The sequence below is a fragment of the Ailuropoda melanoleuca genome, chromosome 8 (genome assembly GCF_002007445.2).
Source record: "Ailuropoda melanoleuca isolate Jingjing chromosome 8, ASM200744v2, whole genome shotgun sequence".
Lineage (NCBI taxonomy): Eukaryota > Metazoa > Chordata > Mammalia > Carnivora > Ursidae > Ailuropoda > Ailuropoda melanoleuca.
In genome coordinates this window covers 7,843,274-7,914,073 of record NC_048225.1, presented here as the reverse complement: position 1 = coordinate 7,914,073, position 70,800 = coordinate 7,843,274, and the positions used below count along the sequence as shown (strand labels likewise).

The following is a 70,800-nucleotide window of genomic DNA, read 5'->3' as shown; positions in this document are numbered from 1 at the left end:
TTGGCTTTCAAGTTGGAGCACATGAATTTCTGAATTTCAAAGCCCTCTGGCCAATATGCAAATGGTTTTAATTTGAGGTGTAACAGACAGGAGGAATTGACACTCCAAAGCCAGCACTTCCTTGGTAGTTCCTGCCATAAGACTGATCACTAAAAAGCAAGACTATTTTTTCCCGTATTGGCTCTCTTCCATCCTGTGGTCCTTTTAGGCTGTTAGGTCTTTTCAGGTGTTAAAGAGGAAAACAAAGAAAATTCTAAGAAGAAGGAATTTTTCCCCCCTGCTTTTGGATATGACACATTGTTTTCTGTGGGTGGGTTTAACACAAGCGGGTTGGGGGCTGTTGTTTGGATGACAGTTGGGTCAATCTTGGATCAGAGCAGAAAATGCCTGGCAACTCTGGGGCTCCCCCCAGAACTCATTTTGCTTCTTCCTTTGGTCTCTTTTTCCTTTAATTCCTTGTGGGCTTTTTTGTGGGACACTCTGGTCCAACAGAAGCGACCCGAAGTAATTTTAATTAAGATAAGAGTTGAGGGCATGAGCTTTAGAGTCGGACAGATGTGGATTCCCATCCTGATTCTTCCCTCTTCCTGTCCTTGGGACTCTGGGCACTTCCTTTAATCCTCCCTAGCCTACAGATAACTTGGTTACCTGTACAATAGAAATATGAAGAGCACCTGTTTCATTTTGCCAGGATGAAATTCCCAGCTCACAATATAGCACGCCATACTTACAGACTCCCTCAAAGAGTGTTTAATCCTGTGCTCGATGGGTCACAGTGTGGGTGCACACATAAGAGAAGGGTTGATCTTGTTTTTTTTGGCCCTAAGGCGATCTGGGAGAAACAAGACAGCCGTGACCAGAGAAAGATGACAGATCCCAGCCAGTGTGTCCAGAATGGTAAGGTGAATGCGGCAGGTGATGAGAGGAATGGAAACGCAGGGAAGAATGGCCCCCGGGAGGCGTGAGGAAATGCCTATCGTTTACTGAGCACTTACTATGGGCCAGGCTCCACAGGACTGGACCCTTTCATCCTTACCAGTGCCCTGGAGGTGAGCACCTTTACTCCTGCATTATTCACAAAAGGGCACCGAGGCTCAGAGGTTTGAAATGACCTGTCCAAGGGCATACGGCCAGAAGTGGCTGGTTGGCGCTGGAGTCTGTACCATGGAGGCCGGGCTTACATTGATCTCAAAGGAGGGGTAGGGCTCGCAGAGGCACAGGCTTGGCTTGCTGCCTCGGGGGCTGTGGAACTGTGCCTCGCTAGGAAGCCATTAGGAGTGCTGCCTAGGGTAGGAGGAGGCCCCCTTGGGACCCACTGCGGGGGTTGTCATGCCTGGAGGGCTGCGGGCAGCAGTGCCGACCAGTCCGGGCAGCTGGAGACCACAGATGACTTTTGCCTTGCCACAGCCCAGCGGTGAAACCTGACACACACCCTGGGCACACAAGGTGCCAGGCATTTGCCTTCTTATCAGGCTGGGCACATTCCACGGCCAAGTGGCCACCTGGGTCGCCTCTGTCAGGATAGATCCACTTGGAACTGCGTACACATTTGCATGGCTGCCAATCCTTCAAGTTTTGCATTTTTGAGAATTTGGCCTGGCTGCAGGGGGTGGGGAGCGGTGTGCTCGGGGTGATGCCCTGGCGGCTGCTTGCTCTTTCGCACCGACCAGGTTGGGGCATCCTGGGACAAGTCTGGTCCTGGTGTAAGAGGACCTGGATTTGAATCCTGCCCATCTTTCTTGGCTGTATGCCTTTGGGCAGGTCACCTCAACTCTCTAGGCCTCCTCTTCCTCACCATAAAATGGGAATGATAGAAGTTATTAACCTTTAGTTTCATTTTCAGTATCAAATATTACAGAGCCTGACCTGCTTGCCAGCTGCTCCATAAAACTAATAATCACCATTTTCAATGGTATCAGCTGCTTCTGGAATAGTGAGAGTTCTGAGCTCTAGAATAGTGTTCAGAGAGGAGTGCACAGGGATGAGTGCAAGAGTGTGCTGGGGGGCTTGATGCTTCCTGTCTTGTTCGCACTTGGAGGAACCTGAGCTTCAAACCCAGAGCAGGCCGAGGGGAGGTGGGCCGAGTTTGAACAGGTGCAAGTCCTGTGCTCCAGATTGCTCAGATAAGCTGTGGGCTTGTGACGCATCTTTGCCCCGGAGAGGTCACCGCTGGGCTGACATGGGGCTGAGGGGGGTTTAGCTCACACACAGGACCAAGTTGGGAACTGTAGCAACCATCAGGTGCAGGTGCCGGTGGGGGATTCTCGCCGTCGTATCCAGGGCTTACTGGAGAGAGAGCACAGTGTGTGTCCGACAGCCTGGATTTAACTGCAGCTTGCCAGCGTGTGATCTTGGGCAAGTTCCTGCCCCCCTCTGTGACCCTTTCTCACACTACGAGGCCTGCGTCCTTTGACCCCTCCCTCCCCCTTGGCATTTACAAGAGCCCTGTTAGGTTGGCATTATTACAATTATTACTGTGGCAAGCAAACCAGCTCAGACCGCTTAAGGGACTTGCCCGAGATCACTTCTAAGAAACCCAGAGTGAGAACGACGTGTCACGTTGACATCAAGCCTCCTGTGTTGCAAACCTCAGCCAGGGGAGCCCCAGGGACTCTTGTGAAGACATTCTGGGCCAGTGGAGACCCTGAGCCCCTTCTTTGGCTTCCTAATTACTGTGTTTTTCCAAACTAAATTCCTGCTCTCTGGTGATACCAGCTGGATATTTGCATAGTATATCTCCGAGAACAATCTCAGGCCAAAACTCTGACATTTTATGAGAAGTTGACTAATTATGTGAGGCACCACTGGCCTGCTGCCATGGAGCAGATAGGGTAGGTTGACTATTTCAGAGGGTTGTAAAAATTCTCTGGACAGTTATTGCCAAAAAAGCTCTCAATGGACTGCACGGTGTTTTTATGGAGACATTTTTTGGGAGGGTAGGTCTGGCTTTAGGGAGAGTCTCTAAAGAATAATCTTCATTGGCCTGGAGTTTTGATTAGTTCAGCCTGAAATCGACTTTATTCTCAAACCCCCGGCTGACCAGCCCGCAGTTCCAAAGTCCTAGGTGCACATAACGCAGGGTTGGTGGAAAGGGGAGGGTAGTTCTGCATTCACGGTTCTCCTCCGAGTTTCAGAAAGTGGACCGACCCCTTCAACGTGGTGGTCCAGTGGATCAAACAAGAATTTTATTTTTCTCCAGCAAATGTAGGAAAAATCAGTGTGTCTGGAGAAGGTGTGGCTTCCGCAGATGCAACCTTGGCCTTGCGCTTGTCTGCAGAAGCACGTGGAAGCTGATGCCGTGAGTACTAGAGAGCAAGAAGGGCTGCCTAGTGGACAGCACTGGGCCAGGAGGGGCAGATTTCTGCAATCAGGCCTCATGGAGGTCTGAGACCTCGGCTTAATCTTACCTCGCCCAGCTGCCAGCCTGGAGAGCCACGTGCAATCCCTGCACCCCTCTGCGAGAAGAGGTTGGAGACAGAGAGGCAGGAGATGGTGACATGAGTCAGGTCCAGAGCTGGAGACACAGTGGTTTGAGTGGCCATTTTGGAGACATCCAACTGGGGCTTGGGAGCTGGCTGACTTCTTTCCAACCCTCCACCCCCAACAGGGGCTGCCATCCCCCTGAACTTCACAGGCTGAAGGAGAAGGAATAGAGGATAAAAAGAATTTCTCAAAGCCTTCCTTTAAGGAAAGGTAGCCAGCCCATCAGAAGGTACGAAGTTCCAGTTAGAAAAGAAGTAAGTCCTGGGGACACAATGCACAGCATGATGACTCTGGTTAACAACACTCCAGTGCATATTTGAAAGTTGCTGAGAGAGTAGATCTTAGAAGTTCTCACCCCAAGAAAAAATTTTTTTGTAGTAACTCTGTGTGCTGTGGATATTAACTAGACTTATTGTGGTGATCGTTTTGCAATGTATACAAATATTGAATCATTGCCTTGTACACCTGAAACGAATATGCTATACATCAGTTATACCTCAATAAAAAAAGAAATGCAGCAGCTCAGTCCCCACCCCAAACCTATTTAATCAACAATCATTTTTAACAAGATTCTCCCTCAGGTGATTCATATGCTCATTAAAATTTAAGGGGGGAAAAAAAAGAAGCCAAAGCTGCCAAAATGCATCAAATCCCTTTGAGTGCACCGCAGTCCCCCCATCTGCGGTGTCGGGGTCCCCTGTGGAGAAGGAGGGCTACTGCGTGGCCCCTCTTCCTTGCTCACGCGGGGGCAAGTGGGCTTCTTTCCCACAAGCAGTCAGGGTGCACCCCGCAGCGGGCGCTCCAACATCCTCACGTCCATCCGTTCTGTTCCATCAGTATTTGGGACCCGCTCCTGGAATATAGTCCGTCCTTCTTTTCTTCTTTCCCTCCCTTCCCTCATCCTCTTTTTCTTTCTCTCCCCTCCTTCCTTCATCTTCCTCTGCCTCCCTGATTTTCCTTTTTTTCTAGCCTCTTTGTCTCCAACTCTCCCCTTTCTAGACATTGATATTGGTCCCTACCCCTGACAGTCTTGCCTCCTTAACAAAACTGTGGGCTCCCCGAGACGAGGGACCATGTCCCAAACTTGCACCCCTCCTGGCAAATGCAGAGACTTTCTAGAAGTACGTGTCAGCCTCGTTCTCAGGGAGGCCGTGTCCTCTCTGGCCTGCGCCCCTGCTGCAGAGACTAAGGCAGGGGCGCCCTTTCTCCGCATGCCTTCCTGGCCGCCTTCTTTGGCTGTGGCTCTAGCTGCTGCTGGGGCAGTTTTGGGAGCTGCTGGCTGCTCGTCTCTGGCCCCAGATGGCTTGTCCTGTCTTCTACAGCCCGGGGCTCTAGCCGCAGCTGCTTGTCTCCACTCTTTTCCAGAAGCAAAGGAGCACGTATAGAGCTCCCCTTTGCTGCATTTCTTTATGCTCTGGATGGCAGCAAGAATTCTTAGTAGCTGCTGGAAAAACTATACAAGTCAGAGCCTTAAGTTTCTGACTCAGCCTGTCTGAAAAAATAACACAAATAAAAGACAAAATCAATTTGCTGAACTCTATCCACGGGATGTTATTGCACAGAAAAATCTATCATTACCCACATATTAAGGGCGAAATCTTGGCTTTTCGTCAGTATGGACTGTGACCACAAAGCAAGAGATGCATGAGGGCAAGGGCTCAAGGAGTCTTCACAGAAGAGCTTCGTTGAAAGCTCAAGGTTAAAGAGCTCATGCCAATGGCACCCTTGGCATGAACCAGGCACCTGGCTGTTTCATGCACATCCTCACTGAGTCCTCAAACTACTGTAGGAGGCAGGCAAGTATTATTGTTATGCCCACTTTACGCAGGAGAAGACTGAGGCTTAAGAAAGGGTAAGTCCTTTGGTGAAGCTTACGTGCCTTGGGATTCAAGCCTGAGAGGACTCTGGTGGGTCCCCGTGCCCTTAGCTCCTCTATTATTCTACCTCTGAAAGGAAAACCATAGTGTCAAAGTTTAGAAAGTTTTCTGGAAATCGGGCCCTGCAGTGAGACAATCCAGCTTAGACTGACACGTAAATCATCGCAAGACCGCCTCTCTGCCTGTGCACTTCCTGGGGCAGCGTTGTCTACACAGGAACTGCACAATAAACGCTTTGGAATATGGAACGGCAAATCCTGGCTCTTCCCAAGAATGCTTCCTAAAGGGGCCTCCTGACTTTCTTTAGGACATTTAAAGTAACAGCTCCGTGGAAACAGCTCCACGGAGTCATACCGGAGCAGCTTCCTCGTAGAGGCCACGATAATCTGATCAAAGTCTCCCAGTTACTCTTCCATTCTGCACATTTCCCATTCATCATTTTGTTTTCAGAATCAGTAATGTCCTCATTCTGCTGATAGGCAACGCCAAACGTGGATGGAGAGGGAGTCAGTAGGGTGCACTCCCCACTCAGAAGAATTCTGCTCTGGAAGCATCTAGGACTTTCCCTAAGAGGATGAGGACATAAACTATGGGATTAGACAGATGATGTTTGAATTATGGTATTCTCATTACTGACTTGGGCATTTGACTCAAACTCTAGATTTCAATTTTCTTGTCCATAAAATGAGATAACAATACCCAGCCTGTTGATTGATGATGGGGGCCAAATGAAATAGTGGCATGTAGGTGGTCTGGCAGACACAAAGTGACTGGGGAGCTCCATCTGTAGTGGTGACCCACTGAAGTCAGCAGAAACATGATTTTCTCCTAAAGTGCAGAGAAAACATAAAAACCAGATAGGCATGGAGATCTTTTCCAAAGGCTTGAATATTATGCATCTTAGACAACTGTACCCTTGATGATGCTCGCAGAATCCCCATTCCCTCCAAGACAGGATGGCCCTTGTGTCAGCGTCTTGGAGGATTTGGAAAGGTCTTGGAGGGTCTAGCCATGTCATGTCAATGGACTTCCTGGGATGCTGCCTGGTGTGACCTCCTTGTGATCAAGGAAAATAGCATTCCACCAGTTTTCCCCAGGACAAAAACCAATTTTGAAGAGGTTTTCTGAATGAGTAGGTTTTACTCCAATGATTTGTGTGTTTTGGTCACTAAATTGTAGCCAAGAGAGGTTAAGGTCCTTGTCCAACATTACAGAGCAAGTAAGTGGTGGTACCAGGAATCAAACCCAGGACTGCCTGGCTCGAGGGCGCTGAAGTCTGGGCTGCATGCTTTGTGTGGAGACGATGGGGTCAATGTCTGGGTCTCCCCGCCTTTGGGCTGCAGGAAGGGGTTGCACTCCCCCCACCGCGGGGTAGACTGGGAGGGAAGACCGAGGCTCAGGCTGCGGGCTGACCAGATGGGAAGGCTCAGTTACATCCTCCGCAGATGGCCTCCCCCAGTTCCGCACGGAGCGCTCACTTCTCCAGTCACTCTCACAGGACAGAAGACAAGCCTCTGAAAAGCGCAGCCGAGCCCGTTGTAGCTTGGCTCCTTCCTTTGGCCCCTGAGAAATGTTGGGGGGCAGACCTCATCCTCTTCATCTTATTCACAAAGCGTGGCTGGAGTGAGCACAGAGCCCTCGGCAGAGAGACCCTCCAGCACGCACGTCTGCTTCTGCTCACAGAGACCGTGGCCCAGAGACAAGCTACTCACGGAGAGTCCGGCTCCTCAAACCCGGCTCAGAGTGGCTGCTGCGGGGACCGAGAAGCAGTCCCCGGGGGCGCTCAGGGGAGGAGNGCCGGTGGGGGGCAACAGCATCCTCAAGACATCTCAGAATCATGTGCATCATGGAACATGCAGAAGCCCCCCCCCCCCCCCGCCCCCCGACCCCGGGGGCTTCCCTGGGCCTGGACTCTAGTTCAGTGTGGATGGAGGCCTGGCTGTGTTTGTCTGTCTCAGGGAAAGGGTGGTGTGCAGAAAGATTGACTGAGACGAGAAGGTGCTCAGACTGAGGAGGGCTGGCGCCGGGGCCGTCTGCCCCCACAGGGGCACGGGGGCTGTCTTCCATGCCCCCTGCTGAATGCGTGCGCTGGACACCGAGAGCAGTTTGAGGCTCACCGCGTGGGAGCAGGCTGCTGGAGAAGGAAGCAACATCTCTGTGCCTTACTCAGGCCAAAAAACATTTAAAATGAAGACACCAAGCCCCGCAGAAAGTGAGCGAGCTCTCCCACCTGCCCGGCTCAGCACCTCAAGTGGAGGTGAGAAGAGAGGGGGAATACATGGCAGGAGGTGAGTTTAAGTCTGGCCATGTGTTCCCAAGCATGCAAAGTCCCTTCGCAGCACAAAGAAAGCAGAAGGAGACACACAGAGTAAGTCAAAGAATTTCCACGTGATGTCACTCCGGTGATCCCTCCAGGTCAGAATCCGCTAATAATAATAATGAACATGAGGGGATGTTTACTATGGTCCAAGACTCATGCTTTTGATGAACTTTAAAACAACTGTCTTTCAATAACCTGATGAGGTTGGAAGAGACACCGAAGGTTGTATGCTGTGTTTGTCCCTTAAAGCGACCTCGAAAATGAGCTCATGCCCCTTCATCTGTTGCTCCAGCCCTCAATCCGCTGTTTGTCAGTAGCACATTGTTGACTCATAACAAGCGTATGTACAGTAAAGATCTTTGGACTGAGAAAGTTCACGGCCTTCCCTGCTGAAAGATGGCGTTGTCCTTGGACAAGTCACTTAGCTACTCTGGACTCAATTTCCTCACCTGTGGAACGCGGGTTGATAGGACAAAACCACAGGGTCTCGACCCTGGCTGTGCGTTGGGATCTTCTGGGGGTGTTTACAAAATACTAATGCTTATTCACAGAAACCTCCACACACCTACAACACAAAAATGCATGCCTGTAGAAAAACGAGGCCCATCGTCTAGTTGGCACTGTACTAATGCACCTTCCTGGGTTTGACATTATACGATACTTATTCGAGATGTCAGTCACCACTGAGGGGAGCTGGATAAAGGGTATGCATTATTTTTATAATTTCCCGTAATTTCAAAATAAAGAGTTAAAAAAATCCTAATGCCCAGAGCACCCCAGAGGTTGTGATTCATTGGTGTGGGGTTTGGACGTCAGCATCTTTACAATGTCCTCAGGTGTCTGTACATGTGGCCAGGGTTGAGAACGATGGAACCAGGTGATCTCTGGATCCCCTTCCAGCCCTAAAATATTATCAGCCAAGTTAATCTCAACCCCTATTGAAACTATTTAAATGTTCAACTTGTAGGGGTAATTTTTTTTTAGTGTATTACTTGCTATGTAAAAAGTTTCTTTAATCTGTCCTAAACTTACCTCTTACTTGAGGGACCAGAGCTCTTGCCTGTTGACTTTCAAGAATTGCTACCATCTGGCTGTGTCTTGGAGCGGCTGTTTCTCAACTGATGCCCTTCCTGGGATTCCTGCTGCTGGCGGGGCCTCCGTCACTGGCTGGAGACCACTTTCGGTTTGCCCTGGACCATAAGGTGCCACCAGCACTGCTCAGATCTTGGCAGAGAAGGGCAAATGCCTCCCTCTAAAGAGGCTTCACTTTATTCTCTGTACTTCCACCCAAAGCTCTACGGGGAACCAGATGCTGCTGAACAGCTGGGGTTACCCATAGCATTATAATGTGGCGGGGGCGTATTCAAACAACACTGAATGGGACTGTGCTCTCACGGTCTGAAAGAAAAGCACCCCAAAACTGGACCTCTCACAGGGAGCCCGCCTGAGTGTGCTCCCCAATTCTCAGTCCTCTGATGGGCCCTCCTTTCAGAGAATGCCTCCTTCTTTGTACAACCACGATGAAATTCTAGTTCCCCTTAGGGTGACCGTCACCTTCCCACAAACTGATCTCTCCCTTGGATTCATCGCCCCCCTCATCAGGGCAATCTGAGGACGAGAGTAACCACAGCAGTGCTCTTCTTGAAGTCTGGCTTACTCCACCAAGAATTGCACAGTAGGGGAGGGGAGTGGTGGCTTGGAGCTGGGGCAGCTCCAGGTCCAGTCCTAACAGGTTGAGGGCAGATGTCTCCTCTTTCCTCCCCATTATCCAGATGACAACGAATGGTGCTTTCCCTCTTTCTCTGTCTCTGTCTCTCTCTCACACACAGACACACACAATTTCTACATTTCCCAAGAACCAACAGCATGTTCTCTATCCATATTAAGCAAGAAAAACTATTTTCTGAGTGGATGCCAATTCCTGCCCTCAATGCGTCTGATGCTTTATTGTGTGCAGAGCCGTGCCCTCAGATTTTTTCATCCTCCAGCCCCTACATCTTGCCCAGAGGCCTATGGGAACATAAGAAATGGGGCTACTTACCCTACCTTTCACAGCATAAATTCGCCTGGCTCTGAACGGCCCACTTTCTGGCCACACTACAATCCAGCTCCCAGGACCTAGAGACACCACGCAGACCAATCTCGTGTGGGTCATCTCCACACCTTCGTCTGTAAAAAGCAGGGAGGCAGTGTAAGAGTTAATAACTTTTCTGAGAAGCTCTGCCAGGGGTTGTGCTGCGGGTTACTTAGGGTTTGAGGATTTGGAAATGATGGTTAGTCCACATTTATTTTAATCTATATTATTCACAATTTTCATTGGCCTTGATTCTAGACTGAATAATGATTTCTTTAAAGATTTTATTTATTTATTTGAGAGAGAGAGAGAGAGAGAGTGCACAAGCCAGGGGAGAGGCAGAGGGAGAAGCAGACTCCTTGCTGAGCGGGGAGCCCGACTTGGGACTCGATCCCAGGACCCTGGGATCATGACCCGAGCCGAAGGAAGATGCTTAACTGACTAAGCCACCCAGGTGCCCCTGAATAATGATTTTTAAAAATGTTTTCTATCAAAAGATAGCACCCCCTTCCCTCCCTCCTCACCCCTCTCCCCCAGGTCCATCGCAGGTAACCTTATCTGTGCTTTACTCCCTGATGTCTGCTTGTGGCTCAGGCCCCAGCCAGGACGACACTATTCTGGGCCATTGCTTGAGGTGGTCATTTCCAAGTGTTTACTACCTCCAACTTTGTCTCATCTTCTCTCTCAGGCTCCAAGAGCTGACCTCTAATTTAAATTTCCCAAGAATTTGAAAATTAGTCTATGTCCTTGTAACTGAACTTCTCCCAGTTTTAAATTTCTGAAATCACATCTCCTTTTACCCTTTGACTGCATTTTGAAGGTACAGAATCAGTCGTGCACATAATAAGTGCTTAATTAATATTTTGTTTTATTAACCCAGTGCTTCTGAATAACAAAATTATTCACTCATTGACACTCCCATTTATAATCTTATTAAATGCCTCTGTGGTATGAGGACATGGCTACAGATGTGCTTGGAAAAGATCCAATTCCAAATAGATAATTCCTCCAGGTATAATGCCTGGAAAGTCTACTAACGCCATGGGACATTGGGGCCGCCTGAGCTGGAGATCTCAGTCTGGTTACAGGTTGTGCGACATTGGGCAGCTTATTCTAGCTCTCCAAGCTACACTTTCATTGTTGATTAAAAAAGCAAGAACAGTAATAGTATCTATTTTGGGTTGTTGTTTGAGAATGAAATGAGATAAAGGCCGGTAGCCCTGGGCCATAGGAAGAGCTTAGTCCCTATTGCGCTGCTAGGTCCTAGAGTGGGACGATTCAGACGCTGAGCACGTGAGGGACCATCTCTGTCAGAATCAGCTTAGGCCCATTTAAAAAATGCAGATACCTGACTCCTACTGCAGACTTACTGAATCATGCTTTCGGACACGGAGGCAGAGACATCTGGATCTTCCGCAGCTTCCCGGGTATATGCTGACAAGAGGCCCTCCGGCTTGTCCCAGTGCAGCGGGCAGATGTTCTCTCTGCTGCCGGGCAGATGTTCTCTCTGCTGCCGTAGGGCCCCCGAGCTGCTCTGTGTGAGCTCTAGCGCTTGAGAGACCGGGTGGGCAGTGTCCATTCACTTCTTCGTGTGCCGGGCGACCTGTTGGCCAAATACCGGGCAAGATCTTAAAAGACCAATTTAAGGTGGGGCTATCCATCGTGAGGTGCATCGTAAGCTCTGTTAGCCCATGTTCCACGTCCTTTTCTGACTCTTTTTCCAAACTAGATTTAGGCAAACACTAAGGGACATACGAAGAAAGAATGAGAAGCAAGGAGCAAATGCTATTAGATCTGCAAGATATTGACTCAGAAGGCAGAGGATAGAAGCAGAGAATGAAAAAAAAAAAAAAGAATGGCAACAGGAAAAGGATATTTTTGTGTCAACCCCTGGTCATCTTTGGGTTCTCTGCTCTTTGTCCCTCGGGGCCAGCCGGGGGCAGGGTGCGGGGCGGATGGCGTGCAGGGGCTTCCGTCTGTCCGAACAGATGTTTATTGACGACAGGCCAGTTTCAATTTAGTTGGAAACTATTAAAAATTAAGCTTTATTGGCATCTCCGAAAGGCAGTGATTGTTCTGTTTCCCTGCTGGCACAGCTATCCCGTGTGGCAGGCTGCAACTCGTTCTGTTTGCCCAAGCCTTCGCGGAGTCCGCAGGGAGGTGACATGAGGCCTATCTGCTTCCTGATAGAACAAGGCCCTCTGAGGCGGTGCTTTGTCAGCTTCTCACCCTTGGTCCCCAGAGTGGGGGCCTCAGCTCTGTGCTTGGCACTTTCTTGTCTGTGGACTGTCGGGCCTTCTGGAGAGCTCTGACTAGCTGTGTGGGGGACACACCCGTGTTTGTATGAGGAAGCCGGAGTTTAATGGGATGATTTCAGAGGTTCAGAGCAGTCTTCCACAGACGACGGCTCAAACCTTTCCCCACCAGAGAGTGAGTACAAAGCACAGCTCTGGTGTTCTTCAGACCCAAGCCCGGGTACTTACTGCCTGGGTAACAGTGGGCGGGTGACTTGACTTCTCTGAGTCTCAGACTCCTGATTTTGCCATCAATGCTGCTGTGGAGATTGCATGAGAGGAGAGAGGAGTGAGAAAACGAAGGCAACTCTGGCACATGGGGAGGGCTCCGAAAATGGTAGCTGAGGCCAGGACCAATGGTACCAATATTGCCGCCATTGTGCAGAAACTTGGGACATGGAAAACGCCCCCCGGGCTGCAGGGATTCACTGCAGGGATTCGGTCCTGTGTTTTAAGGCCCTCAGCAAACAGGATTGAACAGTAGAGTCTGGCATAGGTGGCTTAAGTAGCTCCTCTTCGCCCTGAACGACAATTGGGCTTGTTCAAATAGATTAATCAGAGGCGGTAAACTCTGAAATTCAGTCGTAAACAACGTGGTCAATCATCTCAACCAATCTGCAAAAAACGAGTGATGCAATGCACGTTTGACTTACTGCAGAAATTCGGAAATCTAAGGTAACAATGAATTCCAAACTTTGTGGTCCATCAACAGTATGGAGGCTTTCAAGAGAAAAAAAAGAGCACGTATTTGCCCAGAAAGTTTTCAAAACAACACCTTGGACATGAAAAAGAATGATCTATGGGTTAATATTGCTGTAGGCAAGATGTGCCATTTGGTCATATTAATATTTCATTGACTAATGTTAGATATGAGAAGCTAATGATTCATAAATGTCTTTCTCTGATGTGGCTCCAAGATCTACACCCTCATTTGGAGGTGAGGCTGCCTCTCCTTTTCAGCCATCACAGCTATGTCCACCCTCCATCTTTACGGGAGCCGAGGCATCTCGCCAAATTTAGATAATTTAAAATTCAAGAATAAGTGAGATTAAACTACTGAAAAGCAATTGGTGATTTCCAGAATTAGTTGTTATTACTCAAACCAATTGGAAACTATCAGAAAATTAAAAAAATAAGCCAATGTTTAATAATACAAAATTTATTAGCTAAAAAAATTAGAATTTGTTCGTTACATAGAAAAGTAAAACAACTGACCATTCCCTACAAAAATTTTGACTGTAAGCGTACAAAGTAGGAGTGGCACAGTGACCAGGTCTGAGGACTTGATAATAATGCCTAAGTGAGTATCAGAACATTGCAAATGTGACATGGGAACCGGGCTTGTGGTATTTTGTTAACAGGTTGCATACTTCCAGTTGTCATTTGGTGTGGCCGAAAGATAGAGATATTCACGCCATGTTCCAATAACGTAACTGCTATTAACTATAGCAGATGTCCCAGTTTGTTCCCCTCTTATAGAACTCGCTGGCAGTGGCTGCTGAGGGGGCAAAGTTCACATAGTCCGCGCTGGGGTAGGAGACGTACTCTGCGGCTCGGAGGGTGTCCAAGTGCTCGGCCTCGCAGGACGCGCAGTAGCAGACGGAGCTGCTGGCTGAGGAGAAGCAGTCGTACTGTGTGTATGAGGGCAAGGGCGAGGAGGCGTAGTCTTCCGGGGGAAAGCCACAGTTTCTGGTGTCCGGAGAAGGGGGAGAAGTGTAATTCTCCGGCACACACGCAGGTGCCTGCGCCAGCGAGTAACTGTAGTCTAAGGAACCAGACAGAGTGGAGGAATCCGAAGGCGATCCTGGGGTCTGGAGAAAGCCAAGGAACAAAGAGCTTGATCATTCAGACAGGATTTAAAAAGCTGAATAGAGAAGATTTATTAACTCAGAGAAAAAACATGAGGGGGGAAAACACAACACAACACCCAGCCCAACCCAGGGCTGCAGAAGTAATTTTATTTGCTGACTGCATGATTTCAGGACACCTTACTCTGTATTTGCCTTTTTTCTTCCCCAACAATACATCGCCTTGCTTCACTGGCTTCCTTTGTTATAACCAGGCTTTAGAGGGTGCTTTGTTCTTAAGCCACAAAATCCCATTGTGCTCTAAGTCACCTGCACGTCCAATCTTGCTGTGGGCCACAATATAAGCGGCAGGTGGCCCCCTGGACGCTCCTCCACACCCTTGACCGTGGAGAACAACGTGAGCGCACACAGGTGCTACTGGGGTCTTCAGGGAGCCAGTGTCTGGGAGACTCCAAGACGCGCATCTACTCTTTCAGTCACGGAAGTCTTGTCCCCAGAGGAGAAAGGTACCTTCTGCTTTCTCTTAAGCAGGCCTACAGTTATTACTGAGAAAGCCTTCTTTGGAAGCCAGAAGGGAACTCGATGACTGGGGTCCTGTGTACATATCCTGTGGAGTTAATTTCTTATACCCTGAAAATTTAGTCTGATACCTACACGGACTTTTGACAAAGCAAAAGAAAAAAGTATGTATGTTAAAAAAAAAGTTTAAAAAAACTACACGAGTATCTAAAAGACACCAATAGACTGTGTCTACCAGTGGAAATCCTACTCCATTTTAAATACCGTATTTTCAAACACATGAGGTTCATCAAGGATAGAGAATCCAAATTCTTTGAAGTATGAGGGCTCCTTTTTTACTATCTGTCTCACACCCAAATGAGTTCTTGTGTCTACACCAGACCCAAACCACCAGTTAGTGGAGCCAGTTCAGTGCCAGAAGGAAACAAAAGCCCCTTATCGGAATGACAGTTTGGTACTGTGTAGACGCAGCCTTAATGCCATTTTCCAGAAAATCAAAGGGCCACTGTTAAAATCAATGATTTCCAATTCACAGATGTCTTAACTAGAGTTTAAAAACATTAAGTGAATATTGCCAGGAAACCTCTTTTTATTGCCACACACCACTTGACTTGGGCGTAGCCGCCTTGGGAAATCATAATCACTCATGTATCCAGAGGTTTGCCCCCTGCAATGTGTGGTTACCCCGATCCCCACTGAGTTTTCAATGGCTCTCTGCTCATTTCCTGGATGACTTCCTGGTTGATAGTGTTCCTGTGATTTCTCACGAGATGATGCAAACCCTCTTACAAAGCATTACTACCCCAGAGTAGGCAACAATCAGGTTTTATAAAGAACCGAGATAAATTACCAGGCTCTGGTTAAAGCAGAAAGGGGCAGCTTGGAAGCTGTCAGGGAAATAGTGTGGAGTACTCTGCATGGAATTGAGCGAATGGTCCAGGTGTGTCTCTGTCTGAAGGTAGGAATCAAAGATCTGGTCGAGGCAGCTTGTATTTTCTTCACAAGAAACACAACTGGAAAATTCTCGGGGTTGAAAATAATTGGGCATAGAAGAAACTGGTTCAGTCTCAAAATACATCCCTAGAAGAGAAAGGGAAAAAGAGATTTTTGTGGTTGTTATTGTTGTTTAAAAATTATACTTACGACTTTGAATAAAATTCTATATTCTGAATATTTACCATGTCTAGGGGAGAAGGGGGTCTTACGAAGTTCTAGAAAAGTTAACAGGCAGGCAATTTGTATTTTTTCATTGCCCTAGTGAATTCGAGTCCCAGTGGATCAAATCTGGTTAATAATGTGGAAAGTGGCTGTAAATGTGGCCAGGGCAAAAATTAAAGAATGATAATCCAACCTGTGTCCAACTGTCACAGTCAAATAATGGCTCAAGGCTCTATTTTCTTGGACTATAAGGCATCAACATCCCATCTGCGGTTCAAGTAAACCTGGCCTCTCAGAAGTAACATACCACACTGTGCGAGGCTTTAGGAAAGCTTCTGAGGTCATGGGAATCAATTCTCTTGATTTAGGCTTATTGCTTTCCTAAACTTTTCATGCTTACTCGGTAACTTAAATTTTGAGGAGTGATACAATGGCAATGCAAATGGTAAAAACAGAAACCAAGAATGTGAAGTGAATCAGTAGTACTTGCTACAAATTACAAAAAGCAAAAATGTTTCCTTAGGAAACATGCTCACATGCTAACAAAATTAAAATAAGTTGTTAGCTACCAAACAAACCTATTCTGAAAACACGACTCCTCTGCCTTTTTATTATTAATAGGTTTGATTTCTGATTGCTGGCCTTAAATGATCAAAGAAGGCAGGCTTAGAGTGTATCCATCAGAGGACAATAGAACACTGCATTTTTTGAAGCCTTAAGGTTCCTTCAGGTTAAAAGAAAGTGGCACGGTCGGTGGCGAGCTACCATAAGCACAGATTTCCTTGTACACGAAGCACCGAGCTGCTGGCTGGCACAGGTAACACAATTATTCGAATTGGGCTGAGAACACTCGTAGTTGTTTGAGCTGCTCCCCGGCGAGAGAGAGAAGAAGGGGAAGGAAGCCCTGTTGGTGGCTGGCTAGACACTAAATCAACAGGAGCAAAGGCAGTATTCTAGAACCTGAGGGTGTCCTGTATACCACCTAACAGTGCATTAAAAAGGATAACAAGTTTCTGGAAACAATTCTGATCTGTAAGTCAAGTTTAGTGACTCGGCGATGAGGGACTGCAGTACATGCAAAGAGCCAGCTCTCAGGACAGGAAGCAGCAAACAGATGTTGCAGAAACGAGGACAAAAATGTGCCCTTGCTGGGCTTGTATCTGGAGTCCCTATGCCTCGTTCACCTTCTGATTGGTTGGATTCCAATTAAATAGTGGTGTCTATCTTAACCCCTGAATCAAGCACTGAGAGACTTAGAGATGGACTTCTGAAAGAGGTTTGGGGGGAACGGTGACACTGGTTGTACTGACCTGCAGGAGATGGTGGGACTGGGTCTGGAAGGCGGACGCCGTTGCCTCCGGGCAGCTGCAAAAGCAAGAACAGGACCACAGAGCTCATGAACTCAAAGTGCTCTCAGGGGAAAGCGAAGACATTCTCTCACGAACTTTGTTGCCTTCTGTTCTAAGGTAAGCCAGATTCTTTCTTCCAAAAAAAAAAAAAAGGTGGCTATCATGACATACAACCAATGTTCTGTTTTTTTTAGATTCACCTTTTATGTTGGCTTGGGGTTCCCCCCCCAATATCAAATTTTCCCACTTAAATTTTAAATTTAAATTTAGATAAAAATGAATGCAAATGATCTGTATATTACAGAGAAATGGAATAGTTCGAGAATACCCAGTAAACAGCCTTTCTATTAAACGATTTAATTTAAAATTAATAAGAGCTAACTTATTTAATCCCAACCATTTGTGACTTAGTCCATCATTTTCTTCAAAATTTTCATATACTCTCTGGCTGTTTAGCGTTAGGAATTTGTTCTCCCAAAAGGACACAATTTCTAACTTTGCTAATCCTGAATAGCTAAACTATGCACATGTGTTTACTAGCTATGAAATATTACAATAGAAAATACTTTCTTTAAACTGTAGTCAGTGAGCTGAAGCCTATCTACATTCTAGGTAATGCTTGGGAAGTATTTCAACTCTTTATATGAGTTGCTTTTTTCACTACTCTATCTGAATACCTGAGATTTAGTGACATTTATGAGATTAACCCTCTTAACTATTTAAAATAAAGCAGCCTGTCTCTTCCCATTGAACTGATAATTGTACTAATTCAGGATTATTATTTTTTTTTTTTTAGGGTTTCAGATGGTGCCTTTAAAGTTTAAAGGGACCAGCATTGCTCTGTGGTCTGTGCTGGGAAGCCAAGCTCACCCCACCTCTCTCTGGGATCCCCAGCTATACTCACTCCCACGGCGCTCCGCCGGGACACCCCTGCCCGCCGTTGCTGAAACAGGAGGTGGTGTTAATTTTGAAAATGATCCATGCCATAATGTCATGAACCAGGAAGCTGGAATCCTTCATCAGCTCTTCATGCAAATATTTGGCTGCAGCTTGAGCTGAAGGACTTGGAAGGAGTGGGTTTTTAAAAAATCTGCTTCATGGCAGAGCTCGCATTAACCCCATTCCTCCCCGGAACGGTCTGTTTGTCTGCCTACCCACATTATCTCCCTCAGGTATGTTTACAGTCTCCTGCTAGATATTATCTTTCTAGTCATGGGTTCACTTCCTACTTCGCTCCAAGAATACAAAGAAAGGCACCTTTCTCTTAGGTTTCAAAACGGCACAAAAATCCACACTCTACAATTTATAAAAACACATCAAGGCTGTTTCAAAAAAAAATGGTTATAAAAGGGTAAAGAGTATCTTTTCAGAAATACTAACTCAAGTTTCCCTTTCTCCTAAAGGTAAAAGAAGTGTGTGTGTGTGTGTGTGTGTGTGTGTGTGTGTGTGTGTAGGGTTGTTTGTAAACTGATCTGGCCAAAATAAGGTTTTTTTAAATCAAATTTAAAAATCTGGCATGCACACATTTCTCCCGGCATGCACACATTTCTCCCGGCACTATTTTTGTCACCTGGCATTTGCCTCAATCTATAACTTCCATTCATGATTGCCTTCTTAAAATTTCAAATGGTGGATACTATTCTGACTGTATAACAAATTAAGATAAATACCTTCCTGCTTTGTATATTTGATAGAATTAACTCTCTCCTTGTCTTGAAGCTTCCCAGAGGCATCCTTTGACCACTGAACAAATTGGAGATCATCTCGGGAAACCAAAAGGTCCATACCAAGATGCAGGCATACGATTTCCCCTGACAGCTGGCCTCCTTGCTGCTGAGTGTACCCTCACCGCTTTCCTAGAATCCCAGATCCTTCTGAGGGTTCCGAGTGAGGGGTTTTACATCTGGCTCTCCTGATTAAATCATCTGTGCGTTACTTCTCTGTGGCTGTGAGGGCACGGGCCGATATAATCTTCCAGGAAGCCAAGAACAGGCTTTCTGTGCATGTCCCTGCAAGGCATTGGTTCAAAAGTACTGCTTTATTATTTCTTGGGTGTGGGGGTGATGGGGGGGTGGAATTCAGAAAAACTTAGATAAATCACAGAGCTCCAGGAAACGGATACTGGTCAGACACACAAGTGAAATGTTTTACCCTTTGCTTTCATTCCCGCAGTTAGCTAACAAGGGGAACAGTGGCCAAACCAACCTGTAAGAGGCCAACAGCAATAAAATCACCATGCCCACGTGGGACTTCTCCAGGTGCATCGAAGCAGAATTCTACCGCATACTAAACTCCTTAATGAAGGAGTTACTTTGTTGTGAACATCCTGATGATTTTTTTTTTTTTGCATCAGAGGAATTTCCCAGTTCCCTTGTTCCTGGATTTATTAATTTTATAACCATCTCTGTTACTGAAGGAAATGATGGTTGTGACTACCAGACTTCTGCTCAGCATAGCTGGATTTGCAGAAGGATGAATTTAGGGAGCCAATAGGTGGAAATGGTTTTTGTTTTTGTTTTGTTTTGTATTTTTTACATTAAGAGTAAGACGACCTTGGCCCTATTTTTAGCTCTGCCTTTAGTAACTGTAAGACTTTGAACTTCAGCTGTATAGAAGCATGCAGATCCCTATCTATCTACCTCACTTGGTTGTTATAAGAACTAAATGAAATAATGAGTGTGTAAGAGTGCTTTCTCTTAACCACTGTAAAAACCCTCTGCAAATGGGAGGAAGCTTTATGGTGTTGGCTAGAATTCTGTACATGGAGGTACTAACTTCTCCAATGAATGTAAAAAAAAAAAAAATTGTGCTTTACAGGCTGAATCACATCAAGCTTACACCTGAGCTTGAAACTCTGAGCAAAGGGAGCGAAGGGCCATTCCTGGATAGCTGGCTTTTAATTCTTGGTTGTAATTTTATTTCAGTTGCTTTTCACAAGTAATAATAATGACAGCTAAGATTTATTGAGCACTTGCTAAATGGAAAGCACTCTCCTAAGTGCTTAATATGCAATAACTCATTTAACCCTCATAAAATCCCATTGTCTCCAGCTTAAAGATGTGGACACAGGTGATGAGCCTGAGGAATTGCTCCAGGACACGCACGTACCATGGAGAAGCTGAGATCTGAACCCAGTCCACTGGTTCTAGAACCTGTGCTCATCACTCCTGTGTCATTTGCCTCTTCCCACAAAGGCCCATTTCAGGAAGTTGTGCATTGCATACAAACAGCACCAGGCTCAAAAACCATTGTGGGGAGAATGCCAATAAGCTGGAGACAGGACCAATCCTAACACTGGCGATGTGGGCTCATCTGTCATGTCCCACATCCATACAAGCAACCTACAAGCAACTGTACGATCAAGGGCTTTCAGCAATGAATTACCCTCTGTTGGAGGAGAACCCCACCTAGTTTTAGTTTTATTGCTGCCGTGAGCACTCTTGGCAGTACTGTCTGCTTTAGAAAGTATATGAAGTGGCAGGGTACCCTTATGCCTGCCCATATCACCTCGTGATAACCTGGAACTGCTTAAGGCTTCATATGAAGCAGGTGGTTCTATACCCCGACTTGTCTCTTCTGCAGATGCATGGCCCATTTCTGCTGGGAACTTCCTATGCCTGGTGATTTACGGATAAATGTCCTCAGAGGCTGGGTTTCATAAGAATGAGAAGCAGGGGGGCATTTCCACAGAGCTTCTCTCCTTGAAGGGTGCGCTAAAATGAAATGAGTTTCTGGGAGAGAGTTTCTTTGCACGCGTGAGGGCACACGCACGGTCTTCCCACCAGAATAACACCCTGCTGACCTGCTGGCTGCTGCTCTCCCTGCACCTGCCGACAAGCCCTTTACATTCAACTATGATCAGTGAGGGAGGAGCTCCCCCCAGATCCTGAGCCTCACAACACGCTCTAGCTGTTCTTCGTGGCTTCCTGTGCTGAACTGGGAAGACATGCAGCACAAAAGTTATAAGGACAGCCGAGGAAGGCCAGGTCTGGGGATGGTGACTGAGCTTACTGTGACCTCCTACACCTTTCCAGACACAGGGTTAGATGAGGCCGAAGGCAAGGCGGGGAGCAAGGGAAGGGCTTATGCTTACGGTTCCCCCTGAGGCGGCCTGGTGGGCCCTTCTCTGCTGCAGCAGCTCCTTCACGGTTATCTTCACCCGGACACCTTGATACACCTTCGGTTTTTCTGGGGAAAGGCAACTGAGTCAGTGGTCAAATGGGAGGTTTGGATGTCAAACTGGGATGTGGGGGGTCCTCGTTATAGGCTATGAGGCCAGGTTTCTAAGTTTGGAGAACGCTAAAATACAGGTGGGAAGGAACCCCAAATTTCTCCAACTTTAAAGGGTGAGGAGAAGCTGGGCAGGTTTCAGGGCCCTAGTGGGAACAGAACCTGTGAAGATCTGTGGGGCCACCCACCCCCGGCTAGGCCCTATCCCTAGACCAATAGCACACAGGTTTTTCTGCTCAGGAATGTGGAGAGCAGCCTAGGAAAGCTCACCACCTTGGCTAAATTAGGGGAACCGCGGGCTCTGGGCCCAGCCTGCCGCCTGGGAGAGGGTATTATGGGCCTGGGAGGGGCCCACGGCCAAAGCAGGGGCGCCTTCTCTGATCTGGAGCGGGTGACGCAGCCCACGCCACCGTGATGCTCCCACCCGTGTGGAAGATCTGAGTCCTTATCTTCCCCACCAGGCCAAGCGCGGCTTCTGGGGAGGCTCTAACCTCTGCATGCCCTTGGTCTGGAAGCCAGCCCCGGGACAAGCGGCGGGCGGGGGTGGGGGGCTGGTTGGAGAGCCCTGTCCTCGGGCAGCTGAGGGACTTGCTAGACGGACCACAGGAAAGGGACCAAGCCCGGGGCACTCCCTCCCCCCCTCCCGAATTTGTCTTCGGCCCTGTCTCCCTCGCCCCCTTTCTCCGCCTTTCCCGCTCTCCATCTTTTCCTCCTCCCTCCTTGGGCCCCCGCTCCAGCTCTCCCTTCTTCCCGTCGCTCCCCACGCCCTCCCCTTCTGGAGCAGGCGTCTCTCCGCGGCGCACCGCCTCCGGCCACGCCGAGCGGGGCTCTCGGGACGGCGCAGCCCGCGGGGAGGCCGCCCTCGGGGCCAGCGGGGCCCGGCCCGCCGGGAGGCCGAGCGGCGCCAGAGGGTTGGCGGGGAGGGAGTCCGGGCGCGCCAGGAGCGGGGCAGCCGCGGCCCCGGGTCGGCCCGGCGGAGCCGCAGTGAGTAGGTGAGACTCGGCGGGCTGCTGGGCCACGCGGGGCCGGGCCGGCGAGGTTTCGCGATCGGGGGTGGCCGCGGGAGCGCCGGCGACTCCGGCACTGACCTCGACCCTGGAGTGAGCGCCGGGGCAATTGCGCGGGGAGGGGCGGGCAGTCCGGGCGCCGGGCCACAGCGCAGGGCCGCCAGCGCCGCGCCTGGTCACTGCCGAGACCGCAGCCGGACAGCAGGGAGCCCCCGCGCCGGTCCGGGGAGGTAGGGGGTCTCCCCCGGAAAGGAGGCCGCGCTGTTCGCCGCCCAGACCCAAGGAACCCCGCGCCTGGCCCGCAAGGCCTGGGCTCCGCGCCTTCGCGGCGGTCCAGTCTCGCCCAGCCGCCCTCCACGAGCGGCTCGTGGCTCCGGTGGGCAACGGGTGCAGCCTCGGGGCCGCAGAGGGGCTGCCACCGCCCACACCTGTGCGGCGGGCGGCGCGCGCGGCTCGCGTCCCGGGCTCACCGTGAGCCTCTAGCTCCGCCCGCCGCCGCTTCTGGGCACGCAGAGTCCGCTCCGCGAAGTGCTAGGGTCACAGCCATGGCGAAGTGGAAGGGCGGGTGGGGGATCGGGGTACGCGGACGTCCACGGTGGCCCAGCGGGCCTCTGGGCCTCTGGCCTGGGGAGCAAGCGCCGAGTGGGAGCGGCCAGAGGTGGCCCGTGCTCCCTCGGGATCCCGGCTCATACTCGCATGCCCTGACTTTGTGCCTCTCTGTTCTGTGCAGGAAAAGCTGTGGAAATACACCCGGATCGCAAGGCCCCTGGCTCGCGTGAGCCTACCCCAGGAGAAGCAGCCCAGTTACCCGACATGGTGGTCAGCAGACGCTGGGGCGCTGGCTGGATGCTGAAGCGGCAGGGACTCGGCGCCTCCCAGGGCTCCTGTGCAGGGAGAGAAGCAGAGATGCAGCATTTTTAAAGTTTCACAAAGCATCCAGCTGCACCCAGGTTCCTGGAGCAGGAGACAAACAGAATTAATGTTTTATACCTTCGGGTATAGGTTTGAGTTTTTTCCCCCTCATGCCAAGTATTTAAAACCTCTAGAAACCCATGATTTGACAATCAATGATTGCGCGATACTTTCAATTTGAATATTCAAAGGCTTCACAAAATGGACTATCTTCTGCAGAAATCCTGCACACAGCCACCCCACAGACAGTCCAAAGAAACAGGGAGTGAGACCCCTTTGGGTCCTGGGCCTTGCTGTTAGTGTATTTTAAACATTTTGCCCACCTTTCCACAGACAGAGCAGGAGTCCTCAAAGATGCTCTGTATTTCTCCCTCAAAGGCAGCTCCGGGAGCCCCGAGTGACTTAGGGGGCCCTTCATGACCGCCCGAGCCAGGCTGGCCCATCAGACTGATTCCTGTATCCCTAGTCTCCGTTTTAAGGGAAAATCTCGACTTTTGGGGAGTGAACATGGCAGCCAGCAGGTTCGGCATAGGAGGGAGTCACCCTGGCTCCAGGTTACAGGCCTCAGGCCTGGCAGAGGCCTCAGCTCTGTGCCTCATCTCCTTCCGGCCCCACCTGGCCACCCGCGGCTTCCCTGCCTTTGGTCAGCTCTCTGCCTGGGCTCCCGACACTGCCGGTTCAAGTCAGAATGCCTGCCCATTCAGACCCTTTGCTCCTCCACCAGGAGCTGGGATGTCTGTGGGGCCTCACCCTCGAGATTTTCCAAGGCTGGCGTCTCTTGCACTGTGAGGTTCCCCCTCCTCTCCTCTTTCTCTGTCTTGAGCCATCCCTGCCCTTTGTGCTGCAGGAGCATGTGTTGAGAAGCAATGATTAGGCTGACTCCTGCTCATTTTAGCTGAAAGGACATGGATTTGTGTTCAGGCCTTCACACTTTGCGTGAGAGGTGGGAAATTCTTGACGCCAGGCCGCCAGGCTGGTACAAGCCTGAGCCCCTCCCAGACGACACAACTGTGCTGGGTTATGTTGTTGGAGGACTTGTGGTGCCTCTTCCTTGTGATTGGAAGCTCAGGAAAACGGGAGTGGTCCAGAGAGGAAGTGAGTGCCAGGCCAGACCCCCTTCTAGTCCCTGAGGGAAGAGGGCAGCCCCAGAAGACAGAGAAACGGGCTGGGGTTCCCTTTGCAAATAAGCCAAGACATTCCCAGGATGCCGGGCCAGGCAATGGTTACGGTGGTTACAGGCCTCTGCTCCCTGAGTTCTCTGAAATGCCAAGAGTGGAGCTGAGCCCCGTAGGACCCAGAAAAATCATCCGGATTCCAGGAATGGGTCCACTGCAAGGCAGGACAGGCCAAGATGGGGGAGTGGGGTTCTCCGAGGGGACCAGGCACCAGAGTCTGGGGTGGGGAGGAGCTGCTTGGCAGGGCACTGGGGCTGGGAACACTTGAGATGGCACCTGGCCCTGGAGGGCAGGATGGGGGTGTGTTTGTCTCTAGCCCAGCTGGAATCTGTCAGCCTCTGCAGTCCCTTTTCTGTGTCCTGAGTTTCCCTGATGGGCGTCAGGCCTGAGGACCAGACTCGGGAGGAGGAGAAGGACACTGGGAGTTCAGAGACCCCCTGTTTCCTCTCTCCCTGCCCTGCCCGTCTGGGGAGTAGCAAACAAAACTGTGGACGTAGGGAGGGTCTGTTGTCCTCAAAGCTTCATCCATTACTTCTTTTGTCTTTCTCCTCTCTGTTTTCACTTATTTTTTGTTTGCTTTGTAAAATCTTTCTTTTGGACTTTCTATTTACTTTTTTCCAAGTTAGTTTCTTTCTTCTTTCTTTCTCTTTCCTTCCCTTCCTCCCTCCCACCTTCTCTTTCCTTCCTTCCTTCTTTCCTTCCTTCCTTCCTTCCTTCCTTCCTTCCTTCCTTCCTTCCCTCTCTCGTTCTTACTTTTTTCTTTCTTCCTTTCGTCCCACTTCCTGTCACTGCCTTCCTCCGTTTCTTGCCTGCAGTGCTGTTCCCCCCCCCCGCCCCCGGCCCCCTGAGTGTGTCAGTTTCCCTCTGTTCTGGGGTGCTTTCTCATTTTTTCAGGCTTACTCTCTTTGCTAACCTCTCCTTTTGCGTGGAGATGGGCAGCGGTGCCAGGAGGCCACTGAGCTCCCTCGGCCTCATCACTGCAGCTGATGTTGATGTTTGGCTACAGGGTATTTGCAGAAGGCGGGCAGAGGCTGGGGGCCACGAGAGATGAGGTCCTTGGAAGTCACAGGGTCCATGGAGACAACGAAGACCTCTGTCCTTCCTTGAGAAGCCTCTGCCTGAACCACGACAGCAGTTCTAGGGGCTTCCGTGTTGGCCCCTGCGCTCGGCATGGGTGTTCCAGCACCATTGCTGGCCGGCAACCTCAGAAAAACAGGTTTCCTCAGGCCTGAGCCCCGTTTTGAGAAATATGTCTCCCGGTTTTTACCCCGACATGAAGGAGTTTGGGTTTCTATCATGTGTTTCTATCATTGCGAAACCCCAGCACAGATATTTAAGATCCAGTCATCGTGCTTGTGGGTGCAAAGGAGAGTCCTTTCTAATGAGTTCCGTGACTCCTACAGATCCGTGTGTGTCATGAGCCTGGAGCAACCAGGTCTAGCCCGAGACCCCATAGAGTTGGATGGTCCTCACAGGAGAATTTTCTAAACCGTGTCATTTGTTGAGTGTTTAGTGGACATCCGGCACTGTATAGACTCTGCATGTCCCAGATGAGGCTCGGAGGGGTGAGGGCCACGCCCAAGATTACTGAGCACAGGAATGGCAGGACTGGGTCTCAAACTTCGGTAACCCTGACGCTAAACCTTGAATGCTGTCTTCCTGACCCTTTATAACAGAGGCTTTCGGCCTTTTTTGACTTCAACCCACAATAATAAGTCCATTTTACACGTTCACACACTGTATCACAACCCTTACATGTTTATTTAACGAATTTCTCATGAAACAAGGTACACCTATGTATATGAGGCATTCAGACCTTTCCTATCCTATTTTTTCCCATTTCATTCTATTTGTGAAAAATATATGCTGGTTGGGCATCATGAAGATAATTTGCTGACCCACGAATGAGTTGTGACCAGCATTGGAAAAATTCTGTATGGGCAAACATGCTTGTCAACGCCGTGCATGTGAAAGTATTTGGATGTGCTGTTTGTATTCCTGTCAGGGTGTGTGAGGAGACCCAGGCAGGACAGCATGCCAACTTGAAAGGATTCTTTAAGGATTGGGGCGCCAGAACCCCCGAAGGGGAGACTGGCTGGAGGAGAGGGTGAGCTGTTCATTAAGCTAATTACAGTTTGTGCTTCTCAGACTAGGGACTTTTCCTTCTCACTGGGGGCCTTGTCACCTCCAGGGTGTCTGCCCTGAAATCCTGATAATAAATCTGGGGTTTTAATAAAAGACTGAAAAAAAATGTTGTGAGCTTTCAACAGGGTTTAACAGGCTCACTTGCTTAAAAATATAACACAGGGTCCTGATGTTTGGATGTTGAAAGGGACCTTTGAGCTGTTGAATGAGTCTTAGAGTCTTTTTCCAACATTCCTGCTGGTGGTCAGCCAGCCTCTGGCTCCCTCCACCACTTGGCTGAGCTCCTGGCCCATGGGGGACATGCGTGGAGGAAATGGTAGCCCTGTCTTTGTAAGCTAGCCTGATCCACCATTTAAATATAATGATCATTGATTGAGCCAAAATCCAATTAGGTATTAATTGTGTACCAACTATGTACCAGGCATGATAGCAAGCACCAGGAACACAAAGGCAAATCAATCCTGGTTTCTGCCATCAGCTGCTCTGTAAATAACATGGGATACTGATCACCTACTCTGGCCAGGCCCCATGCTAGGCCTGAAGAAGTCATGCCCAGATCTGCCCCTGCCCCAGGCCATTTCTTTTTGAGGCTTATTATTTGTAGTTTCTCTAATTTTTCACATATAATAGTTTTCCAGGTTTCTGGGCCACTGAGCTCAGAAACCCTCTAGTTTGTCACTGACCTTCTTAGAGTCACTGAGTACCCAGAATAATGGGAATAGAATACATTTATTTTGAAAGTTTTAAATGGAATATTTAACTGACATTTTTTGGCAGGCTTTCATATGCAAATGACACTGCAGAGCGTTATATTTTCCCCCCAAAGTAGGAGATTTCATGAATATGAAAAGACTTTCGGTATAAGGATAAAGGGGGTTTATTCCCTCCAAATTTGACTACAGCTTCTAAAATTCTCTTTATTAATGCAAAGTCCCTTTGTCATTTTGACTTTGGGACACTGTTACCAAACCTTGTGGGAAATATCACGTTCCAAAAACATGGCAGAAACAAGTCCTTCCTGGGCCCAGAATGAACGTTTGGTCCATATGAAAATGACCAGGAAGACTCACAGATGGAAGGTGTTTAATGATTGGTGGTCACTCAGGCTCTTCCCGTAAAACATATCCAAAGTGTTAACTTTTCCTTAAGATGCTTCTGTAGGGAATAAACATTTGATAATTTATCGTTTAAGTAAGGAAAATACTGTCAGATACTGCTTGAAAAGTTTACCTTTTACTTAAAACAGTTTTATTATGCAATATTTGAGACATAGGAAAGCATATGAAGATGACTGTAATAAAAGCCTATGAATATATTACCAAGGTTCAGAAGGAAAAAAAATGATCTTTTATTTATGACTAAATTAATTTACTAAGCATTAAACTTTTGGATTATTCCACTCAAGTATTTCGTTAGGAAGAAGGTCAGTAGGGCTATTTATCAGTTTTCCTAAGACAAAAGAGCTAATTCTTAAATATCATTTGTTTTGTCCACATTTTCTTCCTTTTGGAACTTGTAAAGATTTTTTACTGTCCTTCTCTTTTGGCCTGTAATGTACTAACAATGATAGTGCGTATTGCAAACCCACACACCTTATTTATCAGAGGTTAAGAGTAGAGGACACTTCTGTATCCAAGATCAAAGATAATGTGGTATCATCATTTACAGATAATATTAGAAGATTTTCTTATTATTTACTTAGCCTGATCTTTAGGGATTCTAGTTCCATATCTATCATATTCGTTTTATTTACACCAGAGATAACACCCAACTTTGAATAACTTTTATTTTCAGATTTCTCAGCAACATGTTACAGTACACATAGATACTAAATGAGTACATAAACATTTTTCCGTCCTATGTCAAAGTTCAGTAGTATTCCTTCTTAGAGGAATTTAAAAATTCTAAGCCAATCATCTTAGATATATTACCACTACTACTATCAACATTTGCAGAGACTATGGCTAGTGTGAAATACTAAACATGGTTGGATTTTCTTACACATCAGTCTCAGAGAGATGTGACCCACAGTCAGGGTCTAAAGAGTTAATCATTTTTGTGGTATAATTTTAGTTCAATTTAACAAGAATTTTAGTGAGCACCTGTAACATGCTGGGCACTAAGCCAGATGCTGGAGACACATCACTGAGTCATTCCTGAGTCCTCAGGTTGGTAAGTCTGGTCAGAGACTCGCTCTAGCTACGGTGGAGATTTGCATTTAGGCTGTCTAGGGTCGGTACTTACCAAATAGGGTCTGTGATGGAGCAGTGTAATGTTTCGAATAGAAAAGATACTTGAGACAGAACCCAATGGGAGAACCTAAAGAAAGTATGATTTTGGTGTGTGGTTGGTAGAATCACTATAATGTTAAGGTGACTTAAACCTGGGAACCGTCAATAGTTTTTTTTTTTTTTTAATTTATTTATTTAACAGAGAGAGAGAGACAGCCAGCGACAGAGGGAACACAAGCAGGGGGAGTGCGGGAGGAAGAAGCAGGCTCCCAGCAGAGCATGGAGCCCGATGTGGGGCTCGATCCCAGGACCCCGGGATCATGCCCTGAGCCGAAGGCAGACGCTTAACGACTGAGCCACCCAGGAGCCCCTCATCAATAGTTTTTTAAGCGTTACTGATGTTTTATTTCTTGTGAATGTATTATTGAGATTTACATATTTTAAAAAGGAGCACAAAGATACTAGTAATGCTTATTTTTTAAAAGATTTTATTTATTATTTTTGTGAGAGAGAGAGAAAAGTTGGGGGGGGCAGAGATTGAGAGAGCACAAGCAAGAGAGAGGGGAAGGGCAGAGGGAGAAGTAGACTCCCCCTGAGCAGGGAGCCTGACGCGGGGCTTGATCCCAGGATCCCAGGATCTGGACCTGAGCCAAAGGCAGACACTTGACCGACCGAACTACCCAGGTGCTCAAACAGTTATATATATATATGTAAATATATATATACATTTATGCGTGTGTGTGTACATCTGTATGCATGTACATGTATATTTTACTATTGGGATTAGGAACTCTTTTTCCTTTGTGGAATTTCTTGCAGAGAATTCTAGTACTTTAGAGGACTAGAGAATTTCCTCCCCTACCACAACAGTACCATTATATTCTATTATTAACCAAGCTGTAGCAAGTCATACTGCTCATTTAAGAGCATTTATAAAACAAACGAGGTAAAGATGCGGTTTTCTTTCATTCCCTGGAGTTGCATGACATTACAAGAGGAACACAAACACTCTCGACTACATGCTTTTAATGTCTGTGTCCAGTGATTTGGGGGAGGATTGTGTATACTGCGGTGTTTGCAGGGGCAAATTCACTCTCTGGTTCTTCTGACATTATTATCTAGCCAGCTTTCTTGGGGAACTTGAACTTGCCATCACCATTTCTGCTTACCTTCAACCTTAAAGGACCTAAAAGAGATAGTGTTTTGAACCTGAGTTCTCTGATTTTCCCTGCTTTCCCCAGGAAAGTTAGGAATCTGAGGATAGCAGGTATAGGGAAGGAAAGGGAGATAAGGATGAGCATTTTTTCCCCCTGATGCTGGCATTGTGCATTATTATGACCAGACTAAGTCCCCAGCATGCAGAGGGACATAGAGCATACTAGAGTGGGAAACAGGATAGAGAGATAGGATTCATTTCTGTGTCATAATTTTGTAGCTTGGTTTCACTTTTTGACAAAGTATTGTCAATTCCCAGAACAATAAACCTGAACCAAATTGAAATATAGTAATAACATAGAAACACACTGTCAAGCTCACTAGAACTCCCCAAAATCATTTACCACTTGGAATTACTAACACCACTCCCCAGGCCTCCATCCCCTTTAGACCAGGTAGCTGAAATGGATACTAGATGCAATATAAACCTTTCTTGTAAATTAGTTCTGTGAAGCACCATGAAAGGGCTTGGAGGCTTTAAGAAGAATGTGGATCGCACTGCACTCCCTGCACTTACCTCCGTTCGGAGGTCTGGACACATACTGATGGTCTACACAGGAGAACTGTGTTGTGTGCTACTTTGTAACAATGGTCAGCAGCGGATGACTGGAATTATTATGAAATGTATACAACCAATTTAGAAAAAAATGGCTTTTGAGACCCAGATCTCTTCTTTCAGATGCAGGGACCTGGATGACAGATGGCTCTGCCAAAGATCCTGGGACCAGGACTGAGGAAGTCTCACTGGACTTAAAGAGTAGCTTTCTTACCCACAGTGGAACTTGCCCCTTTCCAGTGAAGAGCTAATATGGAGCAAAGTAAAGATCAGGCTGTGACAAGGTGTGGTGAGAGGGAGGAAGTAGGGCAGGGGACCCAGGGGAGGGCAGCCCAGTGTCTGGGGACCATCAGTGTTCCTTCCTGATCTGCTCCTTTGGGAATGCTCTGTCCCATGAGGCTCCGTATCCAAGCATTTCCATGCGCACTCCATAACTTGGGAGTGTATTTGCTTAACCAGAAAATATCCACTAAGGCACAGAGGAGGAGGAGTATCAATTAGTCACTTCTAAGTGTGAATGACTGTCCGTATTTGTTTTGTCTGGACTCCTACACCAGGGGTAGAGCATGGAACACTGTAACAGAAGATGTGATAGAAACTGTGTTGAGTGGCTTTAGATAACCGGGTGGAACCAGGTGGAACCAATGGGCCCCCAGGAGATGGAAGGAAAAGGCATTGGGTCAAGAGGGACCAGAGGGGTCAGGAAAATGTGATAAGGGAATAAAGGAAGGAAGGTGGCAGGAAAGTAGTAGAAGGCATGGGGGTGGGACCCATGGGCCTAGACCTGTGCTTTGCAAAGTCAGTGTGTGTGAGGTTTTATGACAGGCTCGGCTTGCAGCCAGGCCCGCTGTTTGGTGGGAGTTACTGTCAACTGGCAAAGGAATCTACCCCGATCAAATGTACATGAGACAGAGGGAGGCTCCAGATGTCAGTGTCTTCATTTATACGTGGTAAGAGCTGTCCGTTTTGGACCAATGAGCCACCAGCAAGGTCTTCCTTCAAACGGCACGTGTTGTGGGTCTGGCTACTGGTGCACACCTGGCCATAGGTCCTTCTCCAAAGCCCCTGTACTTCTTGGTATTTTGTGGTCTGTTGTTTCTTGCCAACAGCCCAGCTATGCTCTCGGCATTTTCTTTCTTTATTCTTATTGGATCACAGAACACTGCTTTTACTAATCCACTCTGATGACTATGGGTTTTTCCATCAGAAAAACAATGTCTGGCTTAATTAAGGCTACAATGGATCAAAGAAAGTTTTGGGCCCATATTGTTTTTTGGATTAGACCCACTTTTGGACATCCTAGACTTTAGGGCAGGGTCAAAGCTATGTATTTACGAAGTGATAGTCTCCTGACCTCGTCGTATTTTAACCACAATAAAGCATTTACATATGGTGCCGTATTTGTTACTGGGCCTTTACAAGTCACTAAGGAGAGAAACATATAATAATACTTCCCTCTTTTAAAATAAATTTTTAAAAAAAGATTATTTATTTATTTAGAAAGGCGGGGAGAGTCAGAGGAAGAGGGAGAGAGAGAATCTTAAGCAGACTCTGCACTGAGCACAGAGCCTGACGTGGGGCTCGATTCCACGACCCTGAGATTACGACTGGAGCCAAAATCAGGAGTTGGACGCTCAACTGATTGAGGCACCCAGGCACCCCAATACTTTCCTCTTTAAAAAATCACATGGTATAAAATGAGTTTTATGTGCCCTAATCTATATTATATCCTATGCTTTCTCTCTTATTATAGAACACACTTAGTTCATAACTAAGAAAAGCAGAACAGGAAAATCAGTATATTTCATGATCCGCACAAACTTTTTAAATGTAATTTAAGAAAAATATGAGTGCTAAAAATGGTATTTCAAAGGTAACAGAAATTCAGAACGTAATGGGTTACTAAAGTTCCAACCATACATGAGTACCAGGTGTCTCACTAGAATACAGTCCCTGAAATCCTGAATTAACATCACGTTGTATTTCAGTGGGATTGTGGAAGGAGGCTTACAGATGAATACCGTGGTGGTCCGCTTACAAAGGGTGGCTTGATGGCCTATTCTAAAATCCAGCTCTCAATGAGCTGGAAACACCCTGCAAACGATCTGTGAAATACAGAACCCAGCTAAAAGAAAAGCACGGCAGGAGTCCTTTGGGCACCCCTCAGTAAGCTCTGCGGCATTCGTATGACCCCCACGCCATGTTCCCGTCTTCTTTGGTCCATGAAGTAGGGTCCTGAAGGCCGGAGGTGTCTGCCCCCTCATCTGGGGAGAGGGGCACCACCTTGTGTGGCAGGTCATTGGACATCGTCATGAAAGGGGTAAAGGGATAGGGGGGTGGCGTGGGGTATCCCGGCACGTGGTACAGATCCTCCAGTGCATGCAGAGAGTAGGACGGAGCCCCAGCCAGGGGGGCCCCCCAGCTGGAGTTCCTGTGCGGGGTGGTGCTCCCTGACTCCAGCTGGGAGAGGCAGCCCGCGCTGGGTGGCAGGGTCTGCAGGGTGTCGGTGGGCACAGGGTCGGCCTGGCTGAGACCACCGGGCACCGTTTGCTCCCACGAGTCCCTCTGAGGAGAATGGAAAGGTCACTGGGATTAGTCACTAGGGGGTACTCTGGTGCAGACAGATTTCCTCACCAACACTGGCTGCCAGCTTCCAGAGCGGCCTCAGGTTCCGGTCTCCTCCCTCTGCCGTTCCCACCTCCTTACCAGGTAGTTCCTCTGGTGTTTGACACCAGCAGTGAGAGCTTTAGTTCCTTTCTGACTCTAGCATTAGACTCCTACATACATTACAATTCCTTTCCCAGAAAACAACATTAAATGAGTAAAATGAGAGAACAACAGAATGAACATTTATACAGCATTTTACCATTTCCAACAAACTAGGTCTTGCTTTCCTTTTGAGCTTCACAACACCTGGGGTCCTGAAACGCCCTTTCCACACTGGGAATGTCAGCTCCGGGTACTCCCGAAAGAAGTAGGTCTCTAAGCTACATGACGGGGTTCTGCCCACTGTAAGCCAAGGGGTAGGAGCTTCCATAGGCTTGGAGCTGGAAAGATCTGGGTTCAGTCCATGTCTGTGCCAGTTACTACCTTCCTGACTGAGTACCTCACTCTGTTCATCTGTAAAATGGGGCTTTAATAAGGATATCTGGAGTTGTTGCAAGTTGTAAATGAACAAAGGCACACAGAAGTTCCTGGCTGGAGTGGATACTCCATAATGCTAATTCCCAGCCCCTTCACCCCCCTTTAGTCTAAAGTTCCATCTTTAGAGAGTCATTCCTTTGTAGTTGAGAGCTTTACAGTTTTCCATAAGATGTGTGTCAGTATTCTTCAGATCTTTATGAACTCACCTCTTTGTTGGAATCCGGGGAGAACCAGATTCTATAGGGTAGAAATACGGTGGGGAGGGGCGGCTTGGGGACTGGGAGGGCAGAAGGCCTGATGCACCGGCACCGGCGGGCAGATTACAGCCTAGTCTGCGGGAGATGGGACCTCAGTGTCTTCCCTTGTGTGAGGGAGGAACGATGGGGGGACATGGGGCAAAATCAGCAGAGTACTAACAAAACGGATACAAACCCTGCCATATAGTCGTCCCCTCCCAAGCCCCTGGGGAGACCCACTGGAGGTCGTGGAAGTGGGAATCCTTGAGGGAGTCCCCTCGGAGCCGGTCCTGGTGGAGCAGCCTCAGGGGTGTGCAGGGCGAGCCAGACCCAGCCTCCACCTGGGGCCAGGCGCCTGGACTGCCCAGACGCGCGCGAGCCCGGCCTCGGCTACCCGCAACCGTGACAGAGCTGCATACTCACAAGCACGAAGTGCGTCGTGGGGTCCCCGGGGAAGGGTGGCGGCAGGAGCGGTGGCAGGGGCGAGGCGCTGAACAGAGAGCCGGTGCTGGGGGTCAGGCCCGGGGGCCGGTGGTCTCCGTAGGGCTCCGGGAAGTAGGGATCCAGGAGGCCTGGGTGGCTCTGCCCCGCGGGGGCCTCGCAGGCAAAGGGCTTGGCCGCTGGGCCGGAGGTGCACATGTCGCCTGCGAACTGTTTAGTGTTGTGGAAGTCTGAGTCGGAGAGGAACGATCTTCTGACCCCATAGTAACCTGACATGACCGGCGAACCTGCAGCCAAAGGGAAAACAAACGGGCAAAACTTTCCGCCATGGGAAGTCCGGGCCTCTCTGGCAGCTGACACTCTCCACGGGGGAAGCGGTCTGTCTAATGCAGGCCAGACACCAAGATGAACATCTAAGTAGAGACAGGTCTTGAAAAGCATTAAATATTGCTGCATTGCCCCCTTTAACTGGTCCAGCCCAAATAACTAATATGTTTAACCGTCTCTCTGCCCTTGGAGATGAGTTCATTTGAGACGGTGCAGTAACTCCTCTCATTCACTCACTCAACATACATTAGGCACTTTCCGTGTTCCGGTTGCTGCCCTAGGAAAAGTTTGGGTGTGAAAAGAAAAGAAAAGAAATCCCTCGCCATTCACATTCTGCCTAATGAAGTGTCCTTTTCCCAGCGTCTGAGTTGGGTCCCCATATACGCAGGACAGCTAGCAGCAGTCTGCCCTTGGGCTGGGTATCTGAGACTTGGTATCTCGAACCTCGCGGAACGACAGCCCCACCCCCGTCAGAGGCAGGTCGCATGCTTCTAGACTTCTTTGCATACAGACCTTCCAACATATGTCTCGTACCTAGCAGGCGTCAAGAAACGGCTCTCTTGCTTTGGGATGATAGAGCTTTTGCGCCAAGTCAGAGGACTACAAAAAAATGTGTTTTCTGGCTTTGAAGAGTCTCGTGTTATTTGCTGCCCTCTTGTGTCCATGCGGAGTCCCTGACTCAGTTCACCTGGGCCCTGGGAGAGTTTGGGAAGAGAAGACCTCGCACGGGAAGGTTCCCTTGGGGGAAAACAGGGGAAGAAGCTGAAGCTAAGGAGAGTCTCATTCATGGCAAGGCCAGGAAAATTGTCCCATAAGGGAAGAGGGGTGTTTGCTACAGCCTTTCAGACCCAGTAGCTCAGCGGTAGCAGGAAACCCATCATCATTTAGAACACGTTCAGGGACATAGACTCAAGCTCCGTAAAATGGATGGGTTAATGACTCCAGCTGGTGGTGGATGTGGTCTAATTAGCTAAGACCTACACCTTGAGGTCACAAAAAAGGCTGAGCCGGGAGGAAGATGCAGGCGCTTGTCTTTCTTACCTTCCCCCAACCAGAGTGGGCCACTTGTGGACTCTGTCCCTGCCCTCTCTGTTCATCCACAGGGAGAGAAGACCGTTCTCCTTTGTTATTATGACACAGTCACACATTACTCCACCTACACGGCACTTTGGCCCTTGCCACACAGTGTGGCACTTTATATTATGCTCACTGCTCCCTCACCTGAGTTACACCCCTCTTTCTAATCCATGGGGCAGTTCCATGGGGCAGGGCTTACGTCTTATACATTTGCTGTAAATCCAGCAGTATAATACTGTGTTCAACAATTATATGTAAATTTATGCATGCATTCAGAAGAAATCAAAACTCCCTGTAGAAACTTACAGCAAATTCTACTCACTCTACTTTCATCTTAAATTCCATAGCCCCAAACTTCTAATCTGCTCATGAATTTGACAGCTGTGGTTAGGGGTTTCATCATAAGCATACTTCCATAGAAGAAAAATATCTGTGCAAGTGAAAATTAATATCAATAGATAAAATTCTGTTTCATGCCATGAATTTATATTCATGGGAGTCGTTAAGGCTGAGAAGAGAATGAGGAATAGGTAAACAAGGCATCCAGGATCTCACGTCTTCGCTTCCAATTTCCCAATAAAAACAACCACCAAGAAAAAAACCTGTGCTCTCTTAAGCATATATTTTTCTCCTTAAAAAGGGGAAGGACAATTTGAGATAGCAAGAGAAGCTGCAAAAATGTCCTTCTATAGATGGGAGCAAATGTAACCAGATTCCGGTGATGGTAAACATGATTAGAACATACACCATGAGACATTCAGATACGTGAGATCTCCTATTGCTCTCATTCCTCTCCTTATCCAGCTCTGAAGCTTACTAAAATTATTGAGAAAGCCTACGCCACTTCTGAGTTTGGGATCTGAAAGGAGTGTGTGTGTGTGTGTGTGTGTGTGTGTGCGCGGGCACGCGCGCACATGCACACAGGTGGATGGGAGTCCCCAGCCCTATTACTAAGAATAAGAATGCCCCTTTCCCATCCCTGCAGGAGTATTTAATGAGACCTATGTGTTGAAATGAGGACCAGATGCTTATCTAAGTGCCTGACCTATAGAGAGCACCCAATAAATGGTAGTTCCTCCATCTGGCCACTGGTCTTTTTCTGTTTTAAAGCAGGTGCATAATCTATCAGATCACCGTGCCAGCATTTTAGACATTTTAAAATTATATCAAGGGCCTAATTACTATTGCTTCTGCTCACTAAGCTTCTGCTGGGCAAGGGATGGAAAGGCTGCCTTCAAGACAGAAGGAAATTTGAATTCAGGAATGACTGAATTAGGTCTGTCTTCCCTGATTTTATATTTCAAAAATACCTAGTTTGAAAAAGTAAAGTTTCCAAAGTGCTGTAAGGCCATTATAAAAGAATGGAAGCCCCAGTGCCTGACTTACACGCAAAAGGGAATTAATTAGCTGCTGGTTGGACTCAAGCACTCACCTGGCATGTGAGCAGACGCAGGCGGGGCGTCGCGGGCGCTGCTCTGGAAGGCAAAGAGAGCGCAAGTGTTGTCTTTAGTTGCAAGTTTGAATTAAAAAAAAAAGATTAGGAATACATTTTACAAGCTTTATTTTCTGATACTAAGAAACATATTGGGGGTTCAACAAGGAGGGCAACCAAGATTAAGAATTCAATACCACGGGGCGCCTGGGTGGCTCAGTAGGTTAAGTGCCCAACTCTTGATTTCCACTCAGGTCATGATCTTACGCATTCTCTTGTACCACCCTCAGTCTCTGGAATCTTCTTACATTCCTGCTTCTGTCGAGGCTTCTTTATCGCTGTGGGACAGCCAGCGCTGTCCCTGCCCCCAGCCCAGAGCCCAGCTCTAGCACCTGAGGACCCTACAGTGGTTTCCCGATTGCAAGTCTAGTTGATCCTATTTACTGCTTGATGAAAAGAAGCCTCTTGTGTTCATTTCTCCTACACGGTGTTGCCTTCTACCTGTGGTGGACATTGCAACCCTGTGTTCATTGTTTATGGTTACCCATAGCATTTTACCTTGTATATGTAGCAAAGACTACAAATGATATCTGAAAACTCCCACTGACAAAATCCTTAGAACGTTAACTCTCACTCTGCCTGTCCTAACCCACGTGAGTACGCTATTCTCTTGTATTTTAGCTTGTTTCTTTCTATTCCATCTTCCCAAAGTAGACATCGTAATTGTCATCATTTTATTAAGTTAATCTGTATTAGATTTTCTTACATGTTCACCGTTTTCTTTGCTTACTCTTTTTTCAGGCTTTTCTTTTTTTTGATTCATTTTCCATCTTCTAAAGTAATCCTTTAGAAAATTCCTTTCTTGTAGGTGATGGTGGTGGTAAAATGTTTCAGTTTTCATTTATCTGAAAATACCATGTCTTTTTCTCTCGTACTTGAAAGATAATATTGCTACATTCACAATCGTAACTTTAGGTTATTCCTCTCTCAGCACCTCAAAGATATCGCCTCACTATCTTTTGGCTTCCATGTTGCTGTTGACCTTGCAGTTATACTTTGGACAATTTTTCTTTCCTTTCTGACTGCTTTCTAAAAAAAATTATTATGGAAGTATAGTTGACACACAATGTTATATTAGTTTCAGATGTACAATGTGGTGATTTGTCAATTCTATACGTTACTCAGTGCTCAACCGTGGTAAGTGTAGTCCCCATCTGTCACCCTACAATGTTACTACAATATTATTGACTATGTTTCCTGCGCTGTACTTTTCATCCCTATGACATTTATTTTGTAACTGGAAGTTTGCACCTCTTAATCCCCTTTACCCATTTCACCCATCCCCCCATGGCAACCACCAGTTTGTTCTCTGTATTTAAGAGTCTGTTACTCACTCAGCATTATACACTCTAGCTCCATCCATGTTGTTGCAAATGGCAAGATTTTATTCTCTTTTATGGCTGAGTAATAGTCCACTGTGTGTGTGTGTGTGTGTGTGTGTGTGTACACATCGTCTTTATCCATTCATCTATTGAAAGACACTTGGGCTGCTTTCATAAATTGGCTATTGTAAATAATGCTGCCATAAACAGAGTAGTGCAAATATGTCTTTTTTGAACTGGTGTTTTTGTATTCTTTGGGTAAATACCCTGTCATGGAATTACTGGATCATAGGATAGGTCTATTTTTAATTTTTTTAAGGAACCTCCATACTGTTTTCCACAACAGCCTCACCAGTTTGCATTCCCACCAATGGTGCACGAGGGTTCCTTTCTCTCCACCTCCTCACCAACACTTGTTTCTTGTGTTGTTGATTTCAGCCATTCTGACAGGTGTGAGGTGATATCTCATTGTGGTTCTGATTTGCATTTCCCTGATGATGAGTGATGCTGAGCATCTTTTCATGTGTCTATTGGCCATCTGTATATCTTCTTTGGAAAAAAAATGTCTATTCAGGTCTTCTGCCCATTTTTTAAAATCTCTGTGTTTTAATATACTCCCTTCATCTTCAAGTCTCTTCAAATTAATCTCACCTTACCTCTGGAAAAGTTTCAATTGTCCTCTCATTATATATCACCTTGTCTGTATCATCCCCATTCTCTCCTTCGGGGACTCTGTTTAGATGTATGTTAAACCTTTTACCTTTATTATCTATACCCCCAAATTTCCCATTATATATTCTCTATATCCATGATTCTCTGTTCTGTATTTTGCTATAAATTGCTATAGGCTTCTTCAGATCTACAACCAATTCACTAATTCTTTCTTCAACTGTAGTTAATTTGTTGGTTTACTCATATACTGCATTTTAAAAGTTATCAATGAATATATATTTTTTAATTTCTATAAATTCCATCTGATTTTTTAAAAATCTGCTTGGTAACTTTTGATAGTCTCTAGTTGACCATTTGCTATTTATTAAGTTACCGTATATTTTGTATTTGGTAATTCTAATATCTGAAAGTTCTGGAATTTAAATTTATTGTTTATTGTTTATGCTCTCACTCATAGTGGTTGGTTTCCTTATGCATTTGGTGATTTTTGGTTGAAGCTTATATCTGGTTAACCTTAATCTGTAAAAATCTGGTGTCCTAATTTGAGACTGCTTTCCTTCAGAAGATTTACGTTTATGTTTCTAGGGAGCCAGCTCCCTTCCAGTTTCCCCAGGTTAATCCTGGATCCCAAGTTCAGCTCCCCAACCGTGGCAACCATTCAAGGACCAGTTCATGCATAAAGCTGATTTGGACATCTGTTCTCAGAGGAACTTGCCTTTTTGGTGTAATCACCTTCTCATCACTAAATGGCTTAATTTCTGATAAAATCTTTCCCAGCCCCCCATGCCAACACTCCTTCCCCCACATCCCCTGCCCCTCTGCTTTGGAGATTTCCTTTACTTCCTGCCAGGTCAACAGCTTATTAAAATGTGTTTTAAGCAGGACCCAGTTTTGTTGTGGGTGAGATCTCCCCACCCCCAGACCATCTAGTCTGACCAAAACAAGTGAGTAGCTAAATATCGCAACTAGATGTAGATACCTTTCTATTTTTGCACAGCATAAAATATTTTATTTTCCCATAATCTTCAAATTCTCTTGCAGAGATTTAAATTATAATAGAAGTAATTCATAAACCCATACTTCTGATTTCCTAAGCAAACTGTTTACCACATGCCCAGATGTGTTATACATGTTATCTAATTTAATTATCACCACAATCCTCAAAGAAAAGTAATATTATTCTCATTTAAATGATGACGGACTGAAGAACAGAGAAATAACCCACGTTATTTAGTAGGTGGAACTGATAGTGACGGTGGTGGGTGGGATCAAATAAGGACCTTTGGAATTTCAGAGCCTGTTTCTTAACTAAAGCACCATGCTGCCTCCCAAGCATTTTAATATCTCAAAAATGAAAATAGGAAAATATACGTAGCTTAAATTTTTTTTTTTAGTATACGGGAGACTTAGGGACATCCAGAGAGAGCATGTAATTATGCGAAAGCTCAGAAAGAGGACTTAGTGAGATTGATTCTTTCCTGTCTGATGCATACATATCCTTAGTCCTTCAGTGGATACGCTATTTGGGGGGGGGGGTCAGCTTTATTACAGTACAATTTACATATAATAACATTCCCAAATTTTAAACATACAATTTGATGAATTTTGACAAATTTTGATAGACTCTTGTGACCCACTTCTATAGTCATTTCCATCAAATCAATTATTTCACAGCTCTGAGTGCTGCCCTCTCTATGGTGACCTGGGAAATACTTAAGGGGGTAAATATAAAAGGCCATGATAACACACCACATCAGTTTGCCTCACAGAACATCGAACTGAGTTCTAAGGCCCTGGGTACGGACCGGGAAGGGCTTCCCTGGACAGATTTCAGAGCTGGTACTTACTCCCCCATCTCATTCTCGGATTTTATAGGTTGAGAAAGAACAACCTAAAATATGAGTCTTTAGCATGTCACTGGTTGCCGTTAGACAGACGAAGGGAAAACTCTCATTCCTCTCTTCCTTGTTCAAAATATTATGTTCATACAGTTGCCTCTTATCATATGAATCCTCCAGGAATAATATTGAAATTAATAGTGAGGAGCCCATAACTTTTGACCAAGCAAGATGGTATATAATTTTTATTTTGCATACTGCAAACAACAGGATCTTGCAATGCCAGGTAGCCAAATTCGGAGGTTTATATTTGAATGAAATTTGCCAGTCTGCTACTTCCTGTCGCTAACACAGCAGCCTCGCAGCTGCCCCAAAAGCCCCTCCATGAAAATGAGTTAATTTGAACTAATGGGTCACCGAGGTAGTAAGGTGATAAGATTAGGAGTTTCACCTTGAGTACATTTGTCATCATTTTTATGACCCTATAATATTTTAGGTGCCAACGGAGTTAAAGAAATATATTGAAATGTACTAAGGAAAAGATCTCCAAATAGCATTAAGATTTTTCATACTGGTATATAATTTATTTTTAAATTCTAATGACATAGTTTAGAAAGCATCTCTTTAATTTTTGCTACTAATGCTAAAATAATAGTAATCACAGCCCCTTATGAGTAGCTGGGCTCCCTTTTAAAGGAATTCATAGCACTTTATATATTTAATATCTCACTGTCATCCCACATATGGTTGAGAGACGGGTCAAGCTGGTGACACTATACTGAACATTCTAAAACCATGTTTGTTTGGTTTTTTTTTTAGATTTATATGTTTATTTATGAGAGAGAGAGAAAGAGAGAGAGAGAGAGAATGGGTGGGAGGGAGAGGAAGAAAGAATCTAAAGCAGAATCCACGCTGAGAGCAGAGCCTGACGCAGGGCTGGATCCCACGAATGTGAGATCATGACCTGAGCTGAAACCAAGAGTCAGATGCTTAACCAAATGAGCCACCCAGGTGCCCCTAAAACCATGTTTTAAGATCTGGATTTAGACCCACCATAAGTCATATGATTTTCCTCCAACTTTGAAATGAATGTACAGTTAATGCTGGATGTAACACAGTGAGTCTTTAAATGGTTATCCATGTTAGGTTGGAATACCTTCTTCTCCCAGAAGAAAATGGGCGTAGAGAACCAGATGCCTTTGTTAATGTTAAAGCATGTACTAGCAGCGGGGGCATCCTGATTGGTGTAATATCTTATACCGTGAATGAACTATGCCAAACCCATTCTAATTCTATTCGTTTTGCAATGTTTGAGGAAGGTTTTGATTTATGGGCTACTTATCTGAGCTACATAGTAATTTAACCATAAATTTAAAAAATCGTCCATGATGAATGGGAACTATAGTTCGAAGCATCTATCTACCATGTGTCAGGTGCTTTATATGAGGTTATCTTATTATAAACTAGATATTACCACCTCAGGTTAACAAATAAGGAAACCAAGCATCAGAGAAGTTAAGTAAGGTGCCCAAGATTGCCCATCTAGTAAATTCCAGAGCTAGATTTAAACCCAGAGTCTCTGACTCCCAAATTTCTGCTCCATCAAGCTCTTAATGACAGAACAAGAAAGTTCTCTGCACCTGCCCTTCCATCAAATCAGACATTTCCTGGGCACCTCTGATACGAGAGGCATAGTGCCGAATGTTGCATGAGCGAGACAAAAATGCAACTCCAGAGCTTAGACTGGGATCTACCTGGGGAGACAAGCCATTTGTGGTAGATTAGCTATGGCCACAGTTGCTTTGCTGCCTCTTCCACCAAGAAGTGAAGTCTGTCCCTCTACCCCTTGAGTCTAGGATGGTTTTGTAACTTGATCTAACAATGTAACAGAAGTGATGTGTATACTTCAGAGTCTAGGCCTCAAGAGGACTTGCAGCATTCACCTTCTCCTGCTTGAAATACTGCCTTATGATCTCTTAAGGAAGTCAGTCTTAAATCCTGGAGGATGAGTGACTGTGGAAGTGAACTCCTGCGGCCAGTACCATCGGCCAGACATGTGAAGGAGGCCATCTTGAACTTCCAGCTAAGGGCAGCTGCGTGACTGAGCCCCGGGGACACCAGCAGAGGAACATCCAGCCAACCACAGAATTGTGAGAAATCATAAGTAATAGTTATCACCTACTAAGGTTAGGGTGGGTTCTCACGCAGCAACAAGTAACTGGTGCAGACATACTCCTACTCATGGTGCAGAGCTCGTGGATTCCAATGCAAGCTAGATCATATAATGTGGAGGTGCGCTGGAGGTGAGTTGCTGCCGGGGGGGGGGAGGGCAACCAAACACATTATATAGTGGGAGATTCTGGAGTCAATGCACCTGGTTTCCAAGGGCATGGCCCATGCTCTACATTCTTTGGAAGTCAGACAAGGGGGAAACTGAGAGACAGAGGATTTGAAATGGACACTGAAGGATGAGGGGATGCAGATAGGAGAAAGGAGGCTCCCAGGTGTGAGGAATTTTGTGAGCCAAGTACAGAAGTGGGAAAGCACAACCCTTCTTCAAGAAATAATAAGCAAGTTGGTTTGTCAGGAGCAAGATTTTCACTGAATTGGTTAAATAAAAATGTATTGCATGCCTACTATGCATCAGGATTATGGTAGTTTCCAGAAGTAAAAAGACGAATAAGGCAGGGTTCTGTTCTTAAGGAGCACACAGTTCTATAGCGAAGACAGTTGCCTAACTGTATAAACAGGGTTGAGAGGACTAGCATTTCACGAATACTTACTTCATGCCAGATTCTATGGCAGGCATTTTGAGTATATTAGTGTGTGTTTCATCATTTTTATTAAAGATTCATATTTATGTGATTTATGTACCCTGCACTGTGCTGAATGACAGACATGCATTATCATCACATCCTCACTATTAACTAATGAAATAGGTTGTTGTAAGTTATCTCTAGACTGTAGATTGGGAAACTAATCAGACAGTATAAAGGACTTGTCCAAGGTTGCAAAGCCAGTAAGTGACAGAGCCTGATTTTGTGCAGGTAGGGGGTGGGGGTGAGGGGCTGCCTTCTTGGGGGAAGGTGGCTGAACATACTTATTGTGGGAGAGATCTGAGTCTGGTTTTGAAGGGTGAGAGGAAGTCAGGAAGCAGAGAGGATATGGGCCATTGTATTTGAGGAGAAAAGCGAAGGCTCGAATGTGTGGCCAGCATGTCAACGACATGGAAATGTGTGCAGGAAGCTGGCCGACAGAAGGCTGAAGAGAAGCTGGTGGAGGATGTAGGAGCCAAGTTATAAAGGGCTTTTATGAGCCATGCTGAAGAGCTTGGACTTTGTCCAGTAGCAGGCAATGGTCTTTTAGAAGCTCCTTAGCCATGTGGACATAATGGTATTGGCATTCCAGCAAATTTAGTCTGGTGATGAAAATGGTGGGTCAGGAATGGATGACGGGTGAGTGTATGGGCTACTGCAACTGAACAGAGATCCAGCGATGAGGGGGTCCGATGGGCTCTCCATGGGGGTGGAATGTCAGGAGGTCAGCAGGTACCATTTATATCAAACTCGACGTGGCTTTGTTTTAGAGCCTTCCAAAGGCTGACACTCGCTGTGTGAGTGGTGCCAAGGGCTGCTGGCCACCTGTCCCAGTTGTACCAATTCCTGGGGCTCTTTCTGTCTTTTCTTCTTTATCACCAACTTCCCCGCTGACGCCTGTGTATGAAGAGGGGGGCTGGCACGTCTCCCTCAGACTGCACTATTTACAAAGAAAAACCCCCTACATTCCTAAATGATTTAATGGTATATTGTATAGGTCCAGTAAACAATTGTGAGGAAGGAATAGCGACACATAAGCCTTAAGAGCATTACCTTTTGTCCACAAAGCCCTCGACTGCAGAAGACGTACCTCACTAAGCACCTGCCCGCCTGGCTCTGTGCGCTCGGCTTCCGTTACCACCAGCCTCTGGCAAAGCAGGACGTGCATGCAATTGGCGTAGAACGGAGACAAAAGAGGGTTAAATGATTTGCTTATAGTCTTCAAATAGTATACGTTAAAACTGAAGACTTAAAGTCTTGTTTAGATTCTCTCTTGGGCGAAGGGAATTTACCACGAGAACATTAATTTATGCATGTTTGTAATAGGGCATGTAAATATTGAACATAGATTTTGATGTTCATTGACTTGTTGGTACAACAATGTTATTTCTTTTTAATAAAATGTCACAGCAAAGTTCTGGAAGACTGTACATGGAGCTAAGTGTGGTGACCTTGGGGCAGTAGGACAAGGGGATGGGGAATCAGAAGAGGTCAGCAGACTTCTATTTTTACTCTATACCCTTTATTCTCTTGGAAATTTTACCGTGCATTCTTTTGTAATTAAAACAGCTCCTTAGTAAAAGTTAACAAAATGGAATTTAGGTCATATCTTTATTGTAAATCTCAAAATAAAAAAAAAAAACGAACTATGATTCCAAGTGTCCTTTGAAAAACTAACACAATTACAGAATTCTAAATTTCTGACAGTTTCTTGACATTGTACTGTTAAAACGCTCCTGCTTGGCACAAATGATGTCCGGGCTGTCTGTGAGAAAGTGATTCCTGTTGCCTAAGTTACAAAATGAAACACATTTCCTTTCACCCCCGGTGTGCCTTCGGAATGCTCCTTGTATTTATGCAGCTAAGTTAGAACAACAGGAGCCACAGGGGCTGCTCGGTGATAAACGGTCCGGTACACTGTGGCTAGAACAGCATATGCAGACCTTGAGCCCGGCCAGATGGACTTGCCATGGCTGTTTCACTGCAGAACCTGATGATTTTTGCAAGCTGCAGGAAAGAATTCACCACCAGGAAATATTTTAGATGTCATGATATTAAAAAGAAGAAGAACTACAGAACCAAAAGAACAGCTGAAAAAATAAGTTGCTTGCAAAAGGTTCGCCTTTAGTATTATTTTTAAAAAATTTTTGCAATTGTGAAAGAGCAGGTGGTTGGGTGGGGAACGTGGAAAGCCCTGGAAATGTGGTTCAGTTCTATAAACAAGGCAGGATAGTGGGCTAATTAAAGTCAGACAATGGGCTATTTTGAAAGGCCATTATATATAAAGCGTTCATTCAAGTGAATGCCAAGGACGTAATATGTACCTCTGTATTCAAACATGGGCATTTTGAGTTGACAAGGCATTGCCTGCTCAGAAAATTTTTTTTTTCTTTTTTAATTCTTTCTGGGCTCACAGAGGGCGTTAGCTGGCAACCTTAGCAAGCAATATGCAAAGCACTGCAATATAAATGGAAGCAAAAGGTGTGGGGGAGACACTCCTGGGATAGACACTGATTACCTTGAAAACATTACAAATAAGTGGATCCTTCTGCTGGCAATTCAGGAAAAAAGTAGCAAGGGCAAGTGAGATGCACTTGTTAAAGAAAAATAATAGCTTTCCTAAGAGATTTAACAATCAAACACAAGAGGAAGAGGTACTTCTAACAAATAAGAAAAATAAAACACTAGCAAAGCAGGAAGACAAACACTGGGTCAGCTGATGACCATTTGCTGTGTCCAGGCAACCAGGAAAATCTTACTAAAGCCAAATCACATTGTAGGATGGGTTCAGTTCATGAGAGTTGAGATAAAAAGTAATTTTAAGAAATCAGAGAAGAGCATGGGTATTTCTTGTAATAGATGTACAGATATTTTTTGCACTTGTATGTCTTCAGAGCTTGGGACCACTGCCCAAATCTTTCCCTTCTTCTAACCGTGGATTCAATTTAACAAGTGCTCTGTTTTTTGATTTGACAAGACAGTCACAGCTGCAATGGCTGGGATTTCTTCCTTGAAAACGGAAAGAATGGCCGACTCCCTAAATTTAAAGCATGGGTAATCAGTTCATAGTCTTCTTTCTTCTTTTAGCCTCTTCATTATTGTAGCACCACATCAGAATACCAAAGAGAAGTACCACAGTCTATAAACTGTCCAAATTTCAGCAGGTTTTGGGAGGTATATCTTGATTAAAATTGGATTTTGATATCAGTAAAGGCTGCCATCTGTCTTTAGCATGGAACACTACAAATTGGCTTAGTGTCTAGGAAATGAGACCATTGGTGGTCCACCTCTCTTCATCTTTTCCCAACCTTTCATAGGAAGTTAAGAGCATAAGGAGAATACTCTCCCTTTCCTTAGTGGCTGTTATATTTATCAGGAATATGCATATGAGTCTTTAGTGTGTGAGATCATGAGAGAATGCTGGACACCGTGGAGACTGGGAGAGTATCTACAAGGTGGATCACCAGAGAGCGCAGGTCAACTGAGCTGGTAAACTCTGCATTTCCCTGGCCTAGGCATCTGTCTCTTCCAGCCCTCAAAAGGGAGCCGATATGCTGTCTGCCTTCTCAAGTGGGAGAAGTGACATTTGACATCCATTCCCAGGACTGAGCCATGGGCTGCCAGCTTCTCAGCAAGTGAGGTAGTATTCAAAACCGAAACCGCGCTTCATCCAGAGGCGCAGCAGGAGAGTGAGCTATCGGCAAGAGGAGAAGCTCAGTGACAAGTAGGCTGGGTGAGGTAGGCCCTAGAGATCTCCAGGAGAGCAGCAGGGAGGCGTCTGCAAGGTCCGGGCGGTTCAGGAAATGTTTCCCTCTTCTTACAGAGAGACCAAGAGATCAGAGGTCCAAGAGTGGTGGGGAATGACAGAGAGGAATGACAGTCTGGAAGCAAGTTCTAGGACAGAGCTAGAGATAGGTTCTAGAAGGACATCAAGAACTTTTTGTGTCTAGTTCTTTCGAGGATGTCTGTGTATCATAGAAATGGAGGGTGCTGGTTCTGATTGAGACTGGGTGTGGCATCATCAAACAATCTGTGGAATCACTGCAGGGACAGGAGGGTTGAGAGGGATCAAAGGTCATGACCGGCACCCAACAGCATGCCTGGAATCTGAAGGGTGACAAGAGAACTGAGTGGAGGTCCTGAGGCAAAGTGGTTATTCCAAAGCTAGTCTTTCCTTGGACCAGAAATGTAGATTAAGAAGGCAAAACAAAGGCAATCCAACAAACCTGGGTCAAATCTATGCTCCGCTGCTTTCTACCTGATATTTATTTTCCTCATCTGAAAAATAGATATGAGGGCCACCCTTCCAAGGCTGTTGTGCTTCTTGCTGATCAATGGCATATACCATAAAGTATATAAATGAAAATATTTGTAAGTCCCTATTTCAGAGCTAGCAGTAGTAAATGATAGCTATTATTATTCAACATTCTTATGTACCCCAGAGAGAACCGAGGTGACAGGAGGAGACCCAGGCTTCGAAGTCACCTCCACGGTGCCGCCCATGCCAATCTTTGACTAGACATGAAAGTCAGTGTCAGAGCACTTGCACTCCACATAATTGGTCTTGTGCTTTATGTGATTTTTCTGCCCCCATTTCCCTTGCAAACTCAATCTGCAAAGCTCTGCTCGAACTAGAGGAAAGGGGATTTAACTTTCTCAGAACAGAGAAGGTTCAACTTGGCCTTGGAAGTTGGGGATAGTGTTGTCAGTGCGTGGGACATGTTCCGAGGTCAGGAAAAGCTATCAAGCCAAACTGAATATTGAGATGGACTCTCTACTTCTATTCACAAGGACACTGAGACCCAGTGAGAAGAAAGGAGTTGCCCGTGATCGCCGAGAGCCAGGAGGAGGGGTTGAAACAGACAGAGGAAGGAGCATTTTTCTTTTGGTGTAGAAGAGATGTCCTGGATGTGTTTTTTCAGAGCTCCAGAGAAATCAAAGAAATCTTGAGATGCTATGATATACAGTTGCCAATTGCTTATTTTTTTAAACACTTCATGAGAAATCCAAATGCAAATTGCAGATACGGACATCGCAATGTTTACACTCGGTGGTAACTGAAGTGTGCATGTGATTGGTACTGCAAAACAGCAGCTGGATGTATAACTAAGCAAACCTCTAACTAGCAGTCTTGATAGAAAGGCAGGCAGTTATTATGGATGGAGCTAGGCAATACACATCTGTCTCACAGTTAGAGTTTTGCTATCTGTCAATAAAGATCAAACACTTTCAATTACTCTAAGCCATAAATGCACTATATGGCACCCATTTACCTTCTGTTACTCCAAATTTTTCCATCAATATGTACTGTCGTCATACTTCTTTCTGTGTTTACAATGCTTTCCTTCCAGAAATAATTAGGAAATATTATTAACCAAGACACCCAGCTGAAAATATGGCTTTTCCTATGTGTTCTTGGTATGGAGATTTCAGCAGGTAATTTAAATGTAAGGATTTAGGAAAATACAGAAAAAGAAAATAAGTGTAAGTTGTTACGACTTGGAAAGCAAACAACCGAGGTTGATGTAAAAGAATCATGACGCGTGGAAACAGCTAACTTTTGGTCTGTACGTGTATATGCTATTTATAATTCAAGACTGATATAATCCAAATATATTTCCCGCTTGGGCTGTCTCACCTTATCATTTTCTTTCATTCAGGCTTTCCAAAACAACCTAGAAATCTTCACGTATTTTCCTTCATATTTATGTAGAATATTGATCTAAAATAACTTTACTATTTCCTTATTGTTCCTCACTCTAGCATTTTGATGAATGGGCAAAATAGCTATTAGCATGCCCATAAACCGATAAAAGAAACTGAACAGCGGACCCCAATCACAGGCTCATCCCTCACGCCAGCTGTTGTGTACTCAAAGATTTTAAACGAATCTTTATGATAGCTCAAGAAAAACCTGATTAGAAAGCTCAAGAGACTGCAAATCCTTCAACCAATTTCAAAGCAAAATGAATAACTGTGGCTATTAGCCTTACTGCTTCCTCTTGTTATCTCTTTTTGTTCTTTACTATAGATAACTGAGAGTTCACTGAATTTTATGATGTTTTTAAACTTTTTCAATAATCTGCTTTTATGAAACTCAACTGAAGTCATGTAATTGAAAAAAAACATGCAACAAAAACCTACATCAAAGGTCTAATTATATATATTTTCTGGTACTAGATGTGGGTGAATGGCTCATATTTTAAATATTCTGATAGAAGATCAGGTAGTGGAGTAAAGAATAACACAGAAAAAATGGAGAAAGAAAGAGAAAAATCATTATTTAAAACCAGATGTCTACAGTAATAGTGTGAAACCACAGGCTCATGGCTAGGATGTATAGAAGTGGTTTTAAGTCCAGTCTTTGGTGAAAGGGATTTGTCTCCTTTTGATTTGCATTGCGAAGATGTGAAAAACATTTCACGGTATCAAAAACAGGTGTTCTTGAAGGAAATTGTGGTAAAGATGGATTGACACAGCCCGCATAAACTTATCAAAGTGTTGTCACAGAGAGTAGAGCACCAATTTGGGCATCAATGGATACTTCCTGAAGGATACTTATCCAGAGGGTTGTACTTTTCATCATAGATGTGTATTGACTTCCTAGGTCTCCTGTAACACATTGCCACAACCTGGGTGGCTTAAAAAAACTGAACTGTCTATCTGTATGGTTCTGGAAGCCAGGAGCCCAACTCACCGTGTTGGCAGGGCTGTGCTCCCTGTGGGACTCTAGGGGAACATCTACCCTTTGCCTCTCCCAGCTTTCGGTGGCCGCCCACATTCCTTGGCTTGTGTCTGTGTGACTCCAAGCTCTGCCTCCTGACTGCCCTGCCTCTTGCTGTTTTGTGTGTCTTCTCCTCTGCGTGTGTTTCTCTCTCAAAGCCTGTCTCATGAGGATGCATGTAATTGCACTCAGGGTAATGCAAGGCAATATCTGCTTGGATAATCTAGAGTAGGCGCCTCCTCTGAAGATCCTTAGCTGAATCACGTATTTTGCCATAGAAAGGAACATTCACAGGTTCCAAGGTTTTGATGTGGGATCTTTGGGGGTCCTCAGAGTGGCCTAGCACACTCTGTATGGCAGAACTGCATGGTGGGGTCTCTAATCTCCTCAAGCTGGCCTCTCACTGGTTATTACCCGTGCTGTCAGTAGCAAAGTTTGAACATGCCCAAGGATGGCTTCCCCATCTGAACTTATTCAAGACATTCAACTCACTGTTGCCTGGAGCGCTGGCATGAAAAAGAGAAGGTAGGTTCAGTATTATCCATGCAATTAGAATCTCAAGTGCCACCAGCAATGTGATTCTCCATGATTCCTGCTCATCAGGTTTCCCTTGCAACGGGGACAGAAATAGGTCTTGTAAGGATTATGATGTCTCTCTTGAGATATACAGATAATCTAGAATAGCGGTTAACAGGTGGACAGTAAAATCACTTTATGGAGATACCTTAAGCCCAAATAACCATATTTTGGGGAAATATGCATTTAATTGCCTAAATTTAACAGGGCATTGGAGTGAGGATAAGAATAAGATACTAGTGTTGAGATATCAGGTAATATATGTGAACCCATAACCAAGGTTAAGTTCATGCTGCCTGTGCACTTGATGCCTGAGAATAACTATCCATAGTTAGGGCGGGTTTGTACTTTCCTTGTCCTAGAAGTTCTTTCCACATGATATATTTTCCTGTGTTTTGATTTTCCTTGTTTGCATGTGCTATGGTCTGAATGTTTGTGTCCTTCCAAAATCCATGTTGAAATCCTAATGCCCAGTGTGATGTTATTAATACGTGGTGCCCTGGGGACGTGAGTAGAGTAGGTCATGAGGGTGGGGCCTTCACGAATGCTATTAGTGCCCTTATGAAAGAGTCCCCAAGAGAGCTCCTTAGGCCCTTCCTCCATGTGTGGGCACAATCAGAAGTCAGCAGTCTGCACCCCAGAGAGGGTCCTCATCAGAATCTGGCCATGCTAGCTGGCGCCCTGATCTTAGACTTCCAGCCTCCAGAGCCATGAGAGATAAATGCTTGCTGTTTATAAGCCACCCAGTCTGTGGTATTTCGTTACAGCAGCCCAAACGGACCGAGACAGCGTGAGTCAGAGATTGCTCTACCCCAGTCACATCGATCTGTCCTATGTGTTCTTGTCATGGAGTTCTTGGCATATGTTCTGTCCCTTTTAAAGGAATATTGAATTGGGAGCCAGAAGACCTGCCACCTGCTAACTGTGCAGCCTGAGAACCATCACTTCCTGCCTCTTCTTCTCAACATTTCATCTGTAAAATGGAAAACCAAGTAACTACCAACTTCACAGGATTAGTGTGTCCATTCAATGAGACAACACGAGGAAGTGCACTTTAAATGGTCTCTATGTAAATAGTATTGTAGTCTTCATATCACATGGCTATCTGCCTGGTCTTTTGTCTTTAGTCTAGAGCTTGGTTATGTGGTCTTGTATTTTTTGAATGTATAAATCTTCTTCTTTTCCACCAGGTTATTTGGTGTGTAATGTCACAAACTGTGTGTTATGTGTTTCTTGTCTCCACTTCACTGTATCATTGTCAGTATCACTGGGCCAATAGCAATAGCTCAACAAATTATGATCAGGGTAGAGATGATGTTGAGAGATGATGTTCGCTGTGTGAAGCTTGAACCCCAGCTCTTTGGTCTACGATCAAGTTCTCAAACTCTGATGTGCAAAGGAATCACCCCAAGGATCAGGTTAAAAATGACCATTCCTTGGCTCCAGTTCAAAATCTTTATGTTAATAGACCTAGGACAGAGCTCAGGAATCTGCACTTTAAAATAAAATCAAACAATATGGTTTATTATGAATTATGTGTATATGTTACATCTCTGAAAGAGTGAAACATCAAAAAATAATGAAAATGGATTATGTGATAGTTACAGATCTTAAGCAAAAAAATGGTAGGCAATTTTTAAAAGAATATAGTTATATCCACCGTTTGGACATACTGTGCTTTCTTGTCTTTTTCTGTTATTCTGTCTGGCATTGTGCCTTATCATTTTATGTATGTATTGATGATGATGCCAAGGACTGAGTTAGAGTCTCACTCACACTGGGCAGATACAGTATCTGCTCCTTGACTATGTATTTAATCTGTGATCCCTGCCGTCCCCATTGACAGTATGACTGGAACGTCCATTAGATCTCACAATTCCGGCTGTAGCTGTGGCCAAGCCACATTACTTCCATGAAGCCATGATTCATTTGGAGTAGACTCTGAATTCCCTCTCTCAGGCACCTGGGTGGCTCAGTCCGTTAAGTATCTGCCTTTGGCTCAGGTCATGATCTCAGGGTCTTGGGATCGAGCCCCCAGGTCGGGCTCCCTGCTCAGTGGGGAGCCTGCTTCTCCCTCTGGCCCTCCTCCTCCCTCCTCATGCTCTCTCTCTCTCTCAAATAAATAAATAAAATCTTAGAAAAATAAAAACGAATCCCCACGCCCAGCCCGTCTCTCTGTCTCTCCTCCTTTCTCCCCCTTAAGAGACTAAATTGGTAGGGATATTTGTAATGCACGCCACCCTGACTCTGAGCGGACAGCAAGAAACACTGCACTAACAGACAAGGAGCCAACTACTCCGATTTTATTTTTATCAACTAAGCTCCATTTGTTGAACTAGAAGAGAGGACGTGCTTTAAAATAAAGGAAGACAGAAGATGTGCAATAAAAGTTCTTGCATGGGAGGAAATAGAATCCGGAGTTGGTTCACTTGAAACACGTCCCAGCAGTCTGATCATGGAGTGGTGTTGAACGCTGAGCCCATGTTCTGAGCAGCCCCCCTGGAAGAACGGGTGCCCATGGTGTGCCAGCCCCCGTACTAGGTGCTTTACATGCTTACCATATTTGCTCTTGTGTCCTGCACCCAGCAACACATGATGGATGCCTGACATTCACGTCGTTACATCTTACCAATAGACTAAGTGGTCACAAACCCATCTTGGCAGCCAACTGCTCTTCCCACCCTAGAATCGCTTTTGGAGATATGGGTGCAACTACTTAAACATTTTAAGCATAGGGCGGAGCTATTTATGAAGACACAGAGGGCAGACAGAAGTTTCAGATGGAAAACATTTCCAACTAGGATGCTTCAATCCAATTCTGCATGCTACAGAGAGGCTTTTTCTAAGCTGTCGCTACCAGATTTAGAATAACATGTCGATGACCGTTACCATTATCCCCACAAGCTGAACCTTTGTTAATTCATGATTGGGAGAAATGAAAAAGGACATAGCATCCTTTCATTGCCACTAGCTGAGAAAGCCAGCCCATAAGTTCACAGAGCTCTCGAAGGGCTCGCTCATATATCGACACCTGTACCATGATATCAGTGATCACCATTATGCATTGTGCGCCCAGTCAAGAAAGGCTTTGCTATCCAGAACATCAGGCTCAAGAAGCAAGACCTGGCGTCTAGAGAAGGGAGAGGGAAATAACGAACCTTAAAAGAGGACTTATGCTCACAGAGACTTCAGAACGAATTAAATCGAGACTTACATTAAATCTTGAGTTACTGGTCTGCCTGGATCGTTTTTCTGCCAGTAGATCTTTGACCGTGTGCTTCACTCGCACGCCTTGATACACGCGTTTGCTGTAGTCTCCTGGGACTTAAGCAAATGGAAGTAATGATCAAAGGTGGATGGAGTGATAGGATACCTGCCCGGGGGATGTATTTAAGGGCTGGTCATTGTGATGCTGTTTGCTCATTAGAATGGCGGACTTGAACTTGAAGTGGTTTCAATAGAAGCCACTTAGCGTCTTTCCTTTGATAGAAACTCATCCAAGCTCTGCTTACCTGCAAACCCCCCCCCCCACCATTTCACCTTTTACACAAGAGCTCTTTGTACCCCGATTGGTCAAGATTTATTCCAGGAAGGTTTACAATTTATGCTTCAGTCACAAGATCAGGAATCGGATGCACCTTGAAATAATGCTTCTTACTACCTGATGCAAAAGTTAGATTTGCATGATTCAGTTTGCAGAGTGACAGCATTCCTGCCGTATCATATTCCTACCTGATGTGGGTGAGCTGGTCAACTGGAGTGCTTTAAGATTATGTTCCTCAGAAGAAAGCCAACTGTTTCTGTTTACTGCACTAAATTAAACAGTTTTTATTATTGAAAATATAGTCTTTGGACATGGAGGGGTGCTGCTTTGAAACTACGCCAAGTATAAGGGAAGAGTCATTCATTCATTTAACAAATGTTTATTGAGCACTTACCGACATATTAGTGTGCTTGGTAATTAACCTGAATTATTTCATTTGATCCATTTTATGAATGAGGAGACGGAGGTCTGGGGCTAAGTTATTTGCCAACGTCTCATAGCTGCTAGTAAGCAATGGAGCTGGGGTCCAGACTTAGGTTAGATTGTAGCTCTAACGACTGGGAACATTTGCTATTTTTACCATGAGGAAACTACAGAGAGATACCAGACTATAGAGAAAAATGTTTCCCCAAGGTTCTGAAATTGGCAGCACTGCTCCTAGGGATGGTGAGTTCCTTGTCACAGAGGACAGTCAAGCAATGACAGGAAAACCGTCTGTCTGGACAATTACAGAAGTGTTCAAGCACTGAATCATAGCAGAACTGCAGGAACAATAAGATACGTTCTAACTCTGAAATCACTGTTCTGTAGTAGGTTGGATGGTTTCAATTCATTTTGCGTGAGCCGTTGCTGGCTTACTAGCGATTTCAGCTGGCCCAGCATTCAGCGTCGGTGCGCATGGCAGAAGGTACACACACGTATATGCGTGGGGATATCACCAAACAAATCCTCTAATCTGGTGAAATTTGTGGATAGTCTAGGATATATTTGACTTCTGAGTCAAATCTCATTACAAAGAGAATAAAAATAAGGAAGGAAGGAAGGAAGGAAGGAAAGAACCACAACCGAAACCAGAGACCTAGAGGCACATGGGATGGAGGAGGCTGCGGGCCCAGCGGGCAGTGCCCACATGACCACGTGTTCCTCTGCTCATAGACTGGGGACCATCACAACCTCTTAGCCCCAGCTTCTTTGTCCGTAAAATCTCTCTGCAGCATTTTCTTTCTTTTTTTTTTTAAAGATTTTATTTATTTATTTGACAGAGATAGAGACAGCCAGCGAGAGAGGGAACACAAGCAGGGGGAGTGGGAGAGGAAGAAGCAGGCTCACAGTGGAGGAGCCTGATGTAGGGCTCGATCCCATAACGCTGGGATCACGCCCTGAGCCGAAGGCAAAGGCTTAACCGCTGTGCCACCCAGGTGCCCCACTCTGCAGCATTTTCTAAGTGGGCGTGTGAAAATACGCCGAACTATCAAGTTTTACACAAAAAGCCTGGACAAAATGAAGGACGAAAAAAAAAATCTAGGTTCCAAGGCAGTGTATTATTTAGTTCAAACAAAGTGACACACAAACCTGATCTCAGCATAATAAAGTTATTTGAATGGTCCTTTGGGTCTAAGTTCGACAGGATCTAATTTTGGTCTATATATCTTTTAATTAAAGAGGCTTGAAGTACATCTTTCAAATCAGCCTCCAGTTTAAAGCTTGATGACTTTTTGTTTGTTCCAAAGAAATCTAGGTGCTGCTTCTAGAATACAAGTGATTCCTTCATTTTTGGAAAAGTCTAAGGCCACATTTACCCATTAATGATTTATCGAAGTATTTTCTATGTCAGGCACTGCGTCAGAACTGGGCATACAAAAGAATTTGCTGTCTACTGGAAGCAGAGAGAAACTTAGAAGATAATTTTAATGCAAAGGTGCTAAGAGCAACAACAGAATTATGCCTAGGATATTCTGAAAAACACAGATGTGTCAATTCCTTGTGAGGGTGGGGGGGGTCTGGGGAGGGCAGAGGGGAACCCAAGCTGGAGGGAGGGCTGTGTGGTGAGGGCAACGTGGGCAAGAACATTCCAGGCATTGAGGATCTCAGGGACAAAGTCCTGGAGGCAGGAACAGAGCAAGCTGTGTGAGGGAGGAGGTGAGGCTGGAAGAGGGAAGGAATAAGCTCAGTCATGAAGTTTCTGGTGGGCAAAGGAGTTTGGACTTCATCCTGTGGGCAATGAGTCACTGGAAGCTTTTAAGCAAGTGAGCAGTATGGTTAGATTTGCATTTTAGATAGACTTTTCTGGCAGCTGTGTAGGGGGTGGATTTAAGAATCACAAAGCCACAGGGACATCAGTCAGGAGGATTCTAGAAGAATGCATGCAAGAGATAATAGGTTCGTTTTGTTGTTGGTTTTGTTTTGTTTGTTTTGTTTTTTTTTGTTTTTAGAGAGGGAGGGAAGGGAGATGAGGGAGAGGGAAAGGGAGAATCTTAAGCAGACTCCACGCTGAGCACGAAGCCCAACTTGGGGCTCAATCTCATGACCCTGAGAGCGTGACCTGAGCTGAAATCAAGAGTCAGATGCTTAACCCATTGAGCCACTGAATTCCCCCCCCAGCTCCGCCCAAGAGATAATGGGTTCTGAGTAGTGATAGATAAGAGGGCAAGGAGCGTACATCTGAAAATTGCTTTGGCGTGGGAGAAAAAGAAGAGGGAAGATTCAAGGGTGATTCTCGAGTTTTCCCCATGGGATTGGTCTGGGTACGTAAGTTTTGGAGCCATCATGATATGGTGGTAATGAAACCAGAAAAGCGGATGGAATTGCCTGGGGGAGTGTTCAAAAGGTAGAGTCACATGATGGCTCATGCAGACACAGTACCGTGTGTCCTGGACACCAGGATAAGCAGTCCAGGCTGCTCCCAAGGCCCCAGAGGATCGATATCTTGGGAACTCCCATAATGCTGACTCCCAACACACTGGCTGGGGAAGCTCTGGAGTAAAGATGGAAGTTACAGATGGAAGTCTGGGGAACGTCCACATCTGAAGCGTTGGCAGAGGAGGAAGAGAGAAATGAAGAAGACAATGAAGAAGAAATAGTTGGAGAAGAACCAGGAAACACCAGCAGAATAAGACATCCACCGAATTCAGGGGAAGAGATTTCAAGGAAGAAGGGAAAAGTATGAAAGGCAGGAGAGAATGGTCCAGGAAGATAAGGAGAGCATGGCATCCACTGCTTTCCATTCAGTGGATGATGTCAACCGCAGCAAGAGAAGCTTTGCAAGTGTAGCTAGAAGCCAGATCATCATGTCAAGGGCCAAACAGGGATGGAGATTTCTTCTTGATGTTTGAATGAGAAAGGGAAGCAGGACTTGCATGATAATTGGAGAGAGCTACAGGTCAAGGAGAGATTTGCTTATATTTTTATATCTCCATATTTATAGAGATATGAGGATATTTGAACAGGTCAGAGGAAGGGATTAAAGATTTAGGAAAAGGCGGGGGGGGTGCCTGGGTGGCTCAGTCATTAAGTGTCTGCCTTCGGCTCAGGTCATGATCCCAGGGTCCTGGGATCGAGCCCCGCATCGGGCTCTCTGCTCATGGGAAGCCAGCTTCTCCCTCTCCCACTCCCCCTGCTTGTGTTCCCTCTCTCGCTGTGTCTATCTCTGTCAAATAAATAAAATTTTAAAGAAAAAAAAAAGACTTAGGGAAAAGGGAGAGATTGATGGAAGGAGATTGAAGAAGCAGCAAGAAATTGGGAGCAAGGGCATAAGTCGGCTCTCAATCCCTGAGACTGGGATAAAGAAGGGCTGGAGAGGGGTGGCAGCCAGGTGGCCTGATCCGTGGTTGAGACAGCTCTTGTGTGTAGGAAGCAGCCTGGACTAGGAGAGTGACTCAAACACAAACAGAGCAAGACAGGGGGCAGAGCCAGAGTGACAGGTCCAAGTGAGAAGGCACCCCAGTGATCCTCACAGTGTGATCCCTGGGCAGCAGCACAAACATTGCTAGGAACTTCTTAGATGTGCAGAGTCTCACGTACTCCAGATGTACGGAATCAGATTCTTTAGGGCTAGGGCTCAGCAAGCCATGGTTTAATAAGCCCTCCAGGTGATTCTAATGTTTTCTGAAGTCTGAGAACCACAGATATACATAACAGGGAGGACTTTATCGGGTTCCCGTTCAGGTGGGGGCCAACTCTAACCTGGGTATCCCTGGCTGAGTGAAAAGGGGAACATCTGGTGACTGACAGTGGGCGTGGATGCAGGTCTGAGAAAGAGAGAGGGGTGGGAGCCGAAGAGGTTCAGCCTGGATCCCTTGTCTGTCTACAGACAGTCTTGGCTTCACTTTTTCCTGCAGGGCTTTTGAGTTGATGATTTCAATCTGATTCATCAATTTGTGCTTTATGTGTATGCCAAAAAGCCTAGAAGAAATATACCTATTTTAAATAAGCTTAACAAATAACCACATGGTAATTAATAGAGGGATAAAGTTCATGAGACAGCAAATACCCAGATCAAAACTTCTGAAGTTTTATCATAAACAATCAGTCTTATGTACCAGTTGGCACCAACTTAGTACAAAGCATGGGCCAAATGCCACAGGGGATGCAAAATAAGTTGAGAACATATAGCAGATGTCCTCAAAGAGATCCTATTTTAGGGAGAGAAATGAGATATTCACATGTGAAAGGGGAGGGGAGGGGAAGGGAAGAGTACAATTTGGGTGGTCGGTGACAGTTTTGTGGGAAGAGACGGGATTCAGGTTGGACTTAGAAGGATGTGGCTGGGTTAGGAGCAGGGACAAACATCTCGTGGGCATCGGGCATGGCATGAACAAACACAGAGGCAGAAAGGAATAAGGCACATGTGGAAAGGGAAGGAACTAGCATAATTGGAGTTAATGGGCTTAAATGCGATCTCCATGTACATGAATTTCAAATAGATATCCTAGAGCCCAGACCTATCCTGGCCGGACTTTAGACTTGGGTATCAATCTCCACTCCTATGTCCAGAAGACACTGCGAACTCCACATGTCCAAACACAAACTCCATTCTCCCCTCCCCATTTGCTTTATCTGGAAACCTTCCTTTTCTCAGTCAGCATCTCCACCCTTTTAGGTGCTGGGTCCCAAAGCTATAGGCATCATCCTGGGTTCTTCTCTTTCCGTCCTACTTTGCAAATTGTCCTTTAGGAATTCGTGATATGGCTACCTACAAAATACATCCAGAAGCTGCTGACTTTCCTCCCCCTCCGCTGCTAATATCCGGGCTCAGTCTCCAGTCATCTGTCTGTAGATTACTGCAACAGCCTTCAGTACCATTCCCCGCAGGCTGCTCTATTGTCAGCCCAGCAGCCGGGGCGAGCCTTTAGAAAAGAAAGCGCAATTGTGTCGCTTCTCCTCTCATAACAATACAATGACTCCCCATTTCGCTCAGCGTAAAAGCCAAGGGCTCTATGGACACTTGTTTCATGATCTCACTGATCTCACCTCATAAGAGTCTCCCCTTGCTCACTGTACTCCCACCAGTCTCTGCAATGCACCAAGCACACTGCTTCTATCTCAGGACCTTTGCATCGGCCGTCCACTCCATCTGGATTAGTCTTCCCCCAGTTATCCTTTTTGTGGGGGGCAGTTGAGGTTAATGGACGTGCTGAAGATCTTGAAAACCAGAATGTGAAAAATTATGATTTATGTTGTAGGTGATGGAAACCACTAAACCTTTTGAACAGGAGAGTACTGTGACTTTGTCATTTTGGGGGAAGATTTAGATGCCATTTTGGAAGATTAATCCAAGGATGGAGCCCAGGATGGGCTGATGCTGAGGAAGCAGGTAGGATGGGAAAAGGCAAAACAGAGGCTAACCAGATACAGCGGAAATGACAGGTAAAGCACAGATTTAAGAGAACTTTCAAAAGAAAACACACACACACATACACATACATACACGCACACAAAATGACCACCAGGATCAAGAAGAAAGTCAAGAAGACAGGGAAGAGAGACAGTTTTCATGGGGAAATAAGAGTTCAGTTTTGAACATGTTGACTTTGAGGCTGTGGGGGCATTATCAGACTAAAATATCCTACAGACAAGATGGGGGCTCTGACCAGCACGTCTAAGAAACAACCTTAAAACTATGGTAATTAGAACTATAAAAATAAAGTTCTCTAAGGAAGACTCTGCGGCAATAGAAGAGTAGACATCCAAGCATGGAGCCTTGGAAGCCGCTACAGCTCTGATGCCCAGGGGAAGGCAGGGGACAGGGAAAGTGGGAGCGGGGACGAGAGGGCAGAAATGGAGGTATGGAACGTACCAGAGTCTTAGCATCAAGGAAGTGCAAAAAAGAGCTTAGAGAAGGGAATAATCAGTGTTGTCAAGAATCTGCCACCTCGGGGGGGCGGGGCACCTGGGTGGCTTAGTCGCTTAAGCGGCTGCCTTCTGCTCGGGTCATGATCCCTGAGTCCTGGGATCGAGCCCCGTACCGGGCTCCCTGCTCTGTGGGATCCTGTTTCTCTCTCTGCCTCTCCCCCTCTGCACTCATGCTTTCTCTCACTCACTCTCTCACTGTTGATCTAGCTCAAATAAAGAAATAAAATCATAGGGAAAAAAAAAGAATCTGGCACCTCATACATGCTTGATAAATACTTGTGAAGTAAATAAAATGTCTTAGAGGCAGATGAAGGCACAGAAAGACCGTAGGGTTTGGAAAGGTGCCAGCTATTCAGAATGTGGGGGACAGCATTTTCATAAGAGGGGGTGGATGAAATCCTTTCTCTAGGGCTTCACGGGGGTGTGGGTGGTAGGGAGACAAGGACACAGGGGCATGAACTCTGCTCTGAAGCAGTGTTACAAAAAAGCAAATACTTACTTGACACACTACAAAAGATGAATTCAAATACATTTTAATTAAGCAATGGAGCCCAGTACAATTTCTTTAAACTGTCACCTGGAGTACGCTTTGTGTTTCGAGAATTCTGAAAGTTCTTTAACCCGTCCTGTCCTCCCTTTTTATAGAGGAGATAAAAATTCTACCAGTATTCCTTTTACCAAACATTTCTTTCTCCCTGTGCATTGTGTCTATTTAAAGAATCCACACCTGCATGAACCAGGAGATGCTTAAGAGTTTTTATTCAAATACTCTAGATACAAACTTGCATTCAGATCAGTTGTTGAGAAAACAAAGACCTGTGTTTCCGGAGAGAAAGCACAACCAAATTTATTAAGAAGAATCAACTTATCCTTTAGAATTTGGAAAAAATTTTTGTACTGCTGTACTGTGATTACGTACACTTGGCAAACTGTCTCAGTCACCTCCTTGCCTTCCTGCTGCTTATTTTGAGAAAGAATTTGGCCCATAGTATGCTGAATAGTGCTGTTGCTTTATTGTTTTTGAAAATTAAACATTTTTTCCATCAAAACAGACGCATATATTCTGAAATAGAATATTTAAAATGTAGGCGATTTGTAAACTGTTTTTTGTTATTAAATATCAAATACATTTATGGTGTTTACTTGAAGCACTTTCGTATTTTACTATTTTTGATGACAGTCTCTGGAATACATTTCCTTGTGTTCTCTAAGCTTCTTATCTAAGGTAAGGGAATGGAGAGAGCTTGAAACAAAAAAAGAACGGAACAGAAAACCATCCCACAACTTTAGGAAAGAGCAATTCATATTTCGAGTCACATCATTCGACAACAGAAAAATTAAGATAATAGATGATGTCTCTCTGAATTATAGTCCCTCGTGGTATGGATTGGTACATTCTCACTCAAGACAGATTAGAATAAAAATCCTCAATGATGGAGCATTGATGGGCAGTGTCCATGTTTGTTCCATGTCTTAGCCTGCCAGGGAAGGGCCAAGAACGAGGTCCCGGACAGACTGGTGTCAATGTGGTTGCATTAGCTCACCCTCTGGCTCGGGTGCCCCTCTCTGCCCCACTAACCAGCTCAGCCCACCTTGCTGAGGACAAACGCCCCCTTACCGAAGGGAGGCAGATCCCCACGTACGAATACCATGTGCTAGCTCTACACCCACTAGACGCCTGGCCTTCATGCTGCCATTTCTGATCTGCGAGGCTGATGTCATATCAGTTTCATTATGCGAAACCTCCAGGAGAAGACAAGGAAAGGCAAGTTCCGTGATTAATGATAAAATGTGCAAATATTGGGGCGCCTGGGTGGCACAGCGGTTAAGCGTCTGCCTTCGGCTCAGGGCGTGATCTAGGCGATCTGGGATCGAGCCCCACATCAGGCTCCTCCGCTAGGAGCCTGCTTCTTCCTCTCCCACTCCCCCTGCTTGTGTTCCCTCTCTGGCTGGCTGTCTCTATCTCTGTCGAAAATAAAATAAAATCTTTAAAAAAAATGTGCAAATATGAATTACTAAGCAGAAAATAATATATACTGTTTATGAAAGCTTCAGCAGGAAAGAGAGACTGAACTTTTTAAAGTGAGGCGGGATTAGTTATTGTGTTAGGATTCTGTAGGAGCTTGGTTTGCCCACCGTGCAGGGGCCCGCAGCCCCCTCCCCAGGGCAGTCTTCCTCCTACCTGCAGTCTCACAGTGGGATCCCAAACTTAGCACTTCCATCAATTACCCCTCCAGGCTGCAGGTCACAGAGGCTCCCATGTGAAGGCTCTATCATCTTATTTTTCGACTACAGACTTTGAAGAGCTGGGGCATTTTTAAGAATATTAATTTTTTTCAAGGTACTTTATGAGGCATTTTTGAAATATTCGGTCATAATTTATTAACACTTAAAATTCTAATTTTTTCGTCTCAAATTCGTTTCTGTATGGGTGGGTTTTACTCTATGTGGACACTAAAATCCACATCCTCAGAGTGAATAAATTGAGAAGGATCTGCAGACAGTTTGAATTCATGAAATGACCCCTCGGGCTCTTCCTTATCACATGCACGTGGCACATCCTTCATTCTCAGACTAAGAACCTAAAACAAGATGCGTGAATAAAAGATATTTCAAGTTCTGTATAAATGTGGATTCTTCTCCTCCTTTCCTTATAATTGAGAGCCTACCAGAAGTTGTGCCATTTAATACAACATTTCGCTAGCCTGGAATGGAATGCCTCAATAACGTAAGTCTCCATTCTATAAAAATCACTTTCAGTAGAGTTCATCTTTTAAAGTAAACACCTGCCTAAACTCTAGGCACAAAGGTAAACCTAACAATTAGTAATTCAGTGTGACCGAATTATGAAAATGCGACCAAGAGTTCTAAATTGTCGGTCTCTGGTCTGTGTTTTTGTAGTTTTACATGCTCTAGCCAGAGTTTAGGGGTATTTCTTCTTGTCATGTTAAAAATAAACATAAGGACTATTAAAGTTTTTTTCAACATTGTAATAATTGACATTGACTCACCACTTTCCATTCTGGATGGTTCTGGTGAATTTCCTTCTTAGCAGCAATGTAGTGTATCAGGTGAATGTCGTGTTCTCCTTGATAAGGGATCCTGGTCTCCGGCAAGGTCAGCCTGATCCTGATGCGAAAGGCTTCTGTACATGGTAGTGATGCTTCTGAAATGACTTGCTTTAGATTTGATTACATGCAAATCCTTCGGTGTCTGTTTCTCTACAATTTGCATCCCCAATGTAGATTATATATAAGGTACTTTTTTCCTTCCCAAGAAGATTTTTATTAGTAACAATGAGTTTCCATTAGGAACAGACTCTTAAAAGTTTATTATGGAAACAAGGAATCCATTATTTGTTTTGTGAATAGCAGGGGCATTTTCTATTTCTTTAATTGAAAAACAGCGCATATGAAAAAGCTCTTAGGTTCTGGTAGGAAATATAGGTTCTAGCTATGCCTGTAATATGCAGATCGTGGGTATATAATTTTTAAAAGCTAGGCATCTTTCAGATATAGATAGAATTCTAGGAAGAAAAAAATCAAAATGAATAAAAAATGAATACATTTTAATACAATTGGCTAACCTTCTTATTATATATAAAACATAAGTATCTGATCTAAACCAGAGGCTCCTAAACCCGGCAGTACCTCTGAATTTGCAGTGGACCTGGTAAAAATACCTATGCCCGGCCCTGTCCAATTCTCATACAGAAGCTTCTGAAATACTGGGCTGCCTGGGTGTCTCAGTCAGTTGAGCATCTGACTCTTGGTTTTGGCTCAGGTCATGCCGGGTCAGGCTCTGCACTGGGCAGGGAGCCTGCTTAAGATTCTCCCTCTCATAAGATGAAATCAGAGAGGGAGACAAACCATAAGAGACTCTTAACCATAGGAAAGAAACTGAGGGTTGATGGAGGGGGAGTATGTGGGAGAATGGGGTAACTGGATGATGGACATTAAGGAGAGCACTTGATGGAATGAGCACTGGGTGTCATATGCAACTGATGAATCACTAAATTCTACCTCAGAAACTAATAATACACTATATGTTAATTTAATTGATTTCAAATAAAAAAAAGATTCTCCCTTCCCCTCTCCCTCTAAAAATAATAGAAAAAAACTAATTTTTTTAAAAACAGTCTTTTTGAGGACTATTAAGTGTCATAAACTCCTGTAGAGAAAAACAAAAACAAAAAACAAAAACCCCAAACAACCAGATTTTCGGTACTTTCTGACATTTCCCTTATTCATCTTCAAGGAACTACAATGGCTGCTTAACCTAATTTTGGTTCTGTCTCCCAGTCCTAAACAGAATTAGCTCAGTCTGGATTGGTATGAGACTTGGAATTTCAGGGCTTGAAATAGGTATCGTCTGGCAGACCTCCACCTTGGCTCTGTCTCACATGCTCTCACCCCATTTCAGATCAGTTGGATCTGGAGGTCCCCAGGGGTCCTGGATACTGACTCAGGAGGTCTGCAAAGTCTAAACCAACTTCAGAAACTAATAACTTTTTGCCTTTTATTCTCTTTTTCTCTCTTGAATGTACGGAAGAGTTTCCAGAGGCTATATGGCAAGGGATATATGAACAAAGGAGCAAATGTGAGAGAGTCTAGCTGTTTTCTGCGAAGCCAGACAATCAGGAAAGATTTGCAAGATCATAAAACAGTGCCACTCTTCTCAATAAATTTGTTTGTTTGCTTGGGTAACATAGTTATTTTTAATTAAAAGGTTTTTTTTTTTTACATCAACATGTAATGGTTCATTATTGTTACTTTAAGTGAATAGTAAATATCTTTTCTTAATTCTTAGCTTTAATTTCCAATATAAACATACATATATGGATATAAGTCATATTTTAAAAAAGCATTTAGGGTCCTCAGTAATTTATAAGAGAGTAAAAGGGTTCTGAGACCACATGGCTTGAGACCTGATTCTCTGGAAGAACATCTGAAGTATAAACGGGTTTCTAGACTGTTCTAATGCACAGATTTGAAAACTTTGTATCTGCACTTCTCTAACAGAGAGAATATACCTCTTATGGTCTCAACATTTCTAAAAGAAAACCAAAAACACAAAATCTGTCTCAATTTCCCAGTTACCTTTACTCCTTTAAGTGAACGGGACGAGGAAGTGCCATAGCCGCACTGATCCTATAACCCATGATCTGCATCCGTTTTCAAGCAGGGTCGTCCCAACTCATTCGTTCTCACTCCTCGAACAGAATAGCTCTATAGTAAAACAAAATAAATGTTCTTAAGTGAACTTTACTATTTCTGCAATACATTCCCCAAGCATGTTGATTCTTCTCAACATTGCACTGGAAGATTTTAAACCTTCGAGTAGAATGTAACCATTTTAAAACACACAGATGGGACATGCATTGCCGGTAGAGTCCAACCTTCTCATGCAGCACTTGAGTCACTCTGTGATCCTGGCCTGTCCTACCTTTCATTATGCCTATCGCTTCTTCCCTCCACACAGTCTCTATCCCATGTACTGTGGGGTCTTGGACCGCCCGCCTCAGAGTCACCTGCAAAGCTTAGGGAACGTAGTCTCTCCTGGATTTGCTGATTGGGACTATCTGACGATCGTGCCCAGCAATCTGCATGTTAAGCAAACTTCCTTCCCCGTGTGGTTCTTAATAAATACTGAAGGTTGAGGGCCCCTGGTCTAGCTATAATGGTTGGTTTTCAAATAAGTCATCAACTTTCACATCTGTCTACCCTTGTTTATAGTATTCTCTCAAACTGAAGCACCCTTCCCTCACTTTGTGTGATGGCAATTCTACAAACCTTTCAAGATTCAGCGCCAAGGCTACCTTTACCAAGATGGATTTAGTGGCCCATTTCATGGTGCTTCTCGCTTCAATCTCTCTAATGGCACTGATTTCACGCTGCTTTCCATGCCGGTCAGCGGTTTGCATATTCGTCCTTCATCCCCGACCAGGTTGTCTTTCTCTTCTTCTCAATATCCCCACGGCACCGAGCTGTGTTTACGGTGAGCGATCGCTACAGTAGGTCGCCGCTATAGTAGGTCGCCGGCCACGCAGAACCCGGTTGTAGAATCCATCAGAAACAACAGTTTCTGGGTACAAGCAGCAGGACAGAAAAGATAAAGCATATCAGAGGTGATCCCATTATTTTGCATGGTAAAGAAATGTCACAAGTATACCTTTCTCTTTCCCTGAGCTGAACACACCACTGAAGAGTTTGTAGCCATTTCCCTGTAGGCTGGTCCTGTATCCAAAACTCAAAGACATAATGATTTTCTAGAGGAAAGTTAATGTAGAAATGTCCAGAATCCTGCGGAGGCATTTTGGATATTAGATATCATTGGGAAAGCTGGATTGCATTCATTTGCAACAGACACTTGCTTCTGCTTTAAAATATCCTTTATTTAGTATGCTTCCTGTATTTGCTTATAACTCCAGAATTGCTTACATAGAATTAAATACACTTTTAAAAAAGGCCCCAGAAAGGTTGTTTTCTTATCCCAAGGAAACAAGTCTTTGCAGATTTGAGTAGATGGTTGTTGCTGGAAGCGTGTGGGTTCATGATAAGTTTTGTCTGTGTTTGCTTCAGTTGCTGGTGAGTTCAGAAACACGGCACAGACAGAGGCAGGTTGTTGGGTCCAAGCAAGATCTGATGATGGTCTGGGGCAGCCTGTTAAGGAGGGTGAAACAAGGGTATGTTTTGGTAGAATAAACACAAATCCACATAGCACAGGCACGATTAGTATTTGTCTCCTTTATCTCGTATCGGGAACACCCCTCAGATATTCCAACCACAATGTTTCTGTATCAGCTTTTTTATTCACTCCAGGGCTGGGCACCTGCTGTGTGGTTGGGTAGCTCCTGACAACCTGGCAGAGACTTCACTGATAAATTTGCTACAAGGTACTTATGGTGGGCGAGGGTGTACAAGGCAGGTGTGAGGGACCCCAGAACAGGCATGCCAAAGCGGGGACCAAGGCACCCTCTGTTTCCTTCCATCCTGCCTTTATTCCAGGACTTTCCTATTTCTCTGGCCTATCCTTGAGAGATGGTTGAAGGGAGCAGATGATTCAGTGGTTGAGATCCATAACTCATAGTGGCCTGGGGGCACCTTTATTACAGGGGTGCGGGAGCAGAAGGGGGAGGCTTCTACTGGGAAACAGAGGAGATATGTGCTAGCAACAGATGCCTCTTAAATGGAGAAAAAAATGGGCACTATGACATAATATGAAATATGTATTTGGTCTCTGCCCTGGGTTCTTGACACAGAGCTCCTAAAACCTTTGTAATTTCCGGAATGACAGGGGTGCTAGGAGCATTTTGCTTTTTCTAATATCGGTCTTTGACTCCAGTTCCTGGCCTAGAGCTCCTAAATCCCTTGGAATTTCCTGGATGACAAGAGCATCTTTTGCTTTATTTGAGGTGATGCTTGGTGGGCTCCTGGGTAGCCTCAGGATGGGGGCTGGTCACCAGGAAGACCAAGCCATGATGAGAAGCTTGGAATTTTCAGCTCCACACTCCATCCTCTGGGGAGGGGAGAGGGACCGGAGACTGCGTTAATAATCCGTCTTGCCTACGTGATGAAGTCTCCGTGAAAATCCCTAAGTTATGTGGTCCTGAAAGCTGAAGGGTTGGTGAACACATTGAGGTTCCTGGAAGGGGACACTGCAGAGAGGGCACAAAAGCTTCTCACTCCTTGGCTTATGAATCTGTTCCATTTGATTCTTCCTCAGTGCCATCCTTCATAATAAATCAGGAATAGCAAGTCAACTGTTTCCCTGGGTTCTCTGACCATTCTAGTAAATTATTGAATCCAAAGAAGAGGTCATGGGAATTCCTGATGGATAGACTGTCAGTCAGAAGTACAGGTGGCAGCCTGTGACTTGTAATTGGCGTCTGAAGTGGGGGGCAATCCTATGGGACTGAACCCTTAGCCTGCGGGCTCTGCAGGAACTCTGGGTAGTTAGTGTCAATGTGGAGTTAAATTGTAGGAAGCCCAGTTGGCATCTGCTGAGAATTGGAGAATTGCTTGGTGGGTGAAAACCCACACATTTGGTGTCATGAGTGTTGTGAGTAGAGAAAGGAGAAACGTTTCTTTCTTTTAGGCATGAACAAGCACCTGCCCAGTGGGCCCAGTGGGCTTGTCACATGCAGACAGACGTTCCTTTACTCCCTATACCTAGACAGGTGTGGGGACTGGTGTGACTCTGGGTGGCTGCGTCTTGCTCCTGTGGCATGAACACAGCTCTCTGGGTTCTGCTTCGCTCCCAGTAGAAGGTCATAGTGATCCCGATGAAGACTGAGCAAAGAGGAGGGGCCTTGGCCATCATAGTTTACCAAGTAACGGTGCAGATGGCTCGAAGTAGACCTGATGTGCAGAGGAGGACAGGGCAGGTGCCCGATAGAGCCACTCTGAGCCAGCTGGATTGACCTTTAGAGAGATCTGCCTGGGATCTGTAATGAGGACACCTGGCCACTCATCATCCGGTCCTTCTACACGTGGCCAGTTTCATGGCCGTAGCTTTTCCTTCAAATCTGGAAATCACTGTTTTGCAAATACTCTGGCAGTGGGCATATGGAAGCTCAGTTGTAGATGGTAGACTGTTTGCATTAGAGAGGACACTGAACAGGCAGCTTGTATTCCTCGATTTGCATGGAAGAAAATGCAATCCTGGGCCTGCTCGGTCAGAGAAAAATGATTCAGTCCATCCTGGCGTTTTGCTGGAGGCACGTTGTGTCTGGAGGCCCCACCCCAGGGGGGCTACTTCAGCAGGACAGGCTTCCGGGGCAGGGGGGGCTGAGCCCCAGCCACAGGGGAGGGTGAGTGAGATGGTCTGAGAAGACTTCGGGCATGCAGTTATTTTGTTTCTCAGGCTGTACCATCCCGTGACAGCCACTGGACCATCCAGGAAGCACGAGATTGCTGAAAGTATCTCTTTAGGGCAGGGGAGGATGTGGGTTTATTTGCTGAGTGGCACATGGGGCCCGAAGGGGGTTCTTGGACTCTGAGCCTTACACTTAAACAAATGAGTCAGTTCCTTGAGCCCATTCCAGAATCTATTAGAGAGGGGATTTTAGGAATTGGGGAAAAAGCTGAGGGAGCTGCTATACTGGTGCTGAAGGTGAGTTGCTGCCCCTGGGAAGGGAGGTGAGCCCACTCAGGGACTCCTGCTCCCTGGAAGTAGCCGTGCCTGAGCATACTTCTGGGACGAGCTGAGGGGGCCGATAAACCGCCATAGCAAGCAGCTTCTTGTCAGATGCAGCCTGGTCTGCAATGATGAGAAGGTCTTTGCATTTATTTGGACAAAGTATCATATCTCACTGAAGCTAAGCGCCAGTGACTGTAAGACACACCATGATTTTGTGTTTTACTGACACTGTGTGTTCAACCAGTTGTCAAATCTTGTCAGTCCTGCCTTCTCTGTGGGTTTCCTTCAGGCTCCTTCTCTGTACCTTTAGCCTGTTCCAGCCCCTGTTTTCTCCTCCCTGGCTGTTGTGCTGGTTTTCTGGGTGTTTCTTCAAGTGTTCTTTCACTCCGCCTTATCTCAACCAACCTCAGAGCTATGATCATTCATCCCCCAACCTCAAATACGAAAAGATACCCAATAGCCCACCAAATGCAGGATAGCTTCCCCATCAGGTCTTCTGCTGGGGGCTCTGCCCTTCCCCCTTGGAATCTTGTTGGTTTCAGACCTTAAACTCTTATGCTCACCACTTCCTGGTTTTCCCACTTCTCATTAACTTCAAGCTTTGTCTCCTCCTGTTCTCTCCCCTGGTAACATTTTGTTCTCCTCTTCTTTATCTCCTGAGATTTTGTGAGTTCTTCAAATCTCATCTCCTGTCCAGCTTTCGCAGTGAAGGCTTTCCTGTTGCCCTGATTGGAAGGTGATTCCTC

The 70,800-nt window shown here is 45.6% G+C and overlaps 2 protein-coding genes across 7 annotated transcripts; both read right to left on the bottom strand.

Moving 5' to 3' along the window:
- Window positions 1-13,238: 13,238 nt before the first annotated feature.
- Window positions 13,239-21,723, bottom strand: COLCA2 (colorectal cancer associated 2). 5 transcript variants are annotated; one of them, XM_034665723.1, is made up of 6 exons: window positions 21,604-21,723; window positions 20,976-21,070; window positions 18,553-18,891; window positions 16,844-16,898; window positions 15,226-15,455; window positions 13,239-13,859 (listed from the first exon to the last, which is right to left on the bottom strand). In XM_034665723.1, exons 3-6 carry the CDS (start codon window positions 18,643-18,645, stop codon window positions 13,488-13,490), a joined length of 750 nt encoding a protein of 249 aa, XP_034521614.1. In that variant the 5' UTR covers window positions 18,646-18,891; window positions 20,976-21,070; window positions 21,604-21,723; the 3' UTR covers window positions 13,239-13,487. The 5 variants fall into 5 exon arrangements, with proteins under 5 accessions (XP_034521614.1, XP_034521615.1, XP_034521616.1 ...); XM_034665724.1 differs by lacking the exons at window positions 18,553-18,891; window positions 21,604-21,723 and having other exon boundaries at window positions 16,844-17,015; window positions 20,976-21,530; XM_034665725.1 differs by lacking the exons at window positions 18,553-18,891; window positions 21,604-21,723 and having other exon boundaries at window positions 16,844-17,011; window positions 20,976-21,530.
- A 10,424-nt stretch (window positions 21,724-32,147) lies between these two features.
- On the bottom strand, window positions 32,148-64,221 carry C8H11orf53 (chromosome 8 C11orf53 homolog). 2 transcript variants are annotated; one of them, XM_019801644.2, is made up of 5 exons: window positions 63,925-64,221; window positions 54,233-54,342; window positions 37,011-37,053; window positions 34,157-34,461; window positions 32,148-32,918 (listed from the first exon to the last, which is right to left on the bottom strand). In XM_019801644.2, exons 1-5 carry the CDS (start codon window positions 63,932-63,934, stop codon window positions 32,517-32,519), a joined length of 870 nt encoding a protein of 289 aa, XP_019657203.1. In that variant the 5' UTR covers window positions 63,935-64,221; the 3' UTR covers window positions 32,148-32,516. The 2 variants fall into 2 exon arrangements, with proteins under 2 accessions (XP_019657203.1, XP_002921154.2); XM_002921108.4 differs by lacking the exon at window positions 63,925-64,221 and adding an exon at window positions 54,751-54,795.
- Window positions 64,222-70,800: the final 6,579 nt, after the last annotated feature.

What these genes read in the sequence shown, in the direction of transcription:
- C8H11orf53 (XM_019801644.2), bottom strand. An exon ending in CCAGTAACTCAAGATTTAAT is followed by an intron (nt 37,054 to 54,232) that starts GTAAGTCTCGAT and finishes TTTGCCTTCCAG; the next exon opens with AGCAGCGCCCGCGACGCCCC. An exon ending in TGCGTCTGCTCACATGCCAG is followed by an intron (nt 34,462 to 37,010) that starts GTGAGTGCTTGA and finishes CTTTGGCTGCAG; the next exon opens with GTTCGCCGGTCATGTCAGGT.
- COLCA2 (XM_034665723.1), bottom strand. Translation starts at nt 18,645, where the DNA reads ATGATCTCCAATTTGTTCAGTGGTCAAAGGATGCCTCTGGGAAGCTTC. An exon ending in AGTCCCACCATCTCCTGCAG is followed by an intron (nt 15,456 to 16,843) that starts GTCAGTACAACC and finishes TTTCTCTTCTAG; the next exon opens with GGATGTATTTTGAGACTGAA. An exon ending in TCTGCTTTAACCAGAGCCTG is followed by an intron (nt 13,860 to 15,225) that starts GTAATTTATCTC and finishes GGCTTTCTCCAG; the next exon opens with ACCCCAGGATCGCCTTCGGA.